The sequence below is a fragment of the Poecilia reticulata genome, linkage group LG5 (assembly GCF_000633615.1).
Source record: "Poecilia reticulata strain Guanapo linkage group LG5, Guppy_female_1.0+MT, whole genome shotgun sequence".
NCBI classification, from domain to species: Eukaryota; Metazoa; Chordata; class Actinopteri; order Cyprinodontiformes; family Poeciliidae; genus Poecilia; species Poecilia reticulata.
This window is the reverse complement of record NC_024335.1, coordinates 6448254-6519602: the sequence shown is the minus strand read 5'-3', so window position 1 is coordinate 6519602 and position 71349 is coordinate 6448254. Positions and strand designations below refer to the sequence as shown.

Here is a 71349-nt window from a genome sequence, read left to right as displayed (position 1 = left end):
AGCTTGCTTCCCCTGCTTCCAAACCCAAAAAGGCTTATTGTTGCATGTTTGGCCCTAGCACGGACCAGACACTCACTAATCCCCTTTTATAATTTCAGCCACATTTTTCGAATTCCTCCGGACAAGTTGTGACCAACGAAGTGAAAAGAGGTGGAACCTGCAGTGTATTTGAGCACAAATGACAGGATTCGGGTTGGCTGCTTGGGTAGGAGAAAGATAAAAAACAAAAAAAAAGTGGATGGTTAATGTAATAAAGCTATGAGACTGTTTTTATTTTATTTTGAATTACTCAGTGAATCTCCAAGTGAGCTGGTTTCCATGTGCCGCCAAAAACATAAATAGGCTTCATGTCCAAGTGATCTCTCCTCCCTTCACTTCCCCCGACCCCTCCCTGCCTCTGAACCTCATTGTGATGTCACTGCTCACAGGAAGTGCCTTTTAAAGGTAGTCATTAGGGGGAAAAAACTAAGTCAGGGAGTAAGATAAGCCGCCGCAGCCAGAGGCAGTCCCGATGAGAGGTTGAGATGGCAGATCTTGTGTCAGAGAGGATATACCCTCCTCAGGAAAAAAAGTTGTCTGCCTTTTCTTTGGTTTCTTTGCTTCATGACTCATACTTGGGCTTTGTCAGACGAGCTCTTCTCAAAGAAGTAACACTTTTGGCTCATTTCCTGTCAGCTGGTGTGAAAACACAAAGGAAGTGTCCTTCATGGGTCACATTCCAGTATATGCAAGGCTATGAAACTGTATTCCTGTCCTTATGCTGATCGCTCTCAGTCCTTCACCAGCAACAAACGAGCGGAGGTCAGTCACACACAGGGCACAAAAAAAACATAGTATTTTTGTAAATGATTTATTCTCTGTGGAGATCAAACCATTGATCTCCTCTGCTTGCTGAGGTAATCAGATTACGTGTATACTCAGTCTGCTTCCAAAGTTCACCCTGATATTCACACAGCAGCAAAACGCTTGGTGTTACAGTGAGGTGACGCACTACACTGTAAATCCTACTAAAGTTCACTTGATGGAGCACAAGCGAGGGCAAAAAAGCTATTTCCAGGCTCTCTGAATACAGATTAAATCAGAACACTCGCGCCATATTTTAAAGCAAATTATGCTGCAGGGTTTGTACAGTTCATATTTGTTTGCACATTTATCAGTGAAGATGCCTTACACTTACATAACAACAATTATGGTGGTGAGGATGTTTTTCCAGCTATGCTTGAATGAAAAAGTACATTATGTTTCCCCTTTTGTATGCCTATCTATCATTTGAATCTTTGCAGAAAATGCTTGATGAATCTCGACAGCAGAGGTGTCAAACTCTGCATTTAATGAGTGCTTTTTGAAATTAAACAAAACTGAAGACCTTTTCATAATGATGTAATTTGCAAAGGCAAAAACGGCTTCAATTTTATTGATAAAATGAATTTCAAGCACACAACTGTTGTCCTGAAAGTTTTATTTATCTGGCCCTTTAGAGTGCAGAGACCTCGTAAAAACCTCGACAGTCTTCCTTATCGCCGCTCTTGGGGGTTCAGCCAATCAGTGCAAAGGAAAGTGAATGGCACTCCTGGATTGGTTGTCGTGCAACGGCAGACAATAACAGTAGCATTGTGCCTTGGTATTTCAACTTTGCAAGTTGTGTTTTCATTTGAATATTTAACATGTATGCCACAAAAAAGTTTTTCCACAAATAAGTAGAGAAATAACCTGGAGGATACTGAATCACGAATAGTTCAGAATGGTTAACTTTAACTAATATCTTGGTATTAAAAGCCTGAAGTCATAAGTTTTGGTCATTTAATGTCTTCTTGTTGTAAAAATATTCACAAAATCAGTTGAGATGTGCTCCATTTCTACCAAAAAGCAAGAGCAACTCCTGGAGATGAAAGTTGGAAGGTTCTTTGTCGGTCCTGCCGTCATGATCCAATATGGCCACCATGTAAAAAAGTTTGAGAAATTAAAACATTTACCTCACATTTTGCGCCCCACAAATAGCATGTAAATATTTTTGTGAACACACCGTTTTGGTGTTTGACTATGTAAAGAACAGTTTGCTGTTTTTCCTGCTTGTAGATCAACCTGCAGGACGTAATTCAGAGATACAACTTCCAAGGTAAATATAAGGCCCTGTTATTTGTTCCACGTTCAAAAGCAAATGTTATGTCTGGCTAAGCAGCTGCTAGCCATAAAATTATATCAAATCTATGATCACCACAGGTTCTGTTTGCTTCACTAGATGTGCTGAGGAACAACATTTACTTCTGACACGTGTAGACAGCTAATCTTCACAATTACATGTCACACATGTACTGCAAACAAACTGCTGCACACCTTTTTATGTGTTTTATCGGTTTCACTAATAAGCATGATAGTACTTACAACTGTAAGTAAATAATCGTTTGGCATTTTAGCTCCTGAAACTCTGGCATTAATCTACAGTTAAATCAGGTTGTTAGAGATTTTGACGTGCATTTCAAAATATTCTGTGGCATAAGTGTGGCACCTTAAAGCTGACATCTTAGGCTAACATAACACATTTTGATACATGCAGCCTTGTGTAATAATGAGCGGTCAGACATTTTAGAAAAACCAAACAAGCACTTGAGAAAGGCATGGAAGAACCCAAGCGAAGGTCAAGACTCGGTTGTCTGATTACAACCGAGTCTTGGCAAAGGTAGGAGCTGCTTTTCTCAGGATTTACACATCCTGGGCAGAGATTATCTAACCAGGTAGCTGCAGAAGGCATCTATGTAAAACATGAAAAACCACCCCTCAACAGAGGAACTGGCCTCAGGTATCACCTCTCTAACACCTACCGTGTGTATGGAGTCTGCCACGACTTTCCCCGCCGGGCAATTTCACAACCATTCACCTTTTGAAAAATGTGACCAAAACACTTGACATGTCAGAAGGTAAACAATGCGGCTGACACAACCAAAGCTGCCCATGCTATTGGCAGGTAAACGGGTGACAAATGCGTCACGTCAGAGACACTCCTGATGATCCTTGCTGGAGTTTCTGAACTTGCAACATCTAATTAGAAACTAAATTGAATTGTGTTCCAAGTTTTTAAGAGCCTAGGACAAACCAGTTATCTTATCTATATTGTTCTTTTCAGTAAGACTTAATCATCCATCCATTTTCTTGACACCCTTGTCCCTTAGTGGGGTCAGGGGGGGTGCTGGTGCCCATCTCCAGCTAACGTAAATGGGGGTGAGAGGCTGGGTCACCCTGGACAGGTCGCCAGTCTGTCGCAGGGCAACACAGAGACACACAGGACAAACAACCATGCACACACACACTCACACCTAGGGGCAATTTGGAGAGATTGATTAACCTGACAGTCATGTTTTTGGACTGTGGGAGGAAACCAGAGTACCCAGAGAAAACCCAACATGCACAGGGAGAACATGCAAACTCTATGCAGAAAGACGCCAGGCCGGGTATCGAACCCAGAACCTTCTTGCTGCAAGGCAACAGCTCTACCAACTGCGCCACTTAATCAATGCAGACTCATTTATTTTAATTTTAGATGTGAAGATTTATCTATACATTTTCCTAAAAGAGAGCCCCAAGAAGTCCTAACTCCTTACTGGAGGGAATGGATGGGAATCCAGTTTGTGCAGCTGTGAGCACTAAATTTCAAAATGACACTCATTGCGCTCCTTTTTTTTCAGCCTCTCTTATTCTGGTAGACACACACTTGGCTCCGGTCATGGAAACAAAATATAAAACCCTAGGCAACAGTGTGTCATTTCTCACCACCATATGTAAATAAGGCCGAATTAAAGCACTTCTACATCATAACAATGCCAAACTGCTAAAGTCCCACTGGCTGCTTCAGCCATTAATCACTTCCTGTGTCGACTTCTGGGAAGTTGTGGGATTTTAGAGAAAATCTGATCACGCACAGGTATTTCCTTTTACTGTCTTTCTATGTAATCAATAGCAGCAACACGGAGTCATTATTGCATCACTCCTCAGCATTGTTACGTTGAGCAGTTCAAGTGCAGCCAGGAGTCTGCTGTCAGTAATGGGTGGAGCAAGCCCATCCACCCCCTTATGATGACAGTGTTTGTTTAGTCTCCAGGACCCGAGGATCACTTCAGACGGAGAGCGGGGGAGTCGTTGCTGAGCTCATCCCACAGTAAGTCTGATCCTGAGTCAGATTCAGTAGAACCTGCTCTAATAATTATAAGCACGGCTTCTAAAAGTCTCCCATTAAAAAAAAAGAGAGAAGGAACATACTTCTTTGATTACTTATACAGTCACGCATAATCCCTCAGGCAGACACGCTCATAAACATTGTATTTGTGCCTGCCTTTTTGGGTGAAGCTGTGAAAACGACAGCTGCGGAGGGAGTCATGCAGCTTGGGTTTTCTTTCCAGCTGCAAAAGGAGATGGTAAACGTTTCCAAATACTGAATGTTCTCACAACAGCTTTTTAAAGTTGAAGTCAGGGTTTAAAATTGCTTAAACCAACCCTAATTTCACTATATTTTAGCCATAAAAAGTCTCGATTAACAGTGGCCTAGGTCAATAATTCTTGAGCGTTTTTGGAGTTCAAACATTTTGAACTCCAAAATGTTTGTGGTACTTTTTACAATTTTTATGCCTCGTGTCGCTATTTCCTCATTTAGTAATTAACTGACCAAAACACCTGCTGGAATTGACATCATCTCCTGATTTGCAGCTGTTTTTGTATTTTTTTTATACCCTTTCAAACTTTAAAGTTGTTCCACATTCGCGTTTTACCCTTTAAAGTTCACAGTGGTTATGGGGGAGCTGACTGCCTCCCATTAGGGAGTTAAGGGCATCATTTTTTATTTAAGACGCCCATTCATTGTCAGGACCTTTCAGTTGACTGAGGTCTGGAAAACATGTGAAGCTCAGGAATCATCTGAAAGTGGCTAATGATACGTCCTTTCAAGTTTGAGCTTTTAGTACCACCAGAAAAAGTCACTCGACATGCCGAAAATCACTTTTTGATGAAGAATCGCTAACTTGGAAGCACTGCATTTCCTTACAGTTGTGACCCTGCAAGAAAATGCAGGTATCAATCATGGATGRATGGGTGGACATTGGAAACACTGGGCTCCCTTGGCAATCTGTGTCCAGTTTGTAAAATTATCCACCTAGGTTTGCCTGCTCTCCTTGCAAAACTGCATCAAACCCAGCATGCATGGTTCACTTTAAAAAATGAAACAGGACTTGGACATGTCAGACTGTACAAGCATGACATGCTACGATCTTGACAATAGAAGATGCTTGAGTGTTCGACTTGTTGCTGCTGTAGAATTTCTTCAGATAAATCCGACTCCTACCCCCATGCAACAACAAATACACACTATGTTTACAATGTTAATTCACTTTTAATTAGAGTCAGATGCTGAAAAGAGGAAGAGGAGGATGAGGAAAAAGGGATGACTGTGGAAGTACTCGTGCCTGGTGAGAGGAAGACGATTTTCAAAGCTGCAGCAGCAGCGACACTACGAGTTTACCAGAAAATGTCTACTACTGATCGATTTTACTTTGTAGGTTTTAGTCAGGTCAACAGAGAGGTAAATCTGCGGTCAGTGCATCTGTCACACTGGATGACCACAGACCAGCTTCTTCATATACAGCCAGATTAGTCTGGATGGCATTTTAACCATAATGACTAAAACAATCTGTTGATTGTCTTTGTCTGCTATTAAAGTTTGTTTGATCTGAAACTTCTGACTACGACAAAAACGGAAAAACAGAAGAACTTCTCGAGACGCTGGATTCATTTACTTGTTTCAGTCACTTTAGGGTGTTTTAAGATGTTTTCCTTATGTGACAGAGAAACACACACACTTTGAATGAGTTTATTGAGAGACTCAGACTAGCAGTCAATTACACTGATTTATTTTAGACAGAGAAACTGTGAGAGAATCAGCCACAGCTTTGCACACGTGGGATGAATATGCAATCTGGATGTGGAGGAGTGAATGTCTCCTGCAACTGGTGAGCAAGGTCTACAAGCTCTTTGGGACAGAGGAGGGGCCGATGACAACTCCCACTGCTCAATAATGAAATACCCTTTTATGTCAGAGTCTTAAAAGTTTTCATCAACTGCAGAAAAAGTCACAAGGTTTGTCACCAGCAGCATTTCTGAAAGAGTTCCTGAAGAGCTTTGTGGTGACGAAGTAGGAAGTGAATTTTTACACCCACATTTGTCACAGTTAGCGCAACCTAGCTTTAAAAATCATCACCAGCTTTTATGTGCTCTTTGCTAACCTGACAAATCTGGGTTTTTTTCTAGCAAATTTTTTGAATGTAAATGAAACAAAACAGCAACTAAATTACAATCAAAATATATCAAAAGTTTAATCAACTTTCTCTTTTTGTTAAGACAACTTCAGCTGACAGCTCTAGCCCTGCTGTGCATCAGTGTTTTCTAACAAAGAGAGACTGTATTGGCTGCTGCAGCTTCCTGTCTGTCTGTGTCATGTGACCTGCTCTGCATTTGAGGTGAGGCTAAAACTCAGCACTCATCACTCCTATAAACAAGTGTAACTTGAACTAAAAGTTTTATTATTATTATTATTATTATTATTATTATTATTATTATTATTATTATTATTATTATTATTATTATTACTGTAAGTATCTGATTTTGTTATTTTCTGTTAGGTTTTGACTGAAAACTGGTTTTGCCACTGAACTTAGTGGCCCTTTGAACCTGAACGATGACAGAAAAATATTTCAAAGTCAGTGACTGTTTGATGTGGCGCTCTGAAAAAGATTTCTATTGTCTATCTTTTATGCATCTGCTGTCAGAAAGGAGTCTGTGTGCTGAATAGATCCTGCTTTCTTGCAGCCGAGAAGCGGAGAACTAGCGTAGGTGCTGTGAATGGGAGAGGAAGGTTTTAATAGTTGTCATATTAGTTGGTTGGTGGGAAATCGAAACGAGGGACTCGCCAAGGATTCATGTGAAAGCTGCTACTCGCCAAAAACTTTGATCGACCTTCTGAAACTGAAGACCTATTAACCAAGACGATTTCAAAAGATTGCACGTTTTGCTCCGATAGGAAAATATTGGTAAATGAGGGATGACTCAATACTTTGGCTCAGCGGTTTTCAGTTTTCTGCTCTTGTTGATGATCATAGATGCTCTTAGTAAAACGATACATTACATATATCCCTCAATGTAACGTAAGTATTGCCTTTCAAACAGCACACAGGTGTTTCTGGCATTAAGCTGTCAGGTTTTCAAGGTTTCCGGTGTTGCTGGTGTTAGTCTGTGGAGACGAGGAACCAGGGTCCTCTGAAAGTAGCAATCTATTAATCTTAGGTAACATCTGATCAGTGGGAGACGTTTCTTTTTCCCAGATTTCCTGGTTAAGCTTCACTCCTGGGAGGCATTGAGCCTGTGGTGCATCCCAGAGCCCACGTCTCCTGTGATAAAGATTTCAGATGTTCTCCACCAAGGAGATCATTATGTTTGCCATCAAAAGGAAAAGAGGGAGTTGATGATGGAGGAGATATAAATCAAAAGCTGCAGGGTCAAGAACAGATTGCTCTCTTGGCACACTAAGAGGACAGAAAACACATGAGCAAGGACGGATGCAATCCACAGATGAGGTAGAGCCAGTGAGCTGAACAGGTCCTGTTTTCCCATTTCTGCGAGCCTCTGAGTGTGCCTGATGACAGACACTGACTCACTTTGGGGCAGAGTACGTGCTTTGTMAGAGCGTCTTTTTGTTCCATTCATGGATGGATTTTAGGGTGCCTGATTAAATCAAGCAGCCGGGCTGATCTGCCGCGGAGCTGCAGGCTCATTAATTCCTCACAGTACCAGTTCTCTGGGTGACTGCTCGCACAAACTTCTTAATTAGCTGCTTTGGGAGAATAGAGCCGAGGTCCAGCGCCTGTTTTCCATCTCCTGCAAACAGGTTGGCTGTGCAGATGCATATGTAAGGGGTAAAATGTGCTGCTCCAGGGGGAGAACCTTGCGTGGGTTGGAATGCGCAGGTTCATCCAATTGTAAGGGTGTAATAATGGCCTTGAGGCTGCATGTTGAAAAGCGAGCAGGATGAATAACTAAACTTCCATCTGCACTGTGGTTTTAATACCTTTTGTTCCTTTAAAATGCAAAGTCACAGCATGGCCTGACACCAGCAACCTACACAGTTTGAGAGGCTTTTTATCATCCTTAAAGTATTTTTCTACTTAATGCCGGATCTTGGCTGCGTAGGTTACAGTTTCCATTCTCACTCTTTCAGGGAATGAGGCTACTGTCTTTACATACAAGCCAGGCTTTCTCAAAAATAGATGTAAATATGTACATATACACTCATCAGCATGAGGATGCTATTTAGCTGTTGTGCTAATTCCTGCTTATTTACACTGCCATGAACATTGTGGTAATGTTGATTAACGTGCAATGTCCTAATCAAAGTAAAATATGCATGATTTTAAATACTACAGAAACTTTTGTTAGACATAAAAAAACAAACAAAACAAGTWATTTAAGTTACGGAAACTTCATATCACCAAAGATGTGATTCTTCGGATCTTTACTGTTAAGGACGGCTTAGCCTCCCTTCCTACACTAAAATCTGTCTGGTTATTCAAAAACTCACCTCTTTGTTCAACCTTGTTTCAGGTATATTAATTTTTAAATTGTTTAATTGGGGTTTGGCGGGATCATCTTAAAAAATAAATCTATGAAACATGCTTGAACAAAATTCAAGGTACCTCAAATAATAACTTAAAATAAATTGACAGGAGTTATATGTTAAAGAAACGTTTTTCCCTTTAATTAGCATCACAGGTGTCTTCAGRTCTGTAATCAGCCAGTATTTCTGTTTAAAGGCTGACAAGTAGTCTCTGTGCTATATAAACATAAACTATGTATGTTGTCTAAATCATAGATTTAATGTTACATAAATTGGAACAAATCTGTGTTCATGTTTTATCTTTACTTCTGTGTAACTGCAGCCTGGCCATTGCCTTCCTGCGATTCTCATGTTCAATCAGTACTCCGTCTGAGATTTCTCCCATTGAGGTTGATTTCATCCTGGAAATTCAGCAAACAGAAAGAGAAGTTTTGAATGATGACATTGAGTTTTTTGAATTCTACTCTGCATATATCTACAGCTCTTATTAACAACCGTTTCATTCGCAGTAGCGGACGATTGTATACAGCGCACACAATTTCTGACAAGCTTCATAGCGTGGCTTCTTTCATGATCAATGTGGTGTGTTATGTATGTCACAGCCAAACATTAGCGGCTGGGTAAAATCAGGTCCAGCAAGGAATCACTTCTCAACAGACAGGGATCCAAAGCATAGAACAAGGAGATGATTTCTCCCAGGTTAATGTAATCAAGTTCAATCATGGCAGGTAAGGAAATGTCACAAGATTTCCTAGTTGAATGAAGACCGTTTGTCTCCTGTAATATTTTTTTTTTTAATACTTAAAATGATGTATTTTCAGATCATAGGTAAGGTGCAGAAAGTAAGGATGCATTCAAGGCACCAGATTCTGTTATGTACGAGGGGSTACCCAAAMGTTTCCAGAATGATGCTGCTGCACGCGCAGTTTTCGTAGTACACGATTCTGCCGCTAGGCTGAAGCTTTGCTTCCTGCTCGGGAAAAAAGCATCGGAAACCGTTCAAATGTTGAAGACCGCTTACAAGGATGACGCTATGGGTCAAGCTCAAGTTTTCTCGTGGTTCACCCGCATTAAAAATGGTGAAATGTCAATTGATGATCAACCGCTTTTTTCCGGCTTCACAGCGCGGCTGTGAAGTTTTGCTTCCTGCTCCGGAAAAAAAGCGGTTGATCAAGCTTCAGCCGCGCGCTGCTCATAGAACTCYTCCATGAAGAAAAACGACGGCTGGACAAAACAGCTCTTACAAGAAAATTCACTGCGGGTAGAYGAAACCTTCCACATCAACGCCGCTTGGCACACTGATTGAGAAGGCGTGGTTGGACAAGTAGTGGCAGAATCGTGTACTACGAAAACTGCGCGTGCAGCAGCGTCATTCTGGAAACTTTTGGGTACCCCCTCGTATGTTTAGCACAGAGTGGAAAGAACATTAAACGCCATCTTAAATATAAGAACTGTAATTATCTAGGAGCCAGCAGATTGTTCTTAACTCAAGGAAAATAATGAGCCATCCCTCCTCCGCACCCTATTTTTAAATCATGTAACACGTGAAGCTAAACCCCTTGACATAACGAATACGTTGAAAAGAGGAATCATAAGGAAGTAAACAATTATTCCTTGTAAAACAAACTTTGCGATTCCTCCATCTGTCTGTCTTCTGTAAACCTAAGAGACAATGTCCTTCGTGCAGCGCTGTGGTCCCTGGCAGGAAGTAAATCAGCCAAGGAGCCGCCTGAGACCAAACACAGCGCGGACCTCTGGAGCCCGAAGGCGTGTGGGAGGTGTACGCTGAACTCACGGGCCACAGTCTGCTTGTTACTTCCTGGTCAAGTAAGAAAACAGACACTTTGCTCAACAAACAGATGTGCGCCCTAACTCACACTCACTCATGCATGCTTATTTGGTGGTTTAACTGAAGAAGCATTTTCATATTTTAACAAACAAGCTTTCGCAGCACTGAGCTTAAGTTACCATATAAGTTGTCATGGACATTTATTTACTCAAGCTTGCAAAATTATTCTGTCATTTGGAGCCTTTTCAAAGCCAAAACGTGTCATTTTGCACATATTTGCCATATATCACACTTAAATGTTGGGTTTTTTTTCACCTTAAACAGACTTTGTTGAAGAACTTCTGTGACACAAGCAGAAATACAATATATTGCATAGATTTTTATACGTCCTGAACTTTTCACGTGTTTTCATGTCACAGCCACACATTTACACATATTTTGTTGAGATTTAACCTGACAGAATAACAGAAATGGACCCATAATTCCAAAGTGGAAAGAGTGCATGGCTTTTAAAGTTTTCTGCAAATGAAAACGTGATAAGTGGGCCATATGTATTCATCCCCTTCGATCTTACAGTTTTYATAAAATCAATTAAAACCAAATGCCTTCAGAAGTTACCAAGGATGCTGTTTCTAAATTAATTAATGTTATGACAGGAGGACAAAATGTGAAAAAGTGCTCAAAGTTACAAATACTTTTGTATGAGCTGAGGAGACTTGAACATTGGCCTCATTTTCCATGAGGATGGATTTTAAAGCAACACTATTAAGGGGTTTAAAAGTCTGCTTTTTAGTTAATAAACATACAGTGAGGAGCCAAAATAATACACCTGACTTACCTGAACACAAAGACTTAAAGTGCAAAACAAAAAGCTTGAGCTCATGMATTTCTGCCTTGCATTTGTGGGCAACAACAGCTGGTCATCTTTTTGTCGACTGTATTTTCTTTTACAAGGATAAGCTTGCTTATTTTTACTGAGAGAATATAGTTTTGCTCATTTCACAAATCTGGATTGCCTTACGATTTTCTCCATCTAATTAAATCTTATGCAAAGTCAGGGGTGGAAAGGTTCCTGACACCATAAGCATTGATGAATGATTGTATTTTTCTGTAAGCCATTGAAGCAGATTTTGCATTTGTGATGATTGTGCAATATCACAGACTCGTATTGTTCTTGTTAAACAATGTRCTGTTGTATGGCGACTTTTTGTATTTATCCCGCATAGCTGCAGCTTTTGGAGCTCACAAAGTGTTCCCACCATAAAAACCCTCTAATTAGGTTTATGCTCATTAAAATGCTAAATTCAAGACCGTCTGAAATGCAACAACAAAAAAACAAAAAAAAAAAAAAACAAATCCTCAATAAGTCTTTTCAATCCGAGTCTTTTCATGTTATGAACCGAGCAACTAATGAGGGCCTACAATGCACAGAGATTGCTGGATTAATTCAGTATCTCAGGATGTTTTTGCATGAAAGGCGCTGCAGTGATTTGCAGCTATCTGCAGCTGTGCAAAGTATTTACTGTTTGCACAAGAGAGGGAAGCTAAAATCTTCCCAGCACAGAACTACTGTAGTGGATGCATACCGAACTCAGGCCAGATAAGATTGTGAGTCATTGAAAGAGGTCCAAAACACCCGGCTCTTCCTCGCCTGCACCAATAGCTCCTTTCAGGGATATCTCTACTTGGCCTCCTATCAACACAGGAAGCACCCAGCAAAGAGAGACAAGAACAGTGCCRCTTCCACTCCCTGKGCTGGGAAAATCATCAAATAGGAAGTGGWTTACGCATCTTGGAAATGGAAATATGTCAAGTTTGTGAGACTGAGCGTTCACACGAAGGCTCAGTATGTCCTTGTGCACTTATGTGACACAGTCACTGGATGCAGAGGAGCAGGTAAATAATGTCTGAGAGGACAAAGAGCAGAGCTCCGAGCAGTGGGAGGACTTCATGGGAGAGTGTCAGCATGTCGTTGGCACCCGCGGTGAGAAGAAGCAGATGTGACACTAGATGTGCTTTCCCAGTTTCTGCTGCATGTTCCTCAGATCCACAAAGAGCAAAAATGGCTTTAGTAACCGCAARAACTTAAAATGGACACCCGATAGCACCTTGCAACATCATTAATGCCTTTCCTGTCACAATTTGCCATTTCATAACACAAACTAGTAAGTAGTTGTGAAGTGGAGGGAAAAATTATACTTTAGGTTTTTACGACTATAAATCTCAAAAGTGTTGCAAGCATTCAACTTMTCTTAATCTGAGACTCCTTCAGAGAAGTATCAGAGGGTTGTTAGAGAASATTAATGCACCAGTCATCATTAAGACCACTGAAAAGCGACATGTCAGGGATATTATAAAGCTATATTCCAAGTTTTAGACATTTCACAGAGCTCTGTTCAATCRATAACCAAAAGAACAAAACAGCAAAAAGWAACACACAACAGTACACTGAAACGGGCCCACAGTAACTCTATAGGGGCTGCAGAGATCAGATGGATGATCCACAGGAAACCCAGTCACCAGTCTACAAATCTGGACTTTACCAAAGAGTGGGAAAGAAAAACACATCATAAAGTTTCCCACCACTGGAGGAGGGGGCACAGGAAATGTGGCAACTTTTCAGCAGAACATTAATTAGTCCTGCACTCCATAAATATGTCCTTTTGTGGAAGAGCGGTATGCAGCTTACCACAGGACATAGTGAAAGAAGGTCTGGGCAAATGAKACCAAATCTGAATATTTTGGAATCAATGCAAAATGGTTTTTGTGATGGAGAAACTAACGACGTGCATCATCCTAAACCAAACGCCATCATGATGCTTTTCTTCAACAGGGAAAAGGAAGATTTAAGGGTTGAAGGTAAAACAGATTAATTTAACGCAGGGTAATACTGGAGCAAATGTGAAAAACTGGAAAACACTCTCTAAATCCAATCTCACTTACAATTAGTTTGTCAAGATATCTTGGAGAGAAGCAAAAAGCGGCTGAGCACATTTGCACGCCACACTTTTCAGATTTAGTTTTGTTACCAAAAAAAAAGAAATTAAAATTATGTCACCTTTTTTTTCCACTTTATTATCTATTAAATTGTGTTTGTTTAACTCAGGAAATCCTGATACAATGCACTGCTGCTTGATGTTTGTGGTTTCAGCCTGTCAACCCAGGGAAAAGTTCAAGGGGTGCAAACACTTTTGCAAAGAGCAGAACTTGCAAAGACATGCTGCCCAGTGGCCTTTCAGTTTGCACGGCTCCATCTGACGTAATGCACATGTCTCATGTGACACAGCCTTAGTTCAGCAAACAGAGACTGTCATGTTGTTCCAAGGCCGGTGATGTATTAGTAACGTTTATGCTTGCAGTTAAAATTATGGTCAGGATTTGAAATGAATCTTTCAGTGACTTCACATTCATTTTYGTCCTAAATATTATGGCTGATTCACAGGAGGGAGTCAGACAGGAAGCGAGTTCGAGGGACTTGGAGCTGGATGGGTCAGGGAGTAGTCACAGGAGGGAAGCCACCCACTCTAGCCGCAGCCTGACTCATGCATTTTGGTTGCCGCATGGTAGGGAGTCCAGGACATCACTCTGGGACTCCTCCACAATCTGTTGGCTGACCCTGAATTTGRTCGGAGTTGTTGAGCTGGGAGCGCCCAAAGTTTTGACAGCAGCTCTCACAGCGACTGTAAGCTCATAAAAAAACATGCAACAGCCTCAATCATAACATACTGTACAACCCTACAGAGAGAACACTGTGAAACCTCAGCTGTAAGACAAACGTCAAGCAGGTTATTGTGAATGTCACTCTTACAACATCAGTTACAGTCACGGGAAAAAGACAAAGCATTGTAGAACCTCCTGCAGAACTTGATGTAGTCATTTCTTGTTGCTTCTGTCAGATTTTCCACATTTGGACTAAGCTGGTTAAAGGCATTGCATCGGTTTGTTGGTTTTTGATTCTTGCAAGTGATTTGCAAGAATCACTTCAATCAGATTAAGGTCTGAACTTTGACTAGGTGTTTTTATTTTCATCCACCCTGACCAAGGCCTTTCTGCATGTTTTCATGTGTGTTCTCAGACTCTCAAAGATATGAAGCACATGAATTAATTAGTCTCACATATAAATGTAAATGTTTTAATTTAGATTACATGTCCATAAGAAATTAGTCTGACTGGATGAAAAACAAGAATTGCTGATCCACCAAAAGCACCTAAAAACATACGTTTTACTCTTTCTGTTTAAGAGAAATACAATTATATGATCTCATTTAAAAGGTTTCATCATTACAGTGAGATAGTTGCATGAGTCTTGTTATTGCATCAGTTTTGCATGGCATGTCCTTGTTAATCTTCTTTTCTTCTCTTAATCTTCCAATCTCTAACTGAAGTTAAGGATTGGATGAAACAACAAAGATTGTTAAAAAAAAAAAAATTCTTCTCACAAGCAAAAAGGAGAAACGTTGTCCTTGTGGAGGAAAAGCCAGTTTCTCAGAGACTTTACAGTTTCTTCACAGTAACTCAGGCAGGTGTGCTCATATGTAACATGTGATGTTGTTTTTTAAGCACCTGGATTTCTTTTCCTGTTTTCCTCTCTCAGCGTACGTTCTGTCTCTCYGTGGGTTGTATTTCCAAGCTGATAAAACCCTCCCATGGAAGCTCAGATAARAACTRCTGATTACGACGGGCAGAAAAGAGTGTGTGCACACTAAAACCGGCTCAGAGCGCAGGTGGTGTGCACACACAACTTTCCTCTTCCTGACACTCGTGGTTTAAACGCACATCCAGCTTTGCACAGAAAAGTTTTATATCTAAAATAAATAAAGCTCTGAAGGCGTTTGGTAGATTCCCTTATTTTTCACTGCGACAAAATATAAAAATGTTCCTGGAGTGCACCACATAAGCTGGTTACTCAACTGCCAGGGGAAATACTGTGTGTCATCACTGCATCAAATAGCAGCCAGGAAAAAAACTAATGAAACAAATAGGCTAAGGCTCTAAATTGCCATGGTGCACATAAAATGAAAATTTTGCAGCACTATCATTGTAAAGCCATCATGCATCATCGCTCTGCCGTGCCACAGCCACCAAAAAGCCTGGGAAAAGTTAAACATCTCAGTGCCAGCTCACTCCAGATAAATCACCTCTTAGATGGAAAAACATCACACTCAGCTATAGTTTAAAAAAAATAAAATAAAAATATGGGGCTTGTTGGGATAATACTGCGGCAAGCCCGTGTGTATACATAACTTGCACATTGTGGTAAACATGGATCAAGTAAAAAAAAGTCTGACAACTTTTAAACTCCCACCACCCACACTGTCTCACAAAGGCAGGATGCGGTTGAAAAACACAACTGGAAGCGGGTTGCAGGTCCTTCTTCTCTTCCCACCAGCTCCATTCCGTGTGGCTGACTGGTTCCAGTCTAGCGTTTCATACACATACAAAACCCACACATTGTTTGTTTTACTGGTTGCCCGGGTGATCGTGGCATCTCTCAATGCTTGACCTGAATAGATGCTATGGGGGCAGTGCCGGGCAAAGCTTAATGTGCCTTACCTCTGGAGATTAGAAGGGATTAGAAATATCGGCGTCTTGTAGAGTGAAAATTTGCTTGGGCAAATAAAGTATGTGGGGTGTTTTTGATCCACTGTGCCAGCTGTGCAAAGACGAGCCGTTGGCCGCATTAGTCCCATACTTAGGGTCAAAATTAGGGTGAAGGTTGGAGAGGGAGCACTACCAAAACGGATCATCCCGAGTCGGACCCAGAGGCCCCAGAGCTGAATGCTGTTTGTTCCTGGATCAGCAGGGTGTTTCTTTCCAACTCTGTTAACTATACGATAGGCAGAGGGACGTATTACTGCCGTTTGATTGTTTTACAGCTCGTTGGCACCAGACGGTCTGCCTCAGATATAACCTCTGTGTGTGCGCTTAGCACGTTTTAAATGGCTCGGAGGCAAACTGCAGTGGTCTGAAGAGACAGCCAGGTGCTTTGTGAGTAAATGTGGAAAGGGCATAAAGCATGAAGTTACATGTGACTTTTGCAAAAAAAACAAAAAAAAAAAACAACTTAATGGAAGACCTTCAAACAAGGGTAAATAGAAACGTTTAAGACATTAAAATGTTTGAAAGAGTGGCTCCTGCAGAGGAGTCAACCATCCGTCAGATAATCGTGGAGTAACACTGAGGGTTTGTCATCTGGGACTGGTTAGACCTGATCTGTCAGATGTATCTCTGTCCTCTTGTTGAGCACAGAGGGTGGGGTTTACCCCTGGCCTGTTGAAACAGAAGGAGTTCAAAAAAAAGGTTTGAACATCTCCCTTTTATTTTTGTCCAAACGTCAAAATTATAAGAGATAATTTATCTTACTTCTAATTCCATAATGACACCTTAAAGAGTCTCACAATCATATTACGTACTGCTTCTTGTTGTGTGTTGGTTAGGTTTCTCTGGAAGTGACAGTGTTTTTATTCTCAGATGATAAAGGCTTAAAGTACGGTTTATAAAAAGTGCAATTTGTGGCATTGTGGTAAACCTTACCCTCACCACCTTCAATGCTTCACTTGGATCCTGCATGCACTCTCTGCAGGAAGAGAAAGGAAAAAAAAGTCAATATGTTGCGCAAAGACTTGGCACTGAGTTTGCAGCGTGTGCCAAATCATTCAAGTAAGTGTTTGCAAAAGGTTTCCTCAATGCCAAAACAGTTATGTTTTACTTAATTAGACAGGCAAGCTCGCAAGCATGTAAAGCTACATGTAAAGTGTTTCAATTTAAAATGTTTTAGAAATATCAGCATGTTTGACAAATTGAACTTGGCCTTTTCTGCAAACGGATTTATAGGCCAACTCAAAATGTCAAACAGGAAAGTCAGGATTTATGACAGCAAAAAAAAAAAAAAATATGTGTTGCTGCGAGGTTAACTTGGTGTTACACATAAACTTTTTCCTGAACCAACACCACCCCAAAAAGTCTCCTCCATCATTTCATCCATTACGATGTTCCGTCTAACCTCTGGACTCGAGTACACGTGTTTCCATCACCTGCGCGAATCCTGCAGACTGAGTGCGTGTGTCATATGGCCGCAGTTTACAAACAGTCTGTCTCCCGTTACCGGACACCAGAGCTATTCTGGAGTCCTCTTCTGTTGCACGCCATCCGGGTGTCCGGTCTCATTGTGGAAGTCTGCAAGCCAAGGTCAACAGGTCACATTCCTCCAGCTCTTTGGCATCCTGCCTCAGGGTTGAAGTAGTGTGGAAGGGGGTATGTTTGTGTGGAGTTAGTGCATGCAGTGAGTTGATTACTTTTAATGCCACAAACTGCATTCATCTTTCGGAACTATTGTTGCTTAGCTTTGCACCAACTTGGAAGCAGGTTGCAGGTCAGGTTGAACATGGAAGGATAAAGAAGAGCTGCACTGTCTGCAGAAGCAAAATACACAAGAGATGCAATAGGATGTGCTATACAGGAATGCGATCAATGCAAACAATTAAAACTTGTGGTTGGCTGCAGCTGCAATGAGAATCTGCTGTTTGCTTAGGGGTGCACTGTGATCCTGAAGGATCAGTTGCAGACAGACACATTTTCAATCTGGTTGGCTTAGTCCCTGTGTGTTTGGTACCTGAAAACATCTTTAGAGGGAGAGGCAGTCAGTAACCGCAGAGAGAAACTCGTCTATAACAAGTGCTTAAAAAGTATACTGCTGAGCAAAACTTACACATTTCTTCACTCCTGTCCTTGGAACATCACTTACTTGCTCTAATCTTAAAACTGAGGGGGGAAAAAGCTCAGGTGATCAAGAGATAAAACTGTTTCCTTCTCTTATCTTCTTGTTATGTCAGCATCTGCATCATCTAAAGAGGACAGATAAATATCAGGGCTACAAAGGAAGAAACATACAACAGATTTCAGAAAAATGGGAGTCCAATCTTTTCTCTGCAATCAGGGATGGTTGTACAAGCACATTGTCAGTCTATAACATCAGTCTGATTGCTGCTCACAGATTAGACTTCTGGTTGGAAAACTAACTGCTTTTTGTGGAAATCTCTGCTGTCAAAGTGCAAGTGAGGGCGTGGAGGTGGCATGGTGCTACCAACTGTGCCACCATGCAGCGGTGTTTCAAAAAGCCTACAAATAACAATTCATCATGTCTTTTTGTGATGTGGGCTCCAGGAAGAATAGTCTCTATTATGCTAAGGACTAGTGGAGATCTTTAAATAAACAAAAAATGAGCAATAAGTTCAATGTTTGTAGTTAGAAAAGCGGTAACTGACTGCCAACATATTTGAACCAGGTTTTCCTAGTCGATTTGTAAAGTATCTTTCTGCTTTTCAAATTTGCCGTTTTTATTTAAATCGTTGAGTTCATCAAGTCACCAAAGGAAAAATAAAACGGATGACCAAAAAAAAAAAAAACTGAGTCACTGCAACAATCTGTCCATCTTGAAGTCTGTCTGTGTAGATATGCAGCAGGAAGTAAACTGCATGAGAATCCCTACGCGCTCTTGGCAAGCTCAAGTAAAGCATTGAGACTCCAACTGGTTTCCTTTAACGTCGGCTCATGCTTTACTACTCACCTTAAAAAATTCTGGCCTACAAAAGTGTCATCTGGTTCAGCTGACAAATAGATGGTTATCTAATCTTATGATCAGCACCTCAGATTAGTCACAGGAAGTCATTTTAAAGCAACAGTGCATTTTCTCAGCTGCTGGTTGTGGGTGGAACCGAATGAAAACACGAACCAAGAAGCATTTATGTGCTCCATCTCCTATTACAACGACAGCAACAACAAAGTAAAAGATCCCATTTCAAAGTTATTTAAAGAAAATAAATTGTGTTCACTTGCTCTTGTTATTATAAAATCAGAAAAACTGTAAATGGTTCAACATTTCATTACAAATTTGATCAATATTAAATTTACAACTACTTGTAAAAGCTAGCTACAAAGATGATGTTTTTACACAATTAAACTGCAATTAAACTGTCTAAGAACCCCTTTCTTGTCTGTGATGGAATGACAACCAGTCATCTCACTCCCAGTCTCTTATGACCCAGCAAGGATAAGTGAGTGAGAAAATGGATGGACAACATTCCTGGGCATTAGTGGCTACATGTAAAAAAATATGTTTTAATGGAACAAACTTGATATGTTAAACATGCAGTGTGCAGAGAAACATTATTTTTTCCAAACAGATCATTGCTGGTTTCCTGTTGGCAGCTAAACATCACAATGACAAAGCAAATTGTTCAAAGAAGAAAAAAAACGCATCAAATATCACTCATCTGAGAAAACCAGGGAAGGTGTTATTATGGTTTGGCTTGTTTTTCTGCATCTGGACCTGGAAGGCTTGATATCTCTTGAGAAATATATTCAATTTGTTGCACTTGTATTTAGAAAAATGTCAGAAGGAGACATGTGAGAGTTGTTTACCAGTTATTTCTTTGGCTTCGTAATGTGATGAGTTATCATAAAAATATTTCAATGAAACACAGTTTGGTTGTTTTGTAACCAAATGTAAAAACTTCTTGATTCTCAAGAGGTATTGATACTCTACCCTGAAAATATAAGTCTAAAGTTAAAAATATGCTTTTTGCTCTTTTTCTTTGCACATTTACTGAACATTCAAAGGGAACTATATACATTTTACTGAACGTCGCATGAAGAAAGTCGCACCCAGGGCCAGTATCTTCCCTGTAGTTCCTGGAGTTCTGTTTCCTGATATTCCAAGAGTCCTGCCGGAAATCCAGCATGAGGCAACAGGCCGAGCCCCCCTCTGCAGCCCGGACACGGTCGCAGTGTGTGAATAAGTTCACAGAGGGAACAAGGCCGCGGCTGACAGACAGACTGAGCCAGCGCCACATTCCAATGGAGTCAACCAACCACTTCACCCTCAACACACGCACCCTACAATACGAGCACACATCACCTCAATAGTCTCTTTATCTCCTAATCAAACAGACACTCAGGGCCCTGCACAGGTACATCAGTTTTAGATTAACCAGTTCACCCTGACATAATGTCTCCTCTGAACAACATGACTGGATAGTTTAGTGTAGCTTCACGACAACAGCTTCAATGCTTTTATGTGAGCTGTGTGTCCTTTTGAATTTTCCAATAAAGTCAGCCCACTCTCCAGCTTCTTCATGTAAAAAAATACCAGAAAGTTCTCGCATGCATATAGAGTTTATGTCTCCATATGCCCTCAAGTCGCAAACAATCAGCAGCTGGGAGGAAATGCAAAAGATATTTTTTTGTCAATTCAATAACAAACATTGATTCAAAACAGAAACAGATTCAGTTTATATGAAACTGATTCAATCTAGTCAACAACTTTGCATCCCTCATTCTGAACATGCATGTGGCAACGCTGGAAAGAAAAATCTCTCTCTTCACAGGAAGACATTTCTAGCAGAACCAGAGTCAGTGTGAGCTGGCGTCTACCAGGACCAACAGGGCATAGATAATTAGAAAATAAAACCAAACTAAAGCTTTTAATTCCAAATGAATGGTTGAGATCAAGACTATTATTGAATCAGTATCTAAATGAACTGTTTATTTTAAAAATATATATTTTATGTGTCTTTTTATCTCTTATCCACACAGAGAATTTTTCTACATTGGTGCTTCTAGACCTCAGTGCTGCTTTTTTTTTGCAAATCACAAAATTACAATGGGTCATCTCTTTTTTGGTATCCCTCAGGGATTAATTCCTGGACCTGGGTTTGTTCACAAAGCATGGCATCCCATATTATTTGGATAACATATATTCAAATTAAGAGTTTAGCATGAATTGCAGTAAATATCTTAAGCTTTCTTCAAGATTAAACCAAGGTAGTGTTTTCACAAGACTTCAGCCCCGTAGATCACTGCTACAGAAGGTCAAAGTTCAGAGTGCTGGACCCTAAAACGTTAATGGGAAGTTAAGTGGAAGGAAAATTCTGCAAAAAAGTTGAGGGATTAATAGAGATTACGGAAGGTTTGAGATGATTGTGAATTAAAGATTTACAACCGTCTGATTGCTTGTGAGTTCTGTCTGTACTAGACACAACCTCAGATCACAAAGGACTAGACTACTGACTGGTCCAAAGCCAATTAGCTTTGTAGTCGCAACAATAAAGTGTCCATTTTATTGGTCTACAGTAAAGTATTGTTCTATAATGTGTTGAAACTTGATTTTTCTTTACGTCAGTGGCAGCTCTATTCTTCCTTGTAGCTGTGATCTGTAACACCAGTACAGATGTAACTCGAGTAGTTTGTTTTTATATCCTTCATATGGCAGAGGAAATGTTTATTCATATAAAAAATAAAGCAATTACCTGAACATATAAAGATAAATCTGTGGTGAAAGTAAATAAATAACATAAGTTGCTGTCAATCTCCCACTTCTTTCTTTCAGCATCCAGCAAACAGTGCAGAGCTGCTGAGGAGTAAAGGTGTGTAATTACCTCTGCGTGCGTCAGTTTCAGGTGTTTTGCAATTGAAGAGCAGCCTAAAGAACATCACCACCCCCTTCTACCAGGTTTGCTCTGTTTATAGTTGTGAGACATCTTTACACGCAAGCTTGCTGTCAGTCACACAGGGTGCCAGTCATCAGAGAGTCAGAGGGTCTGCTGCTGGACCTCCTGGCTTTCACATCCAGACAGATTTAGACCCGATCTGACTAAACCAGCTGCCAGGTCAGGTAGAGTTTGCACTTACTGTACGTTATGGATAAGAGTCACTGATAAAAGTTAAATTAAGGTCCATAACTTAGAGACAAGGAGCTAAATCTGGGTCTTCAGATAAGATATGCATCCACAGAAGACATTAACATTTTCCTGAAGGTATTCCTGATATTTCCCCCACGTTGACCAGAGTCCAGCCGGAGCCCACCTTTGAATCTGAGCACCAGCTTGTCATTGGTACAGCTGTTGCAAATGCATGATAATGGTGATGACTAGTATTGTCACTTGCCTGGAGTAATACAATGCAGACTTTCCTGTAAGGTCACCGGTGTGACGCAAACCCAGCGTCTCAAGAGCACAAAACTGACTCATCTATCCAAATAAAATACAATACAATATGCCCTGTGTGAAAGCAGCACATTAAGAAACCCTTGCTTCTTTTCAGGCATCTTTTGTCAAAGAAGAGCAGAAGTAAGCATTATACAACATTTTCCTCAACAGTGCCATGCCTACTATCACAGACTTTCACCAGAATGCCCCTCTAGAAACACTTATTAAAGCTCCTTGCATGAGCTCCTTTTTGATTATTTGTTTTGCGTGAGAGCAATATGTGGGACTAGTACTGTCTTTAGATGTTTTTTTTTTCTATTTTGTCATGCTACAGCCACACAGTTCAAAGCATTTTATGGGGACTTCATGTCATGTACTGTGGATTTGTGGTTCGGCATTCACAGATTCACTTATTCGCATCGTTTTATATGAAACGTAACTCCAAATTGTGCACAGAAAAGTTATCTAAAATATTAGAAGGAAAATGCAACTTGGGGAAACTGAAATAGAAAGATGCAATTTGAGTCGACGCTGTTGTCTGGTCAATCTGGTAGAGATATTTATTTTTCTTGGCACTGATTCTTGCACATCTCAAGAGTGCAGATGAGGAAGACTGTGGACATTAGCCTCTGCAGTATTGCTTGCACCGCATCCAATGTGCATATTAATGCATATTAGGGTATATCTGGTGTTTATACTACAAAAATAAGCAGTTACAAGTATTTTGAGGGGTTTTGAAGCTTTTGCAGATTTCAGCGATTCAAAGACATGTAGGCCACACACCAAGCACGTAGAAGAAGGTGTTACATCAGAGGAGACTAGAACTGAACTCTTTTGCTTACAAGCAGAGCCATGTGTGGAAAATCAACATTGCACGTCATTATGAACATACGATCCCCATGGCAACCCAGGGTAGTGGCAGCATCATGCTATCTGGATGATTTTCCTCAACATAAGAAGAAATGTTAAGACTTGAGACTGAGGTGGCGTTTCAGCTTCCAGCAAGAGAAGGAGCCTAAATTTAGATCTACATTGAAGTGGTTTAAATAACCGTACCTGCATTTGTTAGAACTGACTTGATCTAGGTTTAGGGGATAAAAGTATGTTTTTTTTGTTGTTTTTTTGTTTGTTTTCAGTATTTAAATCACTATATGAATTGTACTCTGATATCGACACCTGACAGGATCTGTACAGTGAATGAAAGAATAAAAATAAATAATTACGTATTTATATATTTCTTCCGAGATTGAAGATTTTTAGCTTAATCAGTGGACTGTTTTATTTTGTAAAGATTTTTTAAAAAGTCACAAATGTTACATAAAGATCCTTAAAAATGTAAACAAAAATGAAAAGAGTAGTTTATAACAAAAAGCTCTACCTTTTGGGAATATTTAAATCAGAATGCTGTGAGGTCAAACGCAATTCCTCTGTGAAATATTAGCATTGTTTGAGTGAAAATACACTCAAACAATGTTAAATGTACATTTTTAATTTTAACTAAATTATAAAAAAATAAAACTCTGATCTGAAGGCCAGACTCAGGGAGGCAAAGTCGAAAGACGACAAGACAAGACGGAGTTCAGGTGTCGTTTTCCTGGGAGCGTCGTGTCGAAGGCCCCCACTTAAGAGATGCGATGTGTCACAGTTTGATTCATATTTAAGGTATTTTTAATTTCTCTGCCTATCACTCCTCCAGTTTCTCTACCTGTTTAACCCGTGCTGAAGGCTGCAGGACAGGTGGAGCCTTTTGATGAGTGAGGTGTTACACAACATCATGCCAGGTTGGTAGATAATCACAGGGTCAGCACAGAACTGCATGACCGCGCACGAACGAGCCGACTGCCAAGGCCGGCACGCAGTAACCAGTTTACCTAACTGGAACTGAAGCACCCTGGAAGAAAACAACTTGAATTTAACACTGTTACATTTTTAACATCTCATATTCACCCTCTTTATCCTGGTAATTTAATGAGACCACTTACTGTAATGGCACCTTTTGGGAGCGTGGGAGGAAATCAGAGCAACTACAGCAAACCTATGCATCCATTTTGATCTTCTGTCTCTTCCAGTGCAGATGAAACAAGCTAAAGCTCGAGCTAAAGCTTCAAATGCATCCAGATAAGTTTGTTTTTTGGCATGACACAAGACCCCTCCTCAACTTTCAAACTAAAGCAATCAATTCCAGCTGAAGACAAGGCAGATTTCCCTGTCTTATCAGTTTTATGTTTGCAGATATGATGAACTAAAGTTAGAAAAACAGGATTTTTATTAAGTTTAAGACCAGATTTAAGATAAATAATAGTTGTTTTCTTATTCTAGCCAGAAAGTATACAATGTCTAATCTAAACTTTATGATTTAGGTGGCAACTAAAGAGTTGGAGAAAGATTTGTCCATTGAGAAAATCTGTATCGACTAGAAGTGGCTGGATTGATCCAAACATATCGATAAGATCAATGACAAGTCTGCATCTGTATCGGATCAATACTAGCAAGGTGAGATCAACACTTTAATTTTACATTTTATTTTATTTTTACTAAATTCTACCTCAAATAACATTTTGTTTTGCTCTCAAATGATGTTTTTCCCAACTTTGTTTAGGAAATGTGTTTTGTTATTCTATTTTTTCTGTTCGACATGTCCATATGTCTCTAAAGTATTTTCTCAGACAACTATAAACTTTGTCCAAACAAAATAATTCAAAGCAATCCAAAGGAACATGATGATATGTCAAACTTAAATAATGAAAGTATGGAGATCGTATTGGTGTTGGAAATACTGACCATGTTTTTACTTGGTATTATCATGTTTACCTGTCGGGATGCTGATTTCAGGGAGATGTTAGTTTTCAGCCACGTGTTTTTTTTTCGGTTTTTTGAATGAAGCCCAAAATGTTTTGTGTTGTTGTTATCCAACCCTGACCATTTTCTGTAGCTGTGCCATACTCTGGATTTCTAGATGATGGACTGAACAGTAAAAGCTACGGATATTGTTTTGTAGCCTCACCCTGGTTTTAAAATCTCCACAACTTTCTTCCTGACCTCTCTGCTGTTCTCCTTTGTCTTCATGGTGGCTTTTGTTGTCTAATAAGCCCATAAAGCCTTTACAGAACAGCTGGATCTATAATGAAAATACAGTAAACATGTTTACTCTGGGTAGGTGACCTCTGAAGGTAATAGGTTACAATGGATTTTATTTTGGGGCATCAGATTTCCTTAAAGCACATGTATCAAACTCAAGCCAAATCTGGCTAGACTCCAAATTACATTAATAAGTCCCCCCAATTTTTCACAAATCCTCAAAATGCACACAAAGCTCTCACAAAATCATCAAGATCCCCACATTTTTATTTATTTATTTTTTATATTTACAGCAAATTTTTCTCAAAATTGACCAAAAACATTAGGTTTAATTTACTACAGCCTCAGCCTTACTTGATATCAAGTTATAGTCCATGACCGATACGGCGAGTTATAAAAATGTCATACTTTAGCACAAATAACATAAACATTTCTTACAAATATTCCTAAATTAGCTCCCCAAAATCTGTCATTCTGATTGTAAAGAACACAAAAACAATCAAAATCCCGGATGGACTGATCAGTGTGAAAAAATGTTTCTATATTATTTCACTTTAAGAAACACTTAATGAATGCAGAAACAAACAGCTGTTCATTGTTGCTTTAACAGTTTAATGGGTTTTATCAATACATTCTGGCACGACCGGCCCTTTAAGAACATTCAGATTGTCAAATCCTTTTTAAAAAGTTTTGAAAACATGCATCATGTTGTGTTGATCTTTCACATAAAACCTCAATCTGGTGTTTGTGGTTGTCATGTGACAAAATGTGAAATCCTAAAGGTTCTGCTTCCCTGCACTCAAATTTCCATTTCATTTTTCCGATGTCGACAGGATTAATCCAGAAGCAGAAACAAAAGCACACATTCACCCACCTACTGAAAAATACTTTTTAAACTCTGCCTCATCATGCGATGAGGGTTGTGAAAGGACTATGACAGGAAGCAGTCAGGCTTCCTGAAATGACTGCTGGCGTGGGGCAGCTCCTAACCTGTACAGAGGAGGGACAAACACCCGGCGGGTCAGACCCAGGCAGCTGGTATGTTTCTAAAAACAGGCCGCTTGCTTCCCCCCCTCTCCCACTGCGTCGCCCCCTTCTCTGTTCTTCACAGCAGATGCTGATCTCTGTCTGTCTTCAGAAGGAAGCAATTACTGAGTCAGAGTGCAAGACACACCTCTTTTTAATAAAACCACATTAACTCATCTGCTGACTGACAGACTCGGTTTGTGACTCATGCCTTGGATGTAAGTGCTGGGTGACAGGGTTCAACTTGAGACGCGGCAGACTAAATTAGAGGCCTTCCAGCAAGCAGAGTCAGGACCGTACTTGAAGCACCAGACATCTTGAGCTTTCACTCCCCTCCGTTTATCTCCTCATGATCAGTCTGTCTCCCCTCCACTCAAGTGCTGGAGCCTCCAGTTGCTCTTCAGATTTTCTATCAGCTGTTCCTTCTCTCTGCAGCTTTTTTCCCTTTATCTACGTGACCCGTATCCTCTGTCCCATGTTGGATGCATCTGTTACATAAGTTTGGCCGGGTAAAATTCCACGCTGCTCCAAATCCAGTGACAACAATTTCTTACTGTTCTGATTCAGACGCCCACTCATGGGATGTTTTCCCAGCTGCTCACAAAAAGGCTACCTCACTTCAAATGAGGCTTGGACCAAGGGGGAGGCTGTACCTTTAAGAGAGCTCTGAAAACACTGTGTTATTGTTGAGAGAGGTTCTGGCTCCTGATCTGGAGCATCTCCTGAAAGTAGTCATAAGCTGTCAACGCTCTGGCCACTGATCTAATAGTAGGAGCACTTTTATTTTTGGAGAAAATAGCAGACTCTTGGCTGAACATGTGCATATTAAACCTCTGAGGCTGTGCAGGATATGTCAGAAACTATGTTGTTTTTTATTGTTATTTTCTCTTCAAATTTATCTCGCGCTGACATCTGTTTCAGGAGTCAACCCTACTATTTGTCATGCACTTAAAATATTTAAATGCAATGGTTTTAAGTCTCCACAACGTTTTAAACTGGTGTAAAAAGAGGGGGTTCTGACAGGAGAACAGCTGCTTTCGGAAAGCAGATGTTCCCAAAGTTCAGCCACAGAAAGATAAAAATACAGAAGGTAAAAGCTTGAGCCAACTTCACGAAAATCAGAGCGAGTTGCAGAGAAACAGATGCAAATTTATCAACAGTTGCAAATACCTAAACACATTTAAATGGCAAAACCAAAAATATGAAGCCACGCTGTTTTTTTATCTAGACATGTATGTTAGTTTACCTAAAAACATGTCAGCTGAGTGTGAATGTAAAGAAATGAAGAGCATTTCATGAAGCATCGAACCCCGTCACCTCCATGGAGGATGAGTGCTGCATATGACGCAACCTGATTGTTACAGCTGAGTGCATTTGGTTTAAGGGTATAAAATAAATTCATCTACTGCACTATTTCCATCCTTTAGATAATACTTGTAGGATATTTGGTTGTTTTATTCCTGCAGATTTTCTCATCATCTGACCATCGTGAGATAACAGCCTATGGTGATTATTGGCTGAATAAATTACAAAATTGGTACAAATCTCCTGCAAAGTAAGCAACTCAAAGCGTTCACCATGATGTGAACCTTTGCCTCAATAAAGAATCAATACATATTGATTATGACCGTGGTGTCCAAGGTCATCCTCAAACTTCCTTATTGAACGCACCTGAATGAAACGATGGTTTATTAGCAGAACTCAGTAGAACTTTATGGAGGGCTGAGAAGATAAATTTAGCCATGTCACCATAGTGAAAGAGGTCTTGATCTTGTATATGTCAATCAGGTTGATCTGTGAAATGAAGGCTAAACCATCTGTAACTTATTATTTGAAAAAACCTTTTAACAAAACTGAAAAACAGAATTTACAAATCCATACACAACTCCAGGTAAATAAAATAACTATGATTACTTCTGACCCACTTTGTCACATTTATGCAAATCTGTTGCTCACGGCTTTTATTGGCTGCGTAGGAAATGTTTCACTTTGCTTGCTGCTGCAGGTTTAGCCCACAGCAATAAGGTAAATCAAGTCATAGATTATAGATAAGTTGTCTGATGAGTCACACGATGAAGAGTGACAGATGAGAGGTTAGCTCTGGGATGTAACATGACACCACTGAGGGCTTGTACACGCTCTAGAAGACACACGCCTAGCTGCACGCACAGTCCAACACGACAAGCATGAAGCTAGAATAAATATTGTTTTGGTTTTCATTCAAGATCAGATTCACCACAATTTCATGTTTAAACTATTAATTTAACAACATGAAAAAGATTTTTACAAAACCAAAACGTTGATAATTGATGTAAGAAGCAGGTAAACTTTGTCTTAACAGCCCCAACATTTGGTATCAAAATACATTTCATTTGCATTTGAGAGCCTTTAAAAATTAAAATTAATCATTTACTTAGTGGGTGATGCAATACCACAACACTGCCAGTCTATGCAACATATTTATTTAAACATCTAAATAAGTGTCCTGAAAACCAGTGGTTGGCAAAGCTATTTTCAGGATCTCACTGTCGGTAGTGAAGCTTCAATGAAATGTCTCAAAGTAATCTCCAGAAATAAATTAGAGATTAATAGATTGTTGGAGGCCTAATCTTGGTTTATTTGCAAATAAGTTGCAATAAAATACAAAAATCATGTTATAATTAGATAAAAAACATACTATAAAAGTTGAATGCCTTGTCACTTTGCCCTTCTTTGAGTAGTTTAATGCTGTTTGTATTCTCCAATCAGCAATGTTTGGGGTCATGAGACTCGGCTGCTGTGCCATACTGCCCCCACAGGCAGCAGACGGGATTTCACAGTACAACCACACGGCCATTACTGCAAGATGTCTTTATCCTTCCCTTTACAACTACGTTAACCCTTATGATGATACAATTCCTTCAATCTGAAGCTGGGAAAACAGCCTCAGTTTTTTGGCAACGTGTGTTTAAAGGAACATTTGTTTATTCTCCCAGGACAGCATTTGTGAGGTCAGACTGATTTCTTTGATCTAGTTTCTCCTAAAGAGTTGAGATCAGGGTTTTGTGATAACCAGTCAAGTTCTTCCACACCAAACCTAACCGTCCGAGGTTAATGTTGGAGCTGGAAGAGGTCATTCCCAGACTGTTTCCCCACATCACTGGGATCATAAAATTATTCAAAATGTATAGGTATGCAGTAGCATGAAGAGCCATTTTCAGTATTTCAGTAGCAAGCCCACACCATAACACATCCCCCACCAAACTTTACACTTGGTACCAGTATCAAACCTGGACTTGACCTTCAGATAACCAGACTGGGAAGTGGGATTTTTCTCTCCAGAAACTGTAATGGCAGTGTGATTAATACCACTACATCCAACACTTGGAATTGTTCGTCGTGATGCTTGGGTGCAGCTTCTAGCCATTGCTCTGAAGCTCTTTATTTACTACTCTTGACCTGATCTGAAGTCCATGTAAAGCTTTGAGGTTTGCAGCTACTGACTGCAGAAACTTGGCAACTTCTGCAAACTGATATGTTTGTGGTCTACCACCCCGTGGCTGAGTTGGCTTTCTTACCAGTTGCCCTTACTTTGTCATTTTAGTCACCAAGTAAAGGGACTTATGCAAAAATTATATCTTTATATTCTTCTTAAATTTTTATGAAACTGTGTAGAAGTTGCCTGGCCATATAAGAAACTGGAGCACATAAATCAATCACTTAAAATGGTGTTTCAACACATTTAGCAACATAGTGTAGGATACAAATTCCTAAACTCTTCTTTTTACCACTTATATGTTCAGCTGCCAATTTATTACACGGCAGTTTCTTGCAAGTCAAATTTAAATATCCATCACAACTTTGTCTATTATTCCATCGTTTAACTTTTTATTGTCAAAGCCTTTTTTGGCATCATTTTGTTAATAAAAATTAGCTATGAAATCTTTGTCTCTGACTGGTTGGGTTTTGGCAATACTTTCACTCCTTACATGGAGTTATTCTTGTGTCTATGAAAGGTTTCCATCTTTATCAAATATCACTAGATGTAATGCACACCCCACTGTGTCAAGTGAAGATACTAGGGACCAGGAAGGAAAAACAGTTAGTGTGATACAGTATGTGCAGGTTGGTAATGGGACACTGAAGCTTAATACTTTGTTTCAAGTCAGTAGTTGCTGTTCCTTCATTTTGAGCTGCTGTCCTGTGCAGATCTGCTAGGGGTTGGACAACACAAGGTCACACAAACTTGCCCTGAGTCCATTTGTCCTTAAATGTCGCCAGCGTTTGCACAGCAGGGACAACACTGTTCATTTGCACAAAGTGATAAATAACTGAATCAATCACTGAGGTGATGTCAGAGTTCAAGGCCTTTGGTCATTCTTTGACTAGCTCCTCTTGGATTACATTTCTCTGCAGTCCTTCCATCTGCAAGTTGCTTTTCTGTCTTAACAGAAGATAATTGTCCAAGAGAGTGCATGCGACTTTTCTCCTGTTTATCCAGATTATTCATCAGGCTCATAAAGGTTTCACTGCTTCGCCCCCACAGACTGCCCTGAGTCAGTCAAGCCTTGCACCAAAGCCCATTCTGCCCTCACCTGAGGGCCATTTAATAGAGAGAGCAAACACTGTTTCTAAGAATCGGGTTAATTTGTACATGATTTGGGTTCAGTTTTAGTAACAAAGTAATATTGATGGGGAATTGCTCCAACTAGGGATAAACATATGCAGAATGGTTTCATAATGGTGAGAGAAAAAAAGAAAAGCAAATATGTGTGCTTAATTAACTGCATGTAAAATGATATAAACAAGCTATGCTACATTCAGTGTATCTCTGCACATGTAGATGTGTGGACAAGCAGGAGTTGCGACACACTGTAAAGCTGCAGATGCACAAAGGCGCACACGTCAGACACGAAGAAGAACAAGTTTTTCTGCTGAAATGGGGTGAGGATGAATGCTTTAATTAACTCTTCAAGGTGAGGTAAGAATTATCTCTCCAGACTGCAGTGACACAGTTGAAGCTTGTAAACAAAAACTGCCTCAATCCCAACCGTTTCACAAATCCTACATGGAATCTCAGCACTCCGATATTCCCTCCACAGCCTCGCAGAGCCGATCGGAGCGGATGCTCCAGTAGCTTCATTTAGTGTTTTGCTGAAGAAACTTGCTGGCTGCCTGGATGTCCTCACTCTGCACTGAGAGGCTGGCTAATAATTTGTCAGCCCCTGTGGGGTATGAGGCCAGCATGTCAACAACGGGCCCAGTGTTCCTCGGGCCAGCTATGAAGATTAGAGTGATCCGGCGACTCTCCAGTCAGCGAGGGGTGTGTGTTGGGGGGCTGGGTGAGGACGGATACGAGGGAGAGTGGGTCTGTCTCAGTAAGGAAGTGTTGCTCTTGCTGTGAAGCAAACAACTTAGAGACCAGTAAATTAAAATGGGCGCAAAGGCATAAGAGCATGCAAATGTCATTTTGATTGTTCCTTCGATGTAAACCATGCCTGAGCTTTTTTGTCATGATTCATGTTGTGCAACAGTGTTCCCTCCTTTGCAGGTGAAATGGCTTTACCCCTGGAAAGGTACAGAAAAACACAGGAAGCATGGTGCCAGGCTAACAGGACAAAACATGCAGTTCTTCATTGTTTTTGACAGTTGAATGACACAATTATATCAGTTTTCATGCAGGATGACTCCCAAGAACTGCACCTAATGTACCTGCTGCCAAACAACAGCAGAGAAACAGCTCTCTGATCACGCCATCTTCAACAACACACTGCTTATCATTTTCTCCCCTCAGGCCTACATTATTAATTTGCATGTGCAAGTAAAGAGACAGATTACAGCAGCTCTACTAACAATGCAAAGAGTTTTGATGTTGTGACTCAAGCTGATAAAGTGCACGCATCTGGCATCTAGTGGTCAAATAGGGTAATTGTCTGTAGTTACAGTTTTAATGGGCTTTACACTGCAAAAGCACTGCAAAAACGCTGCAAAAACGCTGCAAAAACGCAGCAAAAGGGTAAATTAAATCTCAGAAAGACTGAGCTAAAAAATTCTTAAACTCCACTGAATTCTAATTTTATGAGTTAATGCAAACAGTTTTATTTCTCCTCTACAGATGACCAGTACAAATTTCCTCCAGCAAAAYGTCAGTGATAGGTTTTTTTTCCCGTATGTACAGCACCTTGCAAAAGTATCCATGCTACATTCAGTGTATTTTCTTAAGTTACAACTATGAACTTGAATTTATTTTATTCAGATTTTATGTAAATGTTATGTAATTGTATGTGGATGTTCACTTTTGCCTTGATTTTTTGCATATAGGTCAAAAAGTTAACTTTGGTCTCATCTGGCCATAAAAACTTTTCAAACTGAATTTCTGACTCTCTTCCATTAAGGCCAGATTTATTTATTGCAGCACAAGCAACAGTACAGTCAACAGGTTCTCCTACAGACACACTCTGGATCTCTGCAGCTCCTCCAGAGTTACCATGGAGCTCTTGGCTGTTTCTCTGATTAATGCTCTCCTTGTCACTTGGGCAGTCTGGGTCTTTATTCATGTATTTGTTCATTTTAATTTGTGCTCTACGCTCTGCGTTTTCAGATGATAGACTGAACAAAGCTCTGTGTGCAGCACAGAGCTATAGAGCTCAATAATCTGACGCTGCTTTAAACTTCTCCACAGTTTTATCCCCCAATCTGTCTGCTGTGTTACTTGATCAATGTCAATGCTGTTTGTTCACTGAAACTAACTAACAAACCTTTAAAATGGGATAAAAGAAGTGTTATATCTTTGCTAATAAGGTGGATTCTAAAGGCATTTGATTGGACTGGATATTACTCAGGGGTTTTTATTTGTAGACATGCATAATAATTCTTTCCAATGTACAATTATGTGCTTCATTGTGCTGATATGTGATGCAAAATGCCAATAAAACCACCTTGAGCATGTGATTCAAACACACAAAATGTGGAAAAGTTGAAGTTGTAGAAATACTGCGTTACGTTAACATTGCAGCAACGAGTGGAAAATCTGTTAAAACATTGTGAAACAAAACAGCAAAGTACGTTCATGTGATGGTGACACACATCATCAATGAGAGTTTACCGTGACTGTACGACACAAAAAGGTACAAGGTGAGGCCATGCTTCAGAGGCAAAGCAGTTCAAGCATAAACAAGATTTTAATCTAAATCCACCACCTGCGCACAACGACAGCGGTTCTGTGCCCACACTAATCGCACACACCAGATCAAGGCAGGGGCATGTGAGCTTTTTTTCAAAGTTTCAGCAAATAAAGAGATCCCGACCATTCACTGAGATAATCAAACTTCAAACATCAGCTCAAGGCGCAAGAATGAGGTTTAGGAAGGAAAAACGGAGAGGCGGCACAAGAAGAAAAACTCTGGATTTCATCACCAGTCGTCTTACGTCAAGATGACTAACTAGATAGGCAACAGAATACCTCCCTTTATGTTCAGGAACAAACCCTTCCTGTAACTGACATGCCTTCAAATCAGGCCAGTTTACAAGATTACATTAAAAAAAACTGTCATGGCAGCAGAGAAAAGTTATGAATGGAGCCTGCAAGTAGTGCATGTAAAAGGTTTGCAGTTGAGAAGCAGAGCTGAAACTTTTCAGGAGCGCTCCTTTCTCTTCTGTTGTTCTCATGACCAATCTCCAGTCGTTTCTGTTCAACAATTATCATGTTGTTTAGGAGGACCTCTCAGTGATGACTTTGCATTGTGGGTTTTTTCCACAATTTCCAAATCAAATGAGCACTGCGCATTTGCTTTATGATTCAGAGGAATTCTTTCAACCATGTGAAGCACAGAGGAGACCACTCCCTGAGCTGATCCTGTTCGGGATTTTGCATGAAAGTGAAGCTACAAAGGATCAGCACTGACAACAACCCACTTCTTTCTTAGACTTTAATGTGCTTAATGTGTTTCCGTTTTGCCTTTGTCTTTAATTTTCTTCCTCAGGAAGCGCTGCATATGAATGGTTCTACACAACATCCCCACTTCCTAATTTTCATGGTTTATTTAGGTTTTACTTTTCAGATCAGTTCTTAGAGTGTCATTGGAAACAATTATTATTGCCAATCAAATAGATATTTTTGAACATTACATTGTTAGATTGATGTTTTAAGACCAGAGAAGTCCATTTATATCTTTCTTGGCATCTGACATTCTTTATAAATATGGGTAATAACACTTCATTCAATTTGCACAGCTGAGGTCCTTGTTTGTAAAATCAATAAATATTTAGAATAATTGTTGTTGTTTTTTAAATAATATAAATTATTAAATTAAATTGGTGGGTCTTCCCTTTCCGCAGTGGCTCATATCTCATGTCTTCATGATATAATTTATTAGTAAGCATTATTAGTCTGCATACTACTGAATTTATGTTGCAGCTTTGGGTAACTAAAGGYTTCAAATCAAATAAACTCACTAAAATATAATCAACAAAAGAAGTTCAAGTGGAAAAAAATCACATTTTTACTATTCATAGGTATGTGACCTTTATATCTTTAAATCAAATGAAGATTAAAGTAAAATTTGAAGCTAGATAAAAATAGTAATTTAACCTAAATGTTGAGATAATGAATGTTTTAAATCATTTGGAAAGCATTTTTACTACACAAGCTTGTATTTCCACAGTATTTTCCATTTCTAATCTGGAATGCAAAATATGTGTTGCACTATTTTAAACAAGCGCAGTTCAAACAGCTTTATGCAACACTTGAGGATTTAAAGTAAACTATGAAACAGCCGCGTAGTTTTCTTCACTTGACGAAGTCTGTCAGACACCCTGTCTAGTTTAAAACTTAATCAGACACTTATTTGCAAGTTCACATATCCTCTGTAGGTTTATGCAAATACCTTGGAAGGAAATATCAATGGATGAACACTTCATGCAAAAGAACATGCAAAATCAACACTGTGGTAAATGCAGAACTTGATACTAAACGTGTCAAAATGTGATGTAAGATCAAAACAACCTTGTTTTTTTAACATGTAAGTATCAGAATATAGATACGTTGGTGAGTTTCATGAGTGGCAACATGAACAATCTGTGATTAATGTATTATGGTGATGATGACCATCATATGTAAATATTAGCAGACAGCGGATGAGGTTTTGTTGTGAAAACAACCTGTGGTAAGTAGGTTAAAGGAATCCACATCATGAGCATCTCCTTACAGATAACTACTGCGATGTGTGAACCGCAGGCAAATGGCAAGAAAATTCACCGGAAAGATGAGCTCCAGCAGCTCACAGACACAGAATATGCAAACTTAGAGTTCCTCTGTCTTACCCTCATGATATGAAAACTGGTTTTAAATTGCCTGGCAGGTTAGACTGAAGATTTTATTGTCCTTCAAGCCTTAAATCTACACCAATTTAATTAAAATTCACATGAGAATAAAAAGGTTGACATAAGAACATGTCCAGCAAAAGACAAGTTAAAGCAAAAACTCAAAGTAAAGCTTCATCTCACCGTGTTTAGAGCTGGGGAGTACAAATTGGATTTTGTATTTTCCAGACATTGTAAAGGTGTTAAAGACATTTTTAGGTAAAAATTATACATATTTTTTTAGTTTCTTTTGTCACTAAGTCAAAGCGCTTCAAAGTGCGTTGTATCGGCTCCAGCATCACAAAAACAGCAGGCAGAGCCCGACCCCTGCCAACAGATGTTTGTAAGGAGGGAAAAGACTTTCATCTCGTATTTACATCACTCCTTCATTTGATCTTTCACTGACAGGCAGATGTATGCAGGCTTAGTATACATGGTGTAATTGCTTTAGCATTTTCAGGGGAGTTTCTACAGAAGTTGTGTGTTGCAGCCTGTAGGAGCGGGTTTATGTTTTGTGTTTTTGGTTGATTCTGCATTTTTGTACGTTGCTGGGTTTTGTTGTTAGTTACTGTTTCTCAAATTCTTGCGTTTCCACGCTTCCAATGTTTCCCTGTTGTTTACTGGGTTCACCTTGAATCATTTTCTCAATCGGTCTCCCCTGGTTCTAATCAATCACCTCTTTCCTCTCCTCTGTATTGACCACACTCTGTTTCTTTTCGGATTTGCTTTTTGTCTCCCTACTTCTTGCCTGTTTGTGCTTTCGCCTGCCTCCTGCCAGTGATAGGTCCTCTGCCAAGACAAAAATGAAATTTTCCCTCAATATTCGTAAATGTAAAAACCTGATGTGCAATATGTTGTATCAACATTTGCTAGTGACACTTTGTAGCTCTCATGTTACTATGTTCATGTCAAAGGAGAAAAAAAATATTCAAGAATTCAAAACAAATTCACTGGAAATGCTGAAGAAATGCAGAATAAATCAAACAGTAACTGCAGTCACATTCAATAAACTAGAACATGCACTCCAATCATGCTTGTCAGATTTAAAATGTCTTTAAAAATAATGACTTTTAAGCAGGTATAAACATACTTTCATTTGACACACTTTTTTTGTATGAAAAAATGTCCATTGGCCTGATGTAATATTCTAATCTTCAGTGTCATGTTTTCATTAGTTTGAAGCAGAAGATCACAGAAATAAAAAATTTAAAACATTGTTTGTTTGCAATTAATCCATGTTCAGTGTTTCACTTTGTGGATTGAGTTACTAAAATACATGGACTTTTCATTAATGCTCTGATAGTCACATTTCAATGCTTTTGTAGGTGCATGCGTTTTTTAAACAAAACAAAAAAACAAATGGTAAATTATTACTGTTGCATAATGCATTAGTGTTCAAATAACTATTATTCTTTTAGCTTTCATATAGTCCTATCTGTACCTTAGAACTGATCTGACATTCAAATAATTTTCTGTTTTGAAATATATTCATATGTTTTGGGTTTTTTTCTTGTTTGTGTGGCAATCCCTTAACTCAATGCTGAATGGCTGCAGGGGAATTACTGGTGAATTTGCATGTAGCCACATTTCTTGACATGCTGACACATATGTGCTCTGTTTTCCAGTCCGTCGCTGCAGTCTGCTGCTTATCTCCATCATGGCTTCTCTCTTGTATTTGCTGTGCGCTCTGTGCTGGACGTTCAGGCCGTGCTGCAGCGTCAGCTCGCCTGAGTGGTTCCAAAACATGACCACAAACCTCTTCAGCTTGCCTGGAGATGTAACTCTTGGAGGACTTTTTCCAATTAACCAGCAATCGAACAGCAGCGGTTTCATTAGTGAGCCGTACAGCATCAAGTGTGAAAGGTAATGTAGTTATGAGAAATCATTGCTTTGTTTTAGATTTTTTTTTCTGTTAAATGAGATCTAAATACATGTTTAAACTTAACCTGACTCTAATTTGTTCCACAGTTTGAATGAATATGGACTTGGTCTCGCTCTGGTGATGAAATATGCCGTGGATGAGATCAACGGAAAGCAGGATATTCTCCCAGGCGTCAAATTAGGTTATAAAATGTATGACACCTGCAGACACTCTTCAATCATTGTGAAGCCCACTATCTCCTTCCTCACTGAGAAAACAAGCAACGCTCTTTCTGTGGAGTGTAATTACACCGACTATGAAACCAGCATATCAGCCGTCATTGGTCCTTATACATCGGAAATGGTGTCAGTCATCGGAAAGCTTCTAGGTTTCTTTCTGATGCCTCAGGTTTGGACATAAATTCATCTTGCATTGACTGGCTTTGTTTTTATTGTTGAGGAAAACAGTAGAAAACTTTCAAATATTTATCATATTTGTATGTAGTTAAGTATTAATTTGTTCTTTTTTACAAAACAATTGTACAATTCTTTAAATGTTAAAAGCTAAATGACAAAATACATCATAGTTCAGAATCAGGATGGGATTTTTCTCCCAAACTATAAAGTGTGGCAGAGATCTAGCAATACTTGCAAGGTGAGTAAGTCTTTTGTGTTTGCACATGTAAATAGTTTGGTTTATATCAACACTTTTGAAGAAGAAAATAAACCTTAAAACTTCATTAGGTCCACAGAATCTTTATTGATGTCTTCTGAAATACATTGTTCTTATAACTCTTGTGTAGTTTAATAGTGCTATAACTATCTGTGTCCTGTGCTGAGCACAGGGATCAACTTCAAGTATAAACACAAAACAGAAACGCCACTTTTGCAACTTTTCAGCTAAAAATGAAAAAAAGAGCTTAATCTTTCCAATGACAAATTTTCCAGATCTGCTTAGTCCTGTCAGGGTTTCAGTAAGCAAATACATGGCTGGAAGGGGGTGAAGGCATGTGTCACAGCAATGCATGTACTCGAATTGAAGGCTAATAATCTTAGGTGCAAGCGATCTAAAGTGCATCTCTGTGGACTGAGTCTGAAATAACCAGAGAAAACTCTTATTAGGTCCATATTAGGAATCAACCAGTTGAGGAATCTCTATATTTCAGAATATAGAGATTCCTCATCAAATGGTATCTGAACTGATGCAGTTTTATTCATTTGTACTAGGAAGTCATAATGTCTATAGCTACAGTTCTATATAAAAAAACAACTCCAAAACTTATGCCATTTTTTTCATTATTTCCTTTTCTGTTGAAGTCTGAACGCCCACTATACACGAAATGTAATTCAACTTATACACAGAATCATTGTCTGTGTGCAAGTCATCAGAAATAGTTGCATTTTGTAAACTTGATTGAGAATTATTGATTAAAATGTTATGTTGGAACAAATGTTGAGTTTATTTCTGCATGCAAAATTATTTTGTTGCAAAATTATTTTCAATGGATGGTAACATCTGCCAAATTTGAACAAAGACAATTTTGTCTCAAATGATCGAATTTAGAAAAGTCCTGCCAACATTTATTTTATTTTATTGCATTAAAGTGCACAGTGCACAAATTTTACCAAAATTTTTGTTTTAAGGTCACGCAAACTATGTTGACTTCAAAGTTTATTTGAGATTGTTTCATAATGTGACTCTTTTTGCCCCAGATTAGCTACGGTGCCACCAGTGACAAATTCAGCGATAATCTTCTCTACCCATCATTCTTCCGCACGGTGCCCAGCGACAAATGGCAAGTGGACGCCATGGTTCAGCTCATGTATGAGTTTAACTGGACCTGGGTCGCTGTGATCGGCAGTGAGGAGGAGTATGGACAAAGCGGTGTGCAGCAGTTCTCCAAAGTAGCAGAGAATAAGTCTGTGTGTGTGGCCTATCAGGGCCTGATCCCGGTGTACACTGACCCAGGACCAGCAGTCCAAACCATCATCAACAACATCAAAACAACAGAGGTCAAAGTGGTGATCGTGTTTGCCCTCCCAGAACCAGCTGCATTCTTTTTTGAACAGGTTAGTGAAGAAGCATGGAGTGCTGAAAGAGTCCCACAATGTAATGAATAAAGAAATTCAGTATTTTACAGTTAAACTGAGAAAAATACACTTAAAAATTCATGAATAATTATTTCAGTTGAATTATGTATTAAAATCAGTAAGTGACCCCCTCAATTAACTTTTTGATAATTACTTTGGAACCAGATAATAGCACACACTGTATAAAAGACATGACCATTTTTGTGCTGTTTGACATTAAATCAGAGTAAATTTTTCCTGTTTTAGATTTTCTATGATTATCAAAATAATTTTACCCTTTCATGCATGAATTGTGATCCTTTGTGTCAGGATTTTTTTCCCCAATTTTTTTTATTTTTTTAAGGCATAAAAGAAAGGAAGGAAAAAAATGTATACAATTGTTTTTATATACATTTTTTATGGTTACAGTGGTCCATGTAATAAATTAAACAGCTATTGTAGTCTTTAAAATAGACTAATGTCTTATATGTTAACATTCACATCAGGTCAGGTATTTGGTTTGTGAAACGCTGATAAGAAAAGCATCACTAGCCTCTGATGCTGTTATATAAGGCGAATATATCAAATGTTGCAGAAAAATTGTGTAGTAGTATTTCTTTGTTACATTTTTTGTTCAACATATTGAACTGATTTTCTATTTCAAGTTTTAATAAATTAATTACACATTTTTATCAACTGTGGCACTCTCAGACCTCCATAAAGCAACAAAACTCATTACATTTCAAAAGCACATGCTGTATCAATTAAAGTCATCTTGTCTCATCTGTTCCAGGTCGTCCAGGAAAATTTAACAGGTGTGTGGATCGCCAGCTCAAGCTGGATAATCCACAATCGACTCATTTCCATCCCCAAGATCAAAGACATTGGCACAATCATTGGTTTTGTTGACAAGTTGAATAGTCTGGATTTGCTGAACAACTACACAGAAACACTCCTCAGAAAAATAAGTGAGGAAAGGGCAAATAATGCTACCATACAACCAAAGTCTCATGATCCTGACAATCCATGCCCACAGTGTTGGTACCTGTCACCAGCTAACATCACCTTGGTAAATGACCTTGCAGTGAAGAGACTGGGCTTCGCTGTATATTCTGCCGTCTACAGCGTAGCGCAGGCACTGCATACGTTGCTTGAGTGTGATTCAGCTGGCTGTAACTGGCGACCAGACTCAAAAATCTATCCTTGGAAGGTAACCCTGGTTAAAAGCCCGACAGCTGACTGAGCACAGCTAAAAATTAACATGTTTTTTAACATTTGAATTACATCTGGTTTTGCAGCTGTTGGAGGTCCTGAGGAATACTTCCGTTAACATAAGTGGCACAATTTTAGAGTTCGACAAAAATGGTAACCCAAATGTCGGGTACAACTTGGTGGAGTGGATCTGGGAGACCTCAGGCAAAGTTGCCTTCAAAAATGTGGGAAATTATTATCAAAACAAACTGTTCATCAATGCATCTCGCTTTGAATGGCACACTGAGAACTCAACGGTAAATTTGGTTACTCCTTTTAAATACTTAAGTCAACTTACATGAAAAAACATATTTGTTTTTTTTTTTTACTTTTCTTCTCAACATAACTGTTTCAGGTTCCTCTGTCGACCTGCTCAGCGCAGTGTGCCGATGGCCAGGTTCGCAGAGTTAAAGGCTTTCATTCCTGCTGCTATGACTGCATTGACTGCTTGGCTGGCACGTTCCAGGCAAATAAAGGTAACGTGATCGGCCATGCTTCTGTTATGTAAATAAGTAGATGTACGTTTAAGTAATGGGAAATTGGCCTTCTTCAAGATATATTTGTGAAAATGACAATTACATGCAGAGGTTTATCAATATGAAGTATGTAGGCTAATAAGCTTCATTAATCTACCAAAAATCTATCAGAAGGTAGATTTATTCTCTAAACCATAATATGAATTTAATAGTATTAATATTAATATTTCCATTAAGTAAAAGAAAAGTCACCAATTAAGATTAAACAGAGTGAAAGAATTCAAAATACTAACAAAGCTTTAATCGGTTGTACATTAAGAGTTAAAGAAGTGTCTCTGAGTCGACAACTGTGAGTTCTGATATCAAATCTTAATTTGAATGACAAAACAAAATGGAGGAGGAATTTTAAGCATCTGAATCAACTTTGATTTGTCAGCTTCTCATACCAGAACCAACAAAATCAAGCAGGAAAAAGAGACAGTGGGTCATACGCAGCTGTTTACTTTCTTTCTCCAAGCGACTTGCGTTTTTGCTCCAGGGTTCTTTCACCCTTGATGGCTCTTTTTCTCTTGACAGAATTAGATAGTTGTGTTTTTTTCTGCTCTAGCTTTGTTTCTGTTGTTTCGGCTCAGTTTATTCAAAGGGGTTGTGGTTCTCCGCTTTGGACACGGCTTTGAAGAGTGCTCATGATAAAAATCTAAAAGGGGTTCAAATATTTACATGGGGGTGCTGAGCATGGCAGCACTATGGATGAAAAACAACTTCAAATAAAAATTAGATGAACGTATAAAATGAAGAACAATGGCGTGTGATCAAAGGCAACTAGACTTCTCTTGTTACATGAAGATGTTTCACCCCTAAACAAAGATACTTCTTCAGTTCTGGACGTAGCTTCATGAATAGCAGTCAGAATAATCACACAAATAGGTGGCCTTCATCGTCTTCCAAGAAGGTTTCACATCAATTCACGCCTTGGGACGTGTACTGAAGTAACTCACATGGCATCTAGTTTGGGCCGTCAAGCAACAACAACCCAAACACTGAACTGAATGGAGGGTAGGGTCAATGACTCACGTGCTATAATGGCCGCATGAGTGACCTTAATTAATGTAATTGGTCTGACTACTATATAGAAACCTTTTACTTCCAACCCATGTTTAAAACTAAAGAAGCCTTTTGCCACAAAGACATCTTCAAGAAACAAAAGAAGATGTCAAGTTGCCTTATGCTTACACATTTACAATCACGCAATGCAGAAGAACATTCGAAACAAGGTGAGGGGGATTCTTGTTCTTGTGTCGTCGCTGTGAGAGTCTCAGAACTCAGCAGATGTTGGGGAGGGAGTCATCATCAGATGCTGGTTGTCCAATCAGAGGAAAACTTTGAAAAACGTACAGTCATGTCAGATTACACAACCAAGAAGGATGGATTCTATTTTTTTTTTGTCATATTTCTTAGAGAGAGAGAAACAATATATGTCAACAATCTGTTACTGTACATAAAATCCTATCTTTACACATTGAAGGTTTAAAAAATAATAATAATTAGAATTGTAACTCTTCAGAGGGAAAATTGAAAGTTAAACATATTAAGTATTAAATTCAATATTAAATAATTCAGAATTTTGTATATTGTTCACGTTTTCAGAATTCCTATATAAACAACAAAAACATTAGTAAACAATGACAAGAATTTTGACAAAATTTCTCTGGACATTACACAAGGAGAGGTTGTAAAAAAAATACATTTTAACATTACCTGAGTGGGATGCTGTGTTAGATTTAAAAGGTTCAGCAAGTAGTGCTGATGGTTGAAAAGTCGTCTTGAAGAAGTATATGTATCCCACAGGTCAATCTGCTATCTGCAAAAACCACAACTTCTTTCTTTTTTATATAGTTACTATTACCTTTAGCCATATTCGAACTATGATCAAATTCTGTTTCTTTTTCTATCTCTAGACGACATCCAGTGCGCCAAGTGTCCTGAACGTCAGTGGTCCAATGACCGCAGTACTAACTGCACAGCCCCCATTTTTGAAATTTTGGGATGGGACTCAGATGATGCCCTGAAGATTATACTGGCAGTTCTTGCGCTGCTTATATGTCAAGTGTCAGTGGCTGTCGTGTTCCTGATCCACCGAGGAACCCCACTGGTGAAGGCCTCAGGGGGAGTCCTGACCTTCCTGGCTCTGCTCAGCTTGATGGGAGGCTGTCTGAGTTTATTTCTCTTCCTGGGGGAGCCTGACGATGTGGTGTGTCGTCTTCAGCTACCACTCATCACTATTTTCCAATCTGTAGCCCTCTCCATTATCTTGTCTATCTCACTGCAAGTGAGTACTTTCAGGTGCAATACTGCACCCAAGTGGCAATATCTAGAAACTACATGAGCACAAGAAACTGTGTGGTTTGCAAATAATGACATTTGTAATAAAGTAATAAAATAAAATAATTATCCAATATCTTCAGAAAATAACTGATGTAAAGATAAATACAATAATAATTTTCATTCAGGAGATTAACTGATCGTTAATAAACAAGTTATCAGTGCCGAAAGTATGATATTTCTACTACCTAGACATTTTACGGATGTTTGTTGAAATAACATTGCCTGAGAATAACTTAATTAAAATATTTTTGTTTGTTTAAGTTGAGAAGGCATGTCTCCTCTAACTGCCTTTGCAGTTGTTTCTTTGTCAGATTAAGTCAGGCAGTCACAAAGGGATAACTTTAAGAATTGCACCTTTTAATTATAATTCAAACTTTTCTTTTCAAACAGATATTCCTTGTGACAGAGTTCCCAAAGAAGGTCGCTCCCCACCTGCGTACGCTCCGAGGCCCTGGAAGCTGGCTGTTTGTGCTGATCTGCTGTTCTGTTCAGGCTGGACTGTGCGGCTGGTTTGTTCAAGAAGAACCCTCTCTTACTGCGTATAAGAACAATATGGAGATCAATTTCATGAAGACCTTTTTGCCATGCCCTGTGTCTCCAGATAAACTTGCTGTCATGCAAGGCCTCAATGCTGCCATGGCCCTTGTGTCATTCATGTCCACCTTCATGGCAATTAAACCCCATCATCAATACAATCTTGCCAGGGATATCACCTTCTCCACTCTTATCTATTGTGTGATTTGGGTGATCTTTATTCCAGTCTATACAGGGTTGACAGCAAATATACTCACTGTGTCAAAGAATAAATCTACTGTTCATGTTTATTTCACTCTGGCAGGTAACTTAGGGCTGGTGGTTGCTTATTACTTCCCAAAATGCTACTTGCTGTTTAAGAATCCTGATTCCAACACTCCAGAGTACTTCTGTACTTTCTTAGAAGGCGTCCCACCAACACCGCCCCAGGAGGAGCCAGAGCCACCACCAGCCAAATAAGCTACCAACCAACTAACCAACCAAACAATCAACCAAGCAATCAACTAACCAACCTACCTACCTACCTACCTACCTACCTACCTACCTACCTACCTACCTACCTACCTACCTACCTACCTACCTGCCTACCTACCTACCTACCTACAAACCAAACAATCTACTTACCTATACCGACTGAACTCTATTAACCTGTTTATTTCACCTTAAATGTTGCCTGTAGGTTGACCTGCAGAGTTCAGCATGTGAATTACTCTTATGAAAAACTCCTCTTTCCAAATGCCTAATGATAGAAGAAGGCCATGTGCTGACAATCTTATTGCAAAGAAAATAAATAGGTATGATTGTACAACCAGCAGTGGTCTTATGTATTCACTCTTAGAAACTGAGCTCTGCTAAACATTAATAGTGCACATTTTCACAAAGGCTTCACTTTTAATAGAGAATACCTCCAGAATTGCATGATAGAGAGGATGTAATAGACTGTCTGTAGTCCTGATCTCAACCCCATAAAATCAATAAAATTAAGAAAATGATGGACAACTCTGACCATCCTCTTCATGAGACTGTTTGGGAAAACAGAGTGTCTTCAGTAAAAGGCTTCTTCAAATTTGCTGTAACAGAGACTGTTACAAAATGTCTTTCCTGCCAATAATCATCATTATTTACAATAACTTTTGAAGAATTTGAATTAATATGAGTTACAGCCCACTAATATATTTTTCTTTCAGATGTTAAATGATTTTAATAATACATTTCAACATTGTAACATATTTAAGTAAAAGGGCTTTTGAGAAATAGAAACTAAATTTTTCTTTCTTTCTGTGCTTTCTTTAATATGTATGAACTACGTGCTCCTTTTGGTTGTTTTTTGTGCAATAGTTACATTATGTTAGTACTTCAAACTGATTTTGTAAGATAGTTATTTTCTAAGAAAACTGTCCTGTTCAAATAATTTATTAGAAAACATTTATGTTTTCTAATAAATTATAATTAATTATAATTAAACATCACTTTCTCCAAAAAAAAATAAAAATCCTATGTGTCCTTATTTCTAAACTTTGTGGATGAAGTTTAGCTTTTGAAATAAAGGCTAAATGCTAACTGCTCACCAAAGTTTTTGGACAAGTTCATCCTGCAAAACCCTATTAGTAGCTATAAATAGTAAACAGAAAACCAATGATCTCAATGTGATCAATGTGATCTGAAACATTTTTTTGTGCCAAGTGTGAAATTTTGCAATAAAAGAATTAGTGGACTGGTTTCTGATATTTTGCTTTTATTTATTTATTTTTTGTTATTTAGCTTTCCTTTCTTAGATTCAACACACGTTCATCACATTTAAAATGGAAATGTGTCTAAAAATGGTAACATGTTTACATATAACTCAACGTTAGCAATCGAAATGTTAAATCTAAATAATATTAGACAGTATTAGATGCACATATACAGACATGGATATAAAGCACCTACAAATTCCTCTGAAGAACATAAACTTTGCCCATTTTCTTTTTTGAAAATTGCTCAACTTCAGTTTAACTGGATGGAGAAAGTTTAGATTGAGGTAAATCCATTAATGTATTTTATCTTCATCCACCACAAAGGGGAGCTAATCTTACAAAATACAACAAAACACGAATCGTCTGTTGTAATTACAGTTATTGTTCGTATATTAAAAAGATAAAACATTAAGAAGTCAATATAACTAATTTAATAAAGCAGGGAGGGAATCATGGACTTTAGACATTGATAGCTGTGCCTGATGCCTGACAGTCGCAGCGCAGGGAGAAATTAGCCCTTGTTGCATAGCAACGGTTGCTGTTAACTTGTTAACAGCTGCTGCTTATTTCGGGGGAAGTTTGTAAGTTTTTGTTGGTTGTTGTTTTTAACCTTACTTACGACCCGCAGCTATTAAGGTAAGTTTTCTTTTGCGTATCTATTATAACACTCTCACTATAACATGACTTTTATATCTTGTACAACAGGTGTATGTTGCTCTTGCGCCGTTAACATAACTAACCGCAAATATATCCTCGTCGAAAGAGGCTAATGGCTGAACCGTTATAAGGTTATATGTTAAATGTGAAACAACTTGGATATTTGGTATGCATTAAAATAAGGTTTCCTCTTTCTTTTTTAGATAAGTATTTAATAGACGGCTTAATCACATTAATGATATGCTGCAAAGAGCCGAATGCATGGGAAAACAAGTGTGTTTAGCCAAATGTCCAACTTTCACTATTAATGGTCATTTTTCAAAGATATTTCCTGTCAGAACTTCATATGCTCTCATTATTTCCTTATACTATTTGAACAGGTCACTTTCCAGGGTAAACTGATTCTACACACAACTGAAAAGATGAAAAAATATATTGAGTTTGATACAAATAGACTAAAAATTACACACACTAGCTCAATATTATATACATCCACTCTCTAAAAAGTTGTTATCCCTTTGAGATCCTATTTCTCTTGAGTAGCATGATTGCTTCACATCCCTATGGTATTGTTACATGAAAAATGTAATCTTAGTTAATGTCAGAGTATAAAGTTAGTTGTGTTAGTATTTTAAAATATGTATTTTTTTTAAATAAGCTCATCACAACAATGGCCCAGGGAAGATCTGTTGTGAGTGGACGTCCGGAAAATCTTGAGGTGGATGCTGATGAAGTGGGTATGTTATTGCTTGATATATTGTAATTCAGCAATAAATGCTAGTGCTTTCTTATGTCACACAAAATACTAAAATGTTTATCTGATATTTTGTCAAGCAAAATTGGAGATTGCTGAACTTCAAAATCAGTACAGGATCATGAAACAAAGAGACCAGCGGGGTTATGAGATCCAGGCTCGGGAGCAAATCCGCAAGCAAGAGTGAATAAAGAACAGAAACGCATTGAAATCTGATTCTCACATCTGTGTGTGTTTCACTTAACCTTTTCAAGTATTTTTTGCTATCTGTTTCTAGAAAGGAAATTGGGAATCTCCTGAAAGAACGAGAGAAGGTGCTTCAAAATCTTAATGCCCGCAAAAATTTGCTTCGTCAACAGCAGGACCGTGAGGAGATCCGGTCTCTGATAGAGCATAACAAAGAACTAGACAATGAAATGGAGAAGGAGAGGGAATGCCAAAAAAAGCTGCAGTCAGAGGTCTTTTTTTCTCTCATTATTTTTTTATTTATTTAGATTTTTGGACAAACAAACCACAGTTTATGTCACTGGTCTGTACTGTGTATAGATATTGAGCATGGAGACGAGCTTGGCAAAGATGAGAAAAGGGGATGGCAGTAGCAGCCTTACCCAAGGTGCAAAGGCACGGAAGGTCAAGAAAATTATCCGCGACATGGAAGCCAACGTGAAGAGAGTAAGTTACAAAAAATATAACAATTGAGACTGGTGACGCAAGCTTCCAAAGGTTGCTGTCTGTATGTTTTTCTTGTCTATGACTTCTTCAAATATTCCATATACCTTGTGTTCAGGCTTCCACTCAATTTAGTAGTCTGATGACCAAAAACAGCCAACTCAAAGAGGAGCTGGGCACTCTTTGTATAGAACGAGAACATTTCCAGAAACTGCGCAATAATTTAGCAAAGGTTAGAGACCATGTAAATTATTTAATCCAAGATTAACAAAAATATATGTGTAGTTCTATTTAATCTGCAGTGTATCTGACACTGTTTTCTTCTTCTTCTCTGATATAAAATGTGCTTTAGGAAGTGCACAAAATCCGTAAGAACATTGAGGAAATGACGAGGCTGTCCACTGCTGCTTACGATATCAGGTGAGGATTAAATGAGGTGCTGTTTAAAAGCCCATGTAGGGACAAGTGTTGCGAATTAGCTGTTGCTCTTGCACTATGACGCAAACATGGGACTGCTGTTTTGTTCAGTTTGTCTATGTCGATGTGTGTCTGTCTCTATCAAATAAACTTAATATTTTAGTGTGTTGGGGTGCAGTGAAGCTCATTTTTGTAATCTGTACTGAAGGCAGGAGGCGCTGGCCAGGATGAAAATGCTGAGAGAGAAGGCAACGAAGGACCTGATTCAGTACAACACTGAGATGAAAGAACTTGAGAGGATTATAGCAAATGAGTATACCCTGAAGAACTTCATAATGACCAAGTGCAATGAGGAATTGGGGCATTTCGATGACAAAATGGGACCAGGACAATGTAGGACCATGCTTTTTGCTCAGATGACTTTGTGTATTGCTTTGAATTTGTTAATGGAAATGGTATAATCAGCACTTATCAATTTAGCTTTTCTTACTGCCACTGAGAAATAAAAGAAACTGCCTCAGTCTGCATAAAGCTAGAAAGTGCCTTGCAAAAGTCCCTGGACTTAAACTTACCTGAAACTTTGATGTATTTTATTGTGATTTTATGTGATAGACCAATACAAAGTGCAAAATACAAGTAGAAGAAAACTGAAACATTAACAGGACGAAAAGTGGGATTTTTGACCCTGTATTCTGACGTGAACGCAGCTAGTCAGCGACAGATATCGACAGCAATCGACAGTTTACATTTTCAGTCACGGGAGTCAAAATCTGTCGATTGGGGAATCCTTGGAGGGGGGGAGTGGCGAGTCCCCTTCATGACTTGCAGGGGAGCAGGCGGGCGAAAGGTGAAAGAGACAAAAGGTTTTTTTTCTTCTTTATTTCTTTTTTTTTTTTTACTGTTTGCACACAAAATAAGACATAAATGCTTGTCCATTTCTGGACCATCTGGAAGTGTTTTTTTGTCCAAACATGAACATCATGCTGCGTTCAGGACAGGCCCAACATCTCTCCTGTAGCGTGGACCTGACGTCTCTTCCTGTCTTGTAGTCCTGATGTCACTGAGCCTCATAGCTGCCATCCTCCCAGAATGCCACCTCCTCTGCTGCCAGTACTCTCTGCCTTCCTCCATCAGCTGTTAACACAGAACAGACAATCATTTTGAGCTACAGGCATCTTTTAGTCATTATGAAACTACAATAAAATTGTTGGGCAACTTCCAGCTTAGTATGCACACATAAGACATTAAAACAAACAAAAAAAACACATTAATAAATTCTTACAAAAAATAAACACTAATGAAAAAGAGAAAACACTTGGAAACAATTGGAAAAAAAATTAAAAGCAGTTGGTAATAAATAGTAAAACATAGCTCAACAAACTGATGGATTTTAATAAATCACAGTACTTTAATCATTCAAGGAATTGTGACATCTCTAGATTAGTAATAAATCTAACCTGCTTGCTTCTTTAGCTACATCTGCATGACTCGCAGTAGGTGGATGCAGCTGGAAAACATTTTTGTGCATTGTCAATACATAGCATAATTACATTATGTACATAAACAATATTGAAGCATAAAATAACATTCTCAAATAGTAGATACTCGCACACAGTTGCATCTCTGTCCTCATCACGAACATCAGAACGTTCCTGAAGAGTCTGATTGACACAAATGTGCCTCCCAATCTGGAAATAAATGTAAATTTAAAAAAATATTGTAGCAAATATATCGTTTTCTCAAAAATACATAAGTAAATAAGTTAAAATTATTCTCAACCAACCATTATACAGTCGGGAATCAACGCAGTGATTATACATACCGGCTCATTGACTTTGTCCTCATATCCGTCCTGCGTCCGCCATTTTGTAGATCTTTACAGCTTTCCACATTGCCTTGCTGTACTGCGTTACAACAAAATAAATAAAATAACGGGAAGATCAGTTTTCCTTACTGATATGCGAGTGTTCACTATTCACTAAATGTGAAATCATAACTTACTAAATTTCTCTTTGTCCTGGTGGACTCCGTAAGAGCTCCTCGGCTCCGTGGTCTGAGGTCTGGCTGGTACGGCTTGGCCATTTTTCAGGTCTGAAAAAATCAAAGATGATGCGAGTATTTTTAAGAGTTCAGAACATTACATGTAATAGAAATTACAATACAAAATTTCACCCTACACTTGTTTCGGCATGAAGAAAACCGACAGACCGCTTTCTGTAAGAAACAACCAAAGCAACTGGCCTCGCTCCACGTTTTATTTATAAAAGCTTTCTTACCGTGAGTTCGGTCTTGTTGGACCGCCGCGGTGTCATCTGTTGTTTTCCGCCGGAACATTGCTTAACATCAAAACGATACTGAAAAGGTAACTCCGTGAAATAGGACTTTTTCCACCATTTCACACAACGCATGGGTATTTTCCTTCATGTTGGGTGTGGCAGTAGCACCCATTAGTGTGGGTGCAAATCTTCCTCTGGAGTTTAATGGCGGCTGCTTGACCGACTATGAAAGCGCATCAACTGCCACCAACTGGACTGTATTGTTAAATGAAAGTTGACAGAAAAAAATACATTTTAAAAGTTACTTTTTCAAAAAGTTACATGACAGTATATTTTATTTTTATTATAATTAATTGCTAAAATGTTTTTAGATGTATATATGTTTATTTACTCAATTCTACTTTGAGCTGTCTCCTTTTTAGTTTATACAGAATATGATTCATAATCCGTGAGTTATATTTAGTGCTTAACTAACAAAACTTTAAAAAAAAGAATACAAATGTTTATACTCTATCAGAAGGTATCACAAACTTTCAACCATTTTGTTCTTCAATTTAAACTTGAGAGTTAAGCAACTGAATACTGAAAAATCTGTAGTTTCTTAAGTCCTGTATTGTGATGTGGAATGACCACTACCACTCCAATGACTCTGGGTCTTTAAAGCAATCAGTGACCATTAACATTAGTTTGAATATTATTCACAAAAATATGTTATGTACAATATACCACTCTGGAACATGTTTTTTATTATTATTTTTGATTAAGTTGTGCAATTCCTCCCATCACAAAATAAATCTTCAGATAGGAGGAATGTCAAAGTAAGATCACGTTTCACAAAAGTCTATTGTATGTAATCATGCATATTCTTCTTTTATATCATTAATTCAACCAAAACTAAGTTTTTCAGTGCTCCTAACACACATGTAATATATATTTCTATCTATTAAGATAGATTGTTTTAATATTCTTTCTCCAAATATACTTCTTTATGATGAACAGAAGGTAAAAAGGGTTAGCTACAAAATTAATAAGAGTCAAAAGGCGGTGCTCAACAGTTGATTTGCATTTGCATGGCTCTCAGCAACTTCATTTAATTAAATACGAAAACCTCTTCTAGGCACAAGGGGAGGGGGGTGATAGGGGAACACAGACACCGCGTTTTTGACTATTTTTGGCAGTGTTCGACTGACAAAAACTTCTTGCCGAAAGTTCTCAATCTCCATGCGCACGGCAGAACAAGGTGTCAATAGCTGTCGAAAATCCCATTTTCCATCCTGTGATTATTTTTAATGTTTTAAAGTTTCATGTATATTAGCATTAAGACCCCTAGAGCCAGATCATTACTGAAATATATTTGGCTGTTGTTAGAACTGCAGTTCTCTAGCAGCCTTCCATATCTAAAAACTGAATTTGTGCCCATTCTTCTTTTCAACATTCCTGAAGCTCAGTCAGACTGGCTGGGGGGAGTCTCAACAAGATTCAGGTCTGAACTTTGACTGGGCCATTCTATAACATTCTACCAATCAGTTATGTATTGATGCTGTAAACCATCTTGGCTCTTTTTGCATGTTTTCGGGTTTTGTCCATGCCAGTCTCTTTTGCAGCCACTTACAGCCTTTATTGCAGGATCGCCCCTGTATTTATCTCCATCAAACTTTTCACTAACTGACCAGCTGAAGAAAAGCATCCCCACAGGACTATCCTGCCTTCACCATGTTTCTTTAAGAAATTAGTGTTTACTTGAGGTGATGTGTAGCATTTGTTTTCTGTCAAACATAGTGTTATGTGGGTCAAAGAGTTCAAAGAGCTTTGTCTCACTGGTCTGGATCTCCTTCTTCCACTTGTTTGCTGTTTTAACTGCAAACTGCACTTCTTACAAAATGCGTAAAGCTTGTGATTGTGTTTTATAGTAAATTTAGTAAATTTCTTAGTATGCTCCTGAAATGTTCAAGAAATAGCTGGTAACTTTAGTTTTACTGTTTCAGTCAAAATCTTCTTATATGCATTTGTGTGTTTTATATGTATATAATATCACTGTAGGGGTATTTCTATATCCTTATAGGGGTAGAATAATTTTAGAACCTGAGTAAAGGCACATTCTCAGATTTTGGTTATTTTTGTTCATAAGTGCCAGGTGCGAGGGCCCTCAAGAGGTTGCTCACAGGAGAACATACTGTGGACAACTTGAAGGACACATTTGAAAAGCTCCAGGCAATAATGGGCGAGGACAACCTGGACCAGCTGGTCAATAGTTTCATCGAGGGTGAGATTTTTATACTTACCTATTTTTAGAGACAGAACTTCATGCAGTCTGTTTTACTGAACAAATGTAAATATTTTTTATGGTCGTCTGTTTCAGACGAAAGTACGCTCCACCACCCCTATCTGATTTTTATTCAACTCAAAACCAAGCTAATTAAAGAACATCCTGTTTAATGATGTATTCTATCATTAAATGCATCAAAATTTTCAATTTTATTACATTTAATGAACAGGGGGGGGGAATGATACATTTCAGGATTTTAGCACCTATTAGCCATTCTGAGACAAACTGCGTAGATTTCAGTTAGATCAATTGTTTGGTGCATAATTTATTTTCTTAGCAATTTTCCACATTTTTAAGCCTCCATTGCCAGATATTCTGTCTTGGTCATGCACATAATCTAGAGAGAATAAATAAATAACAAAGCTGCAAAAGTCCAAAGACAACTTTGAAAGCACGTATAATTTTTGATCAAAATTACTTTCATAGACTGAGTGAAAAAATTGTATATGAATGAAAAATTTAATGCATTTAACACTTCAGTTTTTTATATTGTTTTATTATTGAAATAATCTTATTGATGTATTCCTCTTTTGCTGAGTAGCTAAAGACCGAAACATGGCCTTTCTCATATTCATCAATGAGCAAAACAGTGAGACTGTGAAACTGAAGGATCAGATCAACAAGGTATTTTTTCTGGTTTGCTTTGACATTTTTTTTATATATATATTTTTCTTTTTATATATATTTAGTGTATCCTGCATACTTTTTTCTCATACACTACAACATTGTTGGTAAAAAAACAAGATTACAAAGAAACTAGAAAAGGTGTGTCTTGTTTCTTAGAGATTTGTAACAGTAAGTCTGTGTGTCACAGCAGATCAAGGATGAGATGGAGAAGTTTAACCGAGAAGAACTACAACAAGAGCAAAAGCATCTCTCTCTGATGAAAGACATGGAAGAAAAAATAAAAGAAGCTGAAACTCAAACAGAGACTTATGCAAGCCAAGCTGACTCCATAAGCACAATTCTGGACCAAATCAAACAAGGTTCAGCAATGTTTTACTTTATTACTCTTTACATTTTATTCTCTGCTTTGCTAAGATTTCTAGTACCAGATACCAACACAATGACTTTAAAGAGAATAAAATCAATCAAGCTGATGACATAAAATTAAAAATGTGTAATTAAAGGTGTATGGTTTTGAGTTGCTCTCAAATCGAAATTGATATAAAGACCCATAAAATCTTGATGAATCTAAGATAAATGTGTCTGTATTGTGTAAAACAAAAATACAAAAACTAAACACAATCATCACACTGCATGTTATGCATAGAAATGCAAGTAGATCAAGGTAAGTCTCAAACATGTTCTTTTCATCCCTCAGGGGTGGACAGCATGTTCAAAGATGTGGGGTGTGACTACACAGCGGTGGAGGAAAGGCTGGGGTTCACCTCCGGGATCACCGAGAGCAACATCATAACATACCTGGATCTCATAGAGGAGAAGACCAACGAGATGCTCTCTGTGCAGGCTTTTCTCAAATTTAAGGTTGTGCCAGTTTTGAAAGTATTGTTGTTGTTTGCAGATGCTCAACCTGTAAGACATCATGTGTTTTGTGCAGGAACTGAAAGACGGCTTTGATGCAGCCGATCTGGCCAGAAGCATTATAGGTCAGAATCCTGACCTCAAGCGAGATCTCAGTTCCCACACATCTGTTAGCAGGTCGGCCTTGTAGTCTGCTTTGGAGATAAATCTGAGCATATAAACACATGATACTCACGGCTCTGTTTTGTTTTACCCAACAGTTTGGAGGCTAGTCCAGAAGAGCCTACTATCACTGATGAGGACGACCGGCCACTTTCACACGAGGAGCTTTGCAAGAAAATAATGAGACGGGTTAGTTCAAATAAAGCCACAAATCTAGCCTGAAATGGCTGCAGATGACTAACATGAAGAGATGTTTCTTGTTTAGTCTTTTTCTGAACAGCTTAACTGATCTTCTTTATATGATTCCTTGATTCAGAAAACAGAATGGTCATCAAGGAGTCACACAAGCTACAAAAATCTGTAACAAGCTTTAGTGGCAAACAGCACATCCTGGAGGATGGACTCATGCGGTATAAGCAGTGTTCAGTGTTCTGTGGAGGACCCTTAATAATCAATTTACCTTAAGTTCAAAACTAAAATTTTCATTGTTGATGCTGCTTTTAATCAGACTTATCAGCCATTTTCCAAGAGACAGCACTGTGCATACAGCATGACCCACTCATATTTGAAATATTCCTGAAATATCAGACAAGGTTTGTTCAATTATAAACTGACTGCTTATCAGCAGTTTCGTTTCTTAATAGTTCTGCTGTGCACACAATCTGAATTCACTGAAGCAATCTTTACAGTTCCCTTTTCCCAGTCAGACACATGTGTCTGGTCTTTGATTAAAATCAGCAGCAAAAATATAAAAAATATATAATTTCTGAATAACCATATTCTTTCAGCTTCTGATTTTGTAATATTAGATTGAAACTTTAATTTTTCAAAAAACATTTGCAATGTTAAAGTGTGAAAATAGTAATTTACAAAGTATGTGATTGTTACATTTTTTTGTAGTTGTTGTGGGTAATATGTGTCGTTATTTTTAGCTTTGTATTAGTGTGTTTAACAATAAGAATTTTGTTTTTACCTTATGGAGAGATTTGTGTTCCAAATGAATTACAAAATATAAAATAACTTATAAAATGATGGCCTCATTGGTGTGTTTCCTATGATTTTGAGAAAGTAGAAGGCACAGTAAAACAATTTTTGTTTTATGTAGAATCAACTTATGTTTCAAAAGCAGTTTGGCTCCACCTGGTGGTGGCAAAGCAAACAGACAAGAAAGAATGTGAGACATTGACATATAGAGAACATTTTCAAAAACTGCTAAATAAAAGCAACTGCTAGAGTCCAATAAAGGGCAGATATAAGCATATTCTGCCAGTGGGAGTCTAATGGTGCAAGTGGTAGTGCAGAGGAACATCCACAAACATAATGAGGTCATGGTGAGATGTAATATAGTTCACAAAAAGGAACTTATCTCAGCTAACCAGATGCCTCAACTGAGTACTCTCAATATGGACGAACAGCAAAATGTCAAGACATATCCAGGAAGTTGCAGCTCAGACACTAGTAGGTCTTCAAAATACACTATATAATGATCCTAAGAATACCAGCTATTTTAGTTACAAAGTGGCTTACAAATAATAAAACTTTTTGGGGGTGGCATGACGAAGCACCGGTCTAAATCCCATAGATTTGTGAACAGAAGTGAAAAGGTGTGATGGCACGAGGCATCCTGCTACAGCTGCACCAGTTCTGTCAGGAGGAATGGGCCAAAATCCCAGGAAACATGGCAGAAACAAGATTACACAAAATATCTGACTTAAGTCATAAATTTAAGGTGGAATTTTACCAAATGCTAAGAAAGTTGATGTAACATCTCCTTTTTCTTTACCATTACTTTGACACTTAGGAAATACGAAATAGTTTTGGTAATCAGTCGACTCAGGACAGGGAGGTTTAATCTGATTTGTTGTGTGTTTTCATGCAGACTGTGTAAATATTAGATTTTAACTGTATTCATCAATAGCTGACAATGACAAAGGTTTCCACCTCCGTGGATCATCACAAAGGACATTTTGTGTGCAGAAACAGCCTCGGTCTTTGTCTAGCTGGGACGTCGACTCCTGTGGGCTCAGAGTCAGGAGTCAGATACATCTGGGCTGGAGCCTCCCGAAGCAGAAACATGTTTTGTGGTCTCACAAATGTTTCCTCATTCAGATAATTCGCTCCAACTTTCTCCAGACTTGAAACCATCTTTGGCAGACATTCTCACGATGGTTCTCGTCCCTTGAATCCTGAAATAAAGTTTTCCATTAAGTTACTGCTTTGTTTACTTACACCACAAACAGTTAACATACAGTCGGCCCTTGTGTCTACGCAGTCTGTTACCTATTTGCTGTTCTACCATGCCGGGCAGATTACCATATTATAAGCAGTCAATGTGGTTTGTTTTATCCACAGATTAAAAAAAGAAAATCTCTTAAAGCCACAGCGAATGTCATGTCACCRTAGAGCAAAGATAGCATTCACTGCAGAGAGCAGCTTCCTATATAACATAAAGCACAGGATGGGCAGCTTATTTTAAGCAGCATATTTTCAGTGCCACTTTTGTGAAACAATTAACAAAGCGAGGTGCTATTTTTATCTCTGAAAGGTCACTCTGATGCCATCATCATTCTTCTTCTTTTTTATCCGTGTCAGCTGTGCAAGGATTCAAGGAGAGGAATCACTTGACTAAAGTGTTCTGAAGAAGGCAGAGACATATTTGGGTCAGAGTGTTTTATTTTCCTGAGACGTCTCCTGTCGGTTAAAGGTTATTTCCAGGTACATTTTGACAGTAGCGTTAATTCAGGAAGTGAATCTGCCACTCGCTTACGGCTTGCCTTTGCGCAGGATAAAACTGTGTGGCTATGAAAACAGATGATCAGATATGAAAGGGTTCTGTGGCGGTGAAGCAGTTGGGTGGTGGGTGATGAGATGGAGGAGGCTGCTTTCTTTGAAATTCAACTCTCACTTAGCCTCCCCCCCCCCACCGTCTCACCCTCCCAAAAAATTTCTCTGTGCACACGGTTCTCTGCATTGCCATAGTAACCTTCCTTTTAATCACAACAGAAACCTCATTTCCTGCTCCTGACAAAGAGACCTCATTGCCTGTAGAGTCTGCTTACAACAGCCATTTTTTTTTTCTTCAAAAGCCCTCCTCCTTGTACAGACTGAACCTATGGGCAGCCTCCTCTTTTTACCATTCATGTCCTTATAAGCACATACTCTCCCTTTTAATATTCTCTTTCTTTCTGGGAGAATCAAAAAAAAAATTTCTTAATGACCTTTTTCTTATTTATTCATGTCAAGTTTGGATACAAAACTACACACTTTTGTATAATTTTCAGGGGATTTCACAAAGCAGTTCATCATTTTGAAGTCAAAGGAAAATGCAGAATAAGAAAAACACAAAATACTAACTTACAAGTAATGTTTCAGGAAGATTATAAGGGCTTGTTTTAAGTGTTGAATATTAATATTAAAAAAGTACTGTTTCTACTGGCACATTATTTCACTTATACCAAGACATTTTCCATGTTACAAGGGAAATACTCTGCCAGTGGAACAAGTACTTTATCATCAACACTAAGGAATTGTGTGCAAAAAAGCTTCCTTGCACAATAGTAACTTGTAAGTTACTTTTGTCTTATTTGAAATGTGCCAAAATGTTTACACTAGGAACTAGACCAAAAATACTTGGTAAGATTTTGTATTTTTGCAGTGGAAGAATCTGGACAGGACAGATAGTTGTGCACAAATCTGGCTGCTAAGGAAATGTGGCAAGAAGATTGCCATTTAAAAAATAAAAATAGTAAGAAGTTGTTTGTTATTTACCAGACATTTAGGAGACTCAGGAAACACGTGGAAAACAAAGAAGATGAAAATGAAACGTTGTTCCATTTGTACAGGTTACATAAAGGACACTGTGAACATGTGAAACAAGGTGAGATTAACTTCAAATTTAACTTCTTGGTCTAAGCGCTAAGCCCTGTGTGTAGCAAAAAAGCTAACGCCATCTGTGAAACATGGTGGTGGCATAACCATACAGTGGAAATGCTTTTTATTCACAAAAACAGGCAAGACGGAAGCAAAATCCTGAGCAATCCTGGAGGAGACGTAGTAATGGTAGAGCTTAATTTTCTGGCACGAAGATCCTAAACATACAGCCAGAAGTCTTAGAATGGCCCATTCAAAGTCTAAACCGATGTCTGAGAATTTGTGGCAACAGTTCAACATTGCTGCTCAGATAGCGTCTCCATTAATACTTTTGCAATCCTCGCTGATTCCAGTGATCTTATCTCCAGGAACACCTACACGACCAACTGTGCAAGATGCAACATGCAAACACATGCCGAGCTTCCACAAACTGGTAGCTTTGCTCCCTTCAATGGACCACGGCGTCATCCTCTACTTTCAGCTTCCCAGCAGTTCTGCTCGGTCTGATTTAAACTTTTAGAGCAACTTGCATTCAAGCATATATCATTAAGCTGTTTAAGTTCTTCTATGTACGACCAGCAGGGTTATCTATTTCCTGCCTCAGGCCTTGTTCTGCTTTGGGGGAATGAACAACAGCATGTCAAGTCGTAAAATGGCTTGTTCCCATTTATCTCTGACGAAACTCTTATCAGGACCCAGAAAAGCTCCCCTTGTCCTCAGTCCTCCTCCTCATATCAGCCTGTCTCCCTGTCCTGTTTGTTTATTTGGGATCTTTGCCAGGTATTTCCCCACTCAGAGAGCCTGAACTCACATTTTGCTCCCTCCCATTAAAGTAGGCCACACCTCCCCCCAGCAGAGTCACTCGCACCCCCCATCTTCTCTCCCTCCCACGAAGGTTGCTAAGCAATCACCCACCATGAGAGCTGGTGCGTTTGGTAGCCATTTAAATCCTTTCATATATTTTCAAACGCTGCTGTGAAAGCAAGGGCGTTTCCTTTATCTTTATTTATTTTTTTTTTTTAGATCAGTCCATCTCTGGATTAAAGGATTCACACTGTCACACATTTTACATTCAGACTTCAGAGACAAAAGGCGGTTCTGGTCATTTATAGTCCGGGTCCATCTTTAGGTAGTTCCACTTTGGACCACAGGGTGGCAGCACTGGCCGTTTCTCCGCCACGCAGCCTGAAAGACATTTTCACTGCTGTTGCTAAGCAATCCTTACTATCATGCATTACCTGTGAAACAGTTTTCTGTATTTTTACAGATGTCCCTGACACCATCTTGTTTTTGTCATCACCATTTTGAAAAATGCCCCAGTTTCCATTAGGCAAGCTAAACAGAATTATGCAGAATCTGCTTTTTATGCAAAAATGAAAAAAAAAAAAAAAAAGCCTCTTCGGGTTCATTGCGAATGATTGTGAGTGAGTGAGTCCTGCATGTTTCTGTTGGGTGGGTGATTGAAATGCGAATGCGGTCTGTGGTGGTTAAATATTAGCCATGTGCTGTTTCAGTTGGCTCCATCTCATCATGCAGGAGGCAGGAAATGTGCTCTTGAGTGATTAGGCCTGCAGCCTCTCGGCTTCCACTTTACAAGCAGTTAGAGGGATCTGTGTGCTCTTTGATTTGATACGCCGCTCAACGTCTTGTTCCGAGATGTTACACTGACCATTTTCCTGTTTTAGGCTTCATCCCTGCTGATCTCTTGCTATTTATTTTAATCACCCAACTGTTTCGTCCTTTTCACTTTCCGAATCCCTGCCCCCCTCCTCAGGTCCCCGCGTGTGTGAGTCCCTCATCTGAGCTTTGGTTGCTGTGCAGATGGCTCTTTGTTGGTTCTTTACAATAGGTCTAAGGTCAGAGTACCTCCTACCATCCACTCACTTAGACTTCTTCACTCCAGCTGACTCGTGGCTTTATTGTAAAGCTCATTTAAGCAGATATGCTGTAGACTGTCATTGCTGCGCGTGTGAAAAACGGTTGAGTTTCTGCACTGGATGAGGAGGAAGTTGTCAAACCGCAGATGTAGTGAAAAGATAGCCTGGTCATCTCAAGCTGTGAACCTGTTTCAGTTTCTAGTTTTTCCAAGTGTGAGCTACTTTTCAAGTCCTTTTTTGTTTTTTTGTTTTTTTTKGGGGGGGGGGGTTAAAAAAAGCTTGTTTTAATGTGTCAGCGGCAGCGAAGCTTTTATTTTTACAGCGTCTCTGAAAACGAACAGACTCAGGAAAATCAGCCAGATCAACCGGAGAAATAGAAATGCAAATCTGCCATCTGCTCTGCGATCCCAAACCACCCCTTCTTCATCATTCAGCATCTAATGTAACATTTACACTTTGCTCAACCTCTGAGATTTATTCAAAGGGCAGCGTGTGGCTTGGTTGTTTAAAATGACAGGCAAATGAAAAGCATACATTTTGTCATTCAAATCAAGAAAGCAAGAACAAAAAGCATCACAATCTTTGAAAGATTCTGCCATATGCATAGTAATGTCCGCAGAAGCATGTAGCCTTAGCTCCAGCCTGCATTTAGTCTTTGAGGGATTAAGAGTTTTCGCATGTGCTAAGTAAAAACTTCTGGGCACCAAGAGGCTGAGACTGTTGGAGGCAGCTTGCAGCAGGAAAGAGCAGGTATAGTGAAGGAAAGGCGGGAAACCAGAAGGAGGAGGAGCACTTTTTGCAAAGCTGTAGGAATTACTGGAAATTTCCACTTTCCTCTGGCAAGACAGTTACATGGGTGGAGCTAAGAGGTGAAATAAATAAGGTAGCAGAGCTCAAGTTTAGCTCAAGTCGTGTGCTCTCGAAGGAAACCAACCTAGTTACTGCTCACACCCTCAGCCTCTAATGCACGGGGGGCAGGGATCCGTTCAATATTATTATCCTTATGCTTGTTCTCATAAAATAAAATATCCAATCTATTGTTTTTGGGTTTTTTTCTTGAGGTTAAATGTGTGCAGATTTATTTGGAGATGCTCATGGGCAGAACCTTTGTAATGAATGCAAGCGTTAACCTCGTGTGCTTGTTGTTAGAAGTCTTGATGTTGCTTCATACCTGAATACCTCAGGGGATCCTTTTCCCATCGGCTTCTTCTGGCAGCTCCACACCCCTCAGCTAGCTGGGAAATGTAGTCCCTAAGGCACAAACTACAGCTTCTCTTTGTTCAATCAGATGTTAGAATAAAGCTCATGAAGCAACATTTCACCTTGTGTACTCGCATCCTGTCCACTGTAAAAGAAAAAAGGAGACAATAGTTTAGTACCTATAAAATGAGTGACTTTGAACTGTCTTGAATTGATACCAAACAGCCCTCCATAAGAGAGTGTACAGAGATCAAGAGGCAGCTATATTCTGATGTTTCCTCAGACCAGAGTAAAGAACCCTGCAGGGAAATGTCAAAACCAAAGAGGACGAAAGAGGACCCAGAAACAAAATGTCTGAATCTTTCAGCAATAATGTAAACAAACTGCACTGTTTGTTTACAACATGGTATTTGAATGGACAAATACCATGTTATAGTTTATCTTTCAAACAGCTGAAACCAAAATATGGTAAAAACATTTATTGTACTGAATAAAATGTTGGATCACTGTGATATTTATTTGAAAGTACATCATTCCATTAACAACAGAAATTAAAGTTGATTCTGCGAATTCTATGTAAATACGCAATTTAAACATTATCCACTTGGAATTTAAAAAAGCAATGAAATTTGCTAATTGTATGCAGTGACAGAGCCTGATGCTAATAACATCTCTCTAAACACATGTTTAAGACAAAATTATGTGCAGTAATACGTTTTTTATCCACCTAAGACAAACCAGTGCAATATATTTTTACTGCATTTTTTTCTACTTTTCATACTACTAATTTAATTTAAAAATATAGAAGGTCTGCGGTACAACTAATTGTATGTTAGTGCTACTATAGCTATGTGCCAAATGTGCAGCCGTCATATTTGAATTTGAGGTTGATGTTTACCTTGAAGCCAAAACCTGATGTAAGAAAAACGTCACACTCAATGTATTTGTGCTCCAGTTTAAAGTAGGAAAATTATTGGGATTAGCTAACTGTAGTGCTTAGCAACCAGAATCATTACCGTTAACAACTTAAGTGGATTAACCACATATTTCTCTGCATTGTATTCATTCAGACACTGCAAAAACATTTTCACTAAAATATTCTTAAAGTATGCAACAAATCTGATATACAAACAATCAGAAATGCAAATAAACTGTTTACTTCTGATGTTTTCACCAAGTTTTTCTTTCATTAAGTTGTGCTGGCTTTTGAGGTCGGATCTGAGCTGAGATTTGCAAGTAACCACAGAAAACTGATAGGACATGCTAGTTGTTGTATTCCTTGACCAGAGTACTATTGTTACTAATATGCAGTAACTACGAATTTGTATGTGTTGCAAGTTTAAAGCCCTAGAAACAAGTTTACATACAAATGCTATGTTGCACTTTGTATTTGTCGACTTTATTAATGAGAAACAATCAGTTGTGTGCAACAATCGCTAAAAATTAAATGCAGATGTTGTGCTTTCTTTTGTTTTTGAGGATTGTCACACGAAGCCAAACTATGTTCCAACAGCAAGTTGGAAAACCAGTGGGATTCTTAAAAGTGTTGGGCTTAGTGGCTTAGCTAACCATTGTTAACGACACTATCTAATAATTATGCATTTCTCAGCAGGTTGTGTATTCAAAAACCAAGATTTTTACTGCAGGAGTTGCATTGAATTTTGAAAATGGAGGTGATAATTAGTCGTTCTCACTCTGAACCCTTCTTTCAGAAGGTATTTTCAGGTTTTCTTTTTTTAAAGCTGAAAATTTTGACATCTGAGTACAATTGCTTTGCACCATAAAGCCTGACTTTCAGACTGGAATATTCATCTTAAGGAGGCATTGTAGTTGACTTTTCTGACTCGGAACTTGGAAAATGTGACGTCCAGGAACACATAAGATCATAGGAGGAGTAACATCCCTGCGGGTTCTATTGGTCGATACAGCGCACGTAAAGGTCTCTGCTTGCTGTATGCCTCCTTCGTCATCAGTGAAGGGCTTTCTTAATTTTGCCCATTACAGACGAGCACCGTCACAAACTATCCTCTTTACTGTATGCATGACTTAAAGTGCCCCATTGTGAAGTTAATATTATGTTGCATGAGCCAGTGAAAGGCAACCAGACCTCGCAGGACACTGCTGTTCAAAACAAAAGAGCCCAGTGTGCCCCTACTAGTTTCTCCAATTATCGGGACCCCTCCCCCACTTAGTTCTGACCTTTGCTCTTTGTTGGGCCCCATTTTGCTCTTCCCCTGAACACTGAAATTCCATGAGTGAGGTCAGGTCTTTGTGCCCAAGAAAATTAAGGTGAAATTAACCTGCTTGTACTTCACATCTTTTCTCCTACAGTCCCTGAACCCAGCAGGTAGGAGCCCTGTGCACTAAAAAAGTTTTTTTCTTGGTTGGCTTCAAGTGACTGCTGCTGCACAATATTCCTTTTTTTTTTCTTTAAACAGAAGTCACTGGGAACACAATGGGGCTTTTCTTTAAATGTCTATTACTTTCTGTGCTCTTACAGCTTTCAGTAGCTTAAACAAAAGTTTTTTTTTTCTTTATTCCTGGGAGTGGAAAGTGTGGTAAACAGAGTGGCTGGCAGAAATAGATGGAGGGAGTGAAACTTACCACATCACATCTCTTTTCCACCTTTTTTACCCTGACATTTGCTGCTTCTCCTACCTGCTGATTGAACCAGGCGCTCACACATTTGTGTTTGTTGGATTTTAGGTAGTCAAATGAAGCATAAAAAATAGACAGGAAATGATCTCACAAACAACCTCCTTCTCTTTGATTGCTCCTACTTTCCATTTGCAGAGAAAGTGAGTAATGCTCTCTGCTAAGTCTGCTGCACTGTTCCACCAACGGGTTTCCAGCAGGGACTGCTGTTCTTGTGATTCTAACACTGAGGATTTCTGTGGCATTTCGACTTTCTGGAGCAAGTGATACTTGCGCATGTTGTGGCTCATGAACATTTTTATTTGTCATTTCAGGTGGACAGGTTTTTGAGGGTGAGATGATAAATTCATCTCTGTCTTTTTTCGTATTAAATGTGACATTTATTAAATGTGACAAGTCAACCGAAAGCCAAACAAATTTCTCTCCAGGGGAAAAAAATATAACAATTTTAAAAATAGGCAACATTTGCTCAGTCTACCTTGAAGAGATTTTCCAAATATATCCGTTTGTGAATGTCTGTGATCCACGTTCCTTTTCAGGTGACCTCGGAGATTTACTTTCAGATTTCAACTCTCTGTTTCCAAAATGTTACTTTTCTTTCTTTCTACCAAAGTCATTCCTTTGTGGCTCACTTTGAAGCTGAAAAACAAAATCCCTCAAATATCTGAAGGTCTGGCTGACCTGTTAATAATTTCCTGTTTCTTGACTATTTTTGTCTGATGAAATTATCCCCAGAGCATGATGCTGCTACCTCCATGTTTCAATGTGAACAAAGGGTTCATTCTGAAAGTGAAAAGTTCTGTTTTTTTCTGTTAACTATGGCTCAAAATGTCCGGTTGAATCTATTTAGAGATTTAAAACTTTAATTAAAACTAAATAGTTTTATGCTCTAATCCTTTAAGGTTCTGGGAGAACCTTAAAGGATCTCCCAGAACCTTTCAGGTTCTGGGAGATCTTAGGATGTTTATTTTTCTTCAAAGAAAAAGCTTCTTTCTTCCCACCTTTCTACATCCAGAAACACAGAGAATTTGGCAGCAGATTACTGCCACACACAACCACTACTAGTACAAAAATATCATATAGCTTCTTCAGTGCTACTTTCCGTCTTGTATGTTCAATAACGTTAGAAAAACACCCAGTGTTGTAGCTGTGCTCTTGTATTTTTCCCAAGTAGTTTTCATTGTTCATTGGTGCGTGTCAATACGTGATTGCCTAAAATTATTTTTAGTCTTCTCCTGCCTGATACTTTTGTACAATGAGATTATTTTTGCACTTCATGCAGCCACATCACCAACCATGGCTTCAGCTAAATTATGCAAATGTCAGCAAGATCCTGTTAACACAGCTGAACTTCAGGTTCTTTAGATTTTCTATAACTGATGGTAACCTAAGGAGAGTAAAACTTTTAATATGTGCACATTTTTACAACCAGATCATTGCAGGTTTTTATTTCTTACTTTACCCTATAATAAGTTGGTTTTTCAGTTGAACTATAAATGGATGTTAGTCATGTTAGAGTGGAAATGTTTTGGAGAATATTTGTCATGCTTTGATTTTTAAAGAGGTGTCGTTACACATAGAGAGCAACAATATATTTGAGTTAAAATATATTAATTGTGTCACCACGGTTCAACAACCAGAGGAACATATTCAACATGAAATGCCAACATRAAGAAGATGATAAATTGTTGAAAAACCAGCTTTTGCTCTGAACCCAACCCTTTGATCTCTACGGGTAATTACACTCCTCGTAATTATATTCCAGCTGAATGTGGGGTGAATGACAACACAAGGCCTGGAGGCTTCTTCGGAGTCTGTAAGACCTTAACATTTCCAACACAACGAGATTRAAGCTGAAACAGAGAGCATTTGATTCCTCGAAGCTTTAAAAGTGGAGAGCCAAAAAAAATGGAAAATGGTATCAACGTAGCCAGCTTGAATGTGCTCAGGCATGTCCGGGACATTTTTAGGATCGCTTAAAACAAAAAGTTAAACTGTGTCATAGGTGGAGTTCTCTAAATGTTTTAGACAAAGAACCAGAATGGGTGGAGAATAAATTGTTGCAATGATGACTGAGTGATAAAAGTTACTTAGTCGAAAATGACAGGCGGTTAAGTGGAACATAACAGGAGTGGCAAATGTTCAAGGTGAAATAATTTTGCTGAAGATGACAAAGGGAACTGAAAAACGCTGTCTGTCTGGTGCATCAGCATCATCAGATGCAGCTCTTCTTTTCTCAAGTTACAATCACAAACTTCAGTTTATTTTTCATTAAATAACAAACTAACACAAAGTAGAGCATCACTGTTAAGTGAGAGAAAGATGATCTTTGGATTTCACCCATTTTTTTTTAACCAATAAATTCTGTTAAGTGTAGATTGCATGTGTTTTCGGTTCAATCTGAAATAAAATTTTGTGGAAACACTCATAGGTGGACGTGTTTTAAGGTAGATCTTTAGTAGCTTGGCTCACTGAAAGATTTGCCAATTCATTTTTGTAAAATAGTTTGAGCTCAGTCAGATTGGATGATGGTCTACAAACTGTGGCTGGATATTTAGGTCTGTCATTTTCAAAAAAAAAAAAAATATTAAAAATAAACTCTCCAGTCTCAAGTATTTTAAAACCAGTTTTGTTTTTGTATATACAATTTTATTTATCTCCACTCACCTTGTTGCCTTATTAGAGAAAAGCATTCCCACTACATGATGCTGCCAACGCCATGTTTAACAGTGGRGACTGTGTGTTCACAGAGCCAGTATTTGTTGTCAAACAAAGGATTTTTGTGTGAAAGCCTAAAGGTTTGCTTGTTCTGACAACAACATATTCTCCCACATCTTTGCCAAGTTCTTTACATCCCTTAAACAGAGCTTATTGTGGCTTCTTTCAACAMTGGCTCTCTTGTTTTATGGAGTGGACAGCCAATAGGTGTCATGTCAACAGATTTCCCTACCTGAGCAGTAGATCTTTGAAGCTTCTCAAAAGGAAATCAATAATCACCTAGCCTGTCATTTAAAATGGATCCCCACTTCTTGGTAGTTTTGCAGCTGTGTGATACTCTTGGTGGATCAAACCTTCACGTTTGTGTTGATTTACCACATGAAATTCTTACAGCGTGTTTAAATTTGTGGCTGAATTACTATGCAATAGTCCTTAGTGCAAAATCTTCTTGCCAAATAAAGATACTTGCTCTATGCCTGCTTGCAAATCAGTGGAAAACTACACATTGAAAGATGAAGTAAAGACTGTCCCTAGTAAACTCACAAATTATCATTAATTATTTCAGCTTGTATTTTATTTAAAAGAAATTTTACTGATATTCATTATTATCCAAGTGGCATTTATGCAGCAACATGCTTTAACAGTTTCTAAATACAGATAACAGCAAATTATTGTCCAAGTTAATGGACTAAGGGGATGCTAAATAGTGTAACACTTTTTTTTTTTTAGAAACGGATGTTTATCCCCCAGGTTGTGCAGAAATTGTGTTGCCCATTAATTTGCAGCGTAGTAAAGATATATAAATTGTGCTAATTACTTTGGCAGGAGMAATAATCAGGTCTTGCAAAGAGTATAAGCACACTTAATCTGGTGCACATTTGAAGAGTTAAATATGGAAAGGAGGAGTGGCCGCCTGCTATTTTGTGTGTAATTTGACACCTTATTTCTGCAGAACAGACCGCTTAGACAAAAGATGTTGCCTCTGGCCATGTGGTAGGGATACTTGTAACAATCTATTCACTTGAAACAAACAGGTAAAAGATCATTTGAGTGTTATAACTTTAATAACTGTTGACTCCAGTCTATTGTTCGCATTTAAACTGGAAAACACTAATCATTTTTATATGTTTAGTTAAAGAATATACAACAGCGCTTTAAAAAGAATTGGCCAATCAGTGACATGATATTCGGAAGGCGGACTTCATAGTTGTGATCGACATGATTCTCAGCCAATCGCTGGCCGCAGTGGTCGACTTCAACCAATCAGGTGGCAGATCGAGCTGTGGCGTCCAACGAGAGTGGATTTTCAACGAGCCCGAGAGAAAAGCGGAGAAGGGAAGACATCATTTCTCTCTCAGTGTCTTTGGGGCTAAGCACTCGACGGCAACAAGATCGAGGAAAAAAAAAATCTTTCTCAACAGGATTATATTTATATAAAATAAATCACAAAAAATAGCCATGGCCGATACAGCTGTTGATACAACCGCCACCACAGAGGTTACAGCCAAGGTGCGTCTTATTCAGTTTCAATCTCTTCGAAGTGTCGTGTATAAAAAAAAAAAAAAAAGATTTAGCTAACTTTTTTTAAGCTCGTAACAGTTTTACTGAATCAGACTAGACAGGTTGTATAAAACGTGAGTGCTAAAATTACTTGATTTAACTCGAACTACTTAACGAAATGTGCATTTCCTAAATTACTGCCTTAAAAATACATTTTTTCGACGTCGATGTTTGATGGAGGTCATTTCTTGTCGATGTTCTGTTATGAAAACCTGTTGTGTGTTTAAGATTTAAATGTAAAAAAATGCGCAAATGTGGTCCGCTTCGAGGAGACAAAGCGGCTGAAACGGTGCAGCTGGTGAAGCGGAGCTGCTGTGGGCGGGAAGCCGAAGCGCGTTCACATTGCGCGGCATGGGCACCGAAACGCTTTCTTTTCTAAACACTTATCCACCGTGCGCCATTTGTGTGCTTCAAACTGTTTTGTTTTATTATTATTATTATTATTTTAATCTTATTTTCTAGTTGTGGTTGTCGAAAGAAGATTGTGTTTGAACGAGAAAGAAGATTGTGTTTGAACGAGCGTACTTTACGTGAGTGAGCGCTGACTCGGTGCTCTTATTTTGTAGGAGCTGAAAGAGAAGAAAGAAGCAGCAGCAGCAGCAGCAGCGGAGGAGGAGGAGAAGTCGACCGAGAGCGGGGACGCACCTGCCAATGGCACCGTGAGTCTGAGACACAAACCCCGCCGCATGGCCTTTTGTCTTAGCGCCCCTCGTCGTGCAGGTGTCGCTGCTCGCCCGGCTCCCCCTCCTGCTCAGCTGCTCCCTCCGCTCCAGGCTTTGTTTGGGTTGTGAAATGGCACAGATGTTACAGCTAGCAGCCCCTTTTTTTTTTTTAGAAGTCTCCGTTGGCCTCTCTAGCCTGTGGTTTTTATCACAGCTTGGTAGTTAATCCTCTGGGGAGGTAACAAGACGTCCACTCACTTCCCCTTGTTTTGTTTTTTTTTAAGTGACGCCCAAAGGAGATTACATTTGCTAGGTTGGGATCTGTTTTAATTCCCTTTTAAACGAGTTAAAATTGTTTTATTTTATTATTTTTTTGGCAGAATGGTGCTGAGCACAGTGACAAAAAGGAAGAAACTACAGAGGAGGAGCAGAAGAATGGAGCTGGTATGTTGCACTTTAAAAAAAAAAAAAAAATGAATCAGATTTGAAATGCTTACCTGTTTCCTCTGATCTCTTTTGCCCTCGATGCATGAATTCCAATTAGGTGTTCACCCCGAGCAAGCGCATACCTGGATATAGGTCGTAAAGGGTGTAATTTATGATGTGACACCCCTGTCTTTGCAGAAGATGCGGAGGCGGCGCCCCCTGCTGAGGAAACCGATGCACAGCCGGTGAAGCGTGCAGCTGAAGAGGAGGAGGTGAGTTGACATGAGGCTGAATTGTAATTGCTTTGAGTAATATGGTGATTTGTGCAGCTTTGCTTATCTCCTAAACCTGTTGTTGTTGTTTTCCCCTCCTTTCAGGACAAAGCTGAGACAAAAAAGCAGAAGACAGAGGAGAATGGCGACTCAAAAGAAGCAGACGTGGAGGCCTAAGTCTTTACCCTGCTACTTGTTTGCGGCACTGTCCTACCAGTCTGGTCAACATTGCTTCATAGAGCTTGTGCTTTCTATGTTTTCGATAGAGATTTTCCTTTTGGTTGCTCCCATATTTTCACATTGCACTGGAGTCTTTGAGATGTAGTGGCCCTGCATACTTCTTTTTTATGAAATGTTATTTATTGGTCTTGAAAATGAGCTTTTTTTTCTACTTGTTCCAAGTCGGGCCACGCCATAAGATCAGTTTTTTCATTTCCTGACGTTTCACATCAGTCTGTTAGAAGCACAATCTCTATGCAAGTGTTGACCAGGTGATTCATACATACAGGCAGCTGCTCACCCTCAAGGCTCATGTTGACCTCTCAGATACACTTAAAAGGACCAAAGATAAGTTTTAAGCAGGGGATAATAGACAGTTGTTGGCATTATTAGTCGAGGTGTCAATTTTTGTGTTAAGCTGCTACTTAATTCCTGCCTGCCCTGTTAACATAACAGATGGTGCAAATGAGTAAAAGGGGCTGTCTCTTACACCTCCGCTGATTGTGTAACCATTTTCTTTCCTGTGGAGGCAGGAGTTTGCAATGTTAATTAACCCCTCTTAAATCTTAAGGCTTTGGTCATTTGTTCTGTATGCATTCCACGCAAGTTTGTACCATTTATACTTTTTTTTTTTTTTTTCTTGCATTTTCAACGAGTTTTATGTTATGGTTGAGTAGCCCACTTCTGTGTAGACCGCCTTTTTCATAACCAGAATGGCATTTGGTTACTTCAGCCACTGCTTTGTATATTCTGATTAAGAAATAAATTTGTCTTTTTACTTGTGTGTCTGTCCTATTTCTATGCTAACCGATCAGTTTTCTGAAATTGATTTTTTTTTTTTTTCTGTAACTGGTGATGTCATTTGACCCACTTTTTTTTTTCTTTAACATGGAAAATGGCTGGCTAGAGACAGGAAGCGGCAGGGATCATTTCCCTCACTTGGTAATGGAACAGAAAGCAGGCAATCAA

At 38.8% G+C, this 71349-nt stretch overlaps 3 protein-coding genes and 1 long non-coding RNA gene across 6 annotated transcripts; 3 read left to right on the top strand and 1 right to left on the bottom strand.

The window, feature by feature from the left end:
* The first annotated feature begins 24341 nt into the window (after nucleotides 1-24341).
* On the top strand, nucleotides 24342-45828 carry tas1r3 (taste receptor, type 1, member 3). Its single transcript, XM_008408583.2, has 9 exons — nucleotides 24342-24913; nucleotides 37489-37726; nucleotides 37832-38132; nucleotides 39437-39793; nucleotides 40587-41003; nucleotides 41092-41301; nucleotides 41400-41520; nucleotides 43479-43849; nucleotides 44296-45828. Exons 2-9 carry the CDS (start codon nucleotides 37521-37523, stop codon nucleotides 44896-44898), a joined length of 2586 nt encoding a protein of 861 aa, XP_008406805.1. The 5' UTR covers nucleotides 24342-24913; nucleotides 37489-37520; the 3' UTR covers nucleotides 44899-45828.
* Nucleotides 45829-46692: 864 nt separating this feature from the next.
* odad1 (outer dynein arm docking complex subunit 1) lies at nucleotides 46693-55950 on the top strand. Of its 3 annotated transcripts, none has more exons than XM_008408585.2 (15): nucleotides 46693-46811; nucleotides 47491-47569; nucleotides 47667-47769; nucleotides 47864-48044; nucleotides 48133-48258; nucleotides 48374-48487; nucleotides 48608-48675; nucleotides 48881-49065; nucleotides 53077-53211; nucleotides 53816-53898; nucleotides 54092-54260; nucleotides 54599-54762; nucleotides 54836-54936; nucleotides 55020-55110; nucleotides 55238-55950. In XM_008408585.2, exons 2-15 carry the CDS (start codon nucleotides 47503-47505, stop codon nucleotides 55283-55285), a joined length of 1635 nt encoding a protein of 544 aa, XP_008406807.1. In that variant the 5' UTR covers nucleotides 46693-46811; nucleotides 47491-47502; the 3' UTR covers nucleotides 55286-55950. The 3 variants fall into 3 exon arrangements, with proteins under 3 accessions (XP_008406807.1, XP_008406806.1, XP_008406808.1); XM_008408584.2 differs by having other exon boundaries at nucleotides 46694-46811; nucleotides 54089-54260; XM_008408586.2 differs by lacking the exon at nucleotides 46693-46811 and having other exon boundaries at nucleotides 47495-47565; nucleotides 54089-54260.
* Nucleotides 55806-62157, bottom strand: LOC108166276 (uncharacterized). Its single transcript, XR_001776589.1, has 2 exons — nucleotides 61840-62157; nucleotides 55806-57107 (listed from the first exon to the last, which is right to left on the bottom strand). It is a non-coding gene; the product is annotated as an uncharacterized LOC108166276 (long non-coding RNA).
* A 6032-nt stretch (nucleotides 62158-68189) lies between these two features.
* Nucleotides 68190-71158, top strand: LOC103464464 (parathymosin). Its single transcript, XM_008408587.1, has 5 exons — nucleotides 68190-68750; nucleotides 69368-69460; nucleotides 69844-69907; nucleotides 70088-70161; nucleotides 70267-71158. The coding sequence occupies exons 1-5, from the start codon at nucleotides 68700-68702 to the stop codon at nucleotides 70336-70338; spliced, it is 354 nt and encodes a 117-aa protein (XP_008406809.1). The 5' UTR covers nucleotides 68190-68699; the 3' UTR covers nucleotides 70339-71158.
* Nucleotides 71159-71349: the final 191 nt, after the last annotated feature.

What these genes read in the sequence shown, in the direction of transcription:
- tas1r3 (XM_008408583.2), top strand. Translation starts at nt 37,521, where the DNA reads ATGGCTTCTCTCTTGTATTTGCTGTGCGCTCTGTGCTGGACGTTCAGG. An exon ending in CACGTTCCAGGCAAATAAAG is followed by an intron (nt 41,521 to 43,478) that starts GTAACGTGATCG and finishes TTCTATCTCTAG; the next exon opens with ACGACATCCAGTGCGCCAAG. An exon ending in TCTTGTCTATCTCACTGCAA is followed by an intron (nt 43,850 to 44,295) that starts GTGAGTACTTTC and finishes CTTTTCAAACAG; the next exon opens with ATATTCCTTGTGACAGAGTT.
- odad1 (XM_008408584.2), top strand. Translation starts at nt 47,503, where the DNA reads ATGGCCCAGGGAAGATCTGTTGTGAGTGGACGTCCGGAAAATCTTGAG. An exon ending in TGGAAGCCAACGTGAAGAGA is followed by an intron (nt 48,259 to 48,373) that starts GTAAGTTACAAA and finishes CCTTGTGTTCAG; the next exon opens with GCTTCCACTCAATTTAGTAG. An exon ending in GGTCAATAGTTTCATCGAGG is followed by an intron (nt 53,212 to 53,815) that starts GTGAGATTTTTA and finishes TTTGCTGAGTAG; the next exon opens with CTAAAGACCGAAACATGGCC.
- LOC103464464 (XM_008408587.1), top strand. Translation starts at nt 68,700, where the DNA reads ATGGCCGATACAGCTGTTGATACAACCGCCACCACAGAGGTTACAGCC. An exon ending in ACGCACCTGCCAATGGCACC is followed by an intron (nt 69,461 to 69,843) that starts GTGAGTCTGAGA and finishes TTTTTTTGGCAG; the next exon opens with AATGGTGCTGAGCACAGTGA. An exon ending in GGAGCAGAAGAATGGAGCTG is followed by an intron (nt 69,908 to 70,087) that starts GTATGTTGCACT and finishes CTGTCTTTGCAG; the next exon opens with AAGATGCGGAGGCGGCGCCC.